At 41.9% G+C, this 64507-nt stretch overlaps 2 protein-coding genes across 3 annotated transcripts in view; one reads left to right on the top strand and one right to left on the bottom strand.

Moving 5' to 3' along the window:
- The first annotated feature begins 3863 nt into the window (after positions 1 to 3863).
- On the top strand, positions 3864 to 36891 carry ptch2 (patched 2). The gene is made up of 22 exons (XM_072688233.1): positions 3864 to 4508; positions 7017 to 7209; positions 17578 to 17767; positions 17882 to 17951; positions 18157 to 18248; positions 20672 to 20867; positions 20969 to 21090; positions 21803 to 21950; positions 22715 to 22846; positions 23060 to 23215; positions 23311 to 23403; positions 23537 to 23662; positions 24696 to 24814; positions 25105 to 25856; positions 27210 to 27352; positions 27467 to 27647; positions 27775 to 28055; positions 29206 to 29343; positions 29442 to 29584; positions 33731 to 34121; positions 34224 to 34713; positions 35207 to 36891. The coding sequence occupies exons 1-22, from the start codon at positions 4386 to 4388 to the stop codon at positions 35239 to 35241; spliced, it is 4314 nt and encodes a 1437-aa protein (XP_072544334.1). The 5' UTR covers positions 3864 to 4385; the 3' UTR covers positions 35242 to 36891.
- A 20486-nt stretch (positions 36892 to 57377) lies between these two features.
- The window catches only part of kif2c (kinesin family member 2C), a 12121-nt gene continuing 4991 nt past the window's right edge, over positions 57378 to 64507 (bottom strand). For both annotated transcript variants that reach the window (XM_072686938.1, XM_072686940.1), the window contains 11 exons: positions 63189 to 63279; positions 63041 to 63104; positions 62863 to 62954; positions 62579 to 62721; positions 62151 to 62355; positions 61551 to 61661; positions 61309 to 61376; positions 61081 to 61174; positions 60844 to 60915; positions 59260 to 59353; positions 57378 to 57595 (listed from right to left, as the gene is read on the bottom strand). In XM_072686938.1, the coding sequence (XP_072543039.1) occupies positions 57531 to 57595; positions 59260 to 59353; positions 60844 to 60915; positions 61081 to 61174; positions 61309 to 61376; positions 61551 to 61661; positions 62151 to 62355; positions 62579 to 62721; positions 62863 to 62954; positions 63041 to 63104; positions 63189 to 63279 (1099 nt within the window). In that variant the 3' untranslated portion in view covers positions 57378 to 57530. The remainder of the gene's footprint in view (positions 57596 to 59259; positions 59354 to 60843; positions 60916 to 61080; positions 61175 to 61308; positions 61377 to 61550; positions 61662 to 62150; positions 62356 to 62578; positions 62722 to 62862; positions 62955 to 63040; positions 63105 to 63188; positions 63280 to 64507) is intronic.

Here is a 64507-nt window from a genome sequence, read left to right as displayed (position 1 = left end):
ATCTGCTTTAATGATTCTTTACATATAAGGAAAACCTCTTTTGTTTGTAAAATGGTTCCACTTTTATTCATGTTGTAGATTTTAGTTTGAGTTCATTATGCTTTCATGTCTAAATTAGGATTAAAATATGTATTGTATTCATCTATTTACCTGGGTCAAACATGTAACTGTGTGAATTAAGCAGTGTCTGTTTTAAACACAGAGACCCAGATTCATAAAACTCCTGCCTTTTTTTGCACATGACCTCAGTAACAGCCAATCAAATTAACAAACATAGTCGTTATTAGGCAGAAAAATGAACCAATTCTAATGACAGACTCAAAAGTACTTTTAGGTCAAATATAGCAACAAATAAATAAACAATTTGGTAAACAAACAATACCTCGTATCGATTAACATGTAACAGTTACTTCCATCTTTTATGAGGAGATGAAATGCTAAACACAAACTGCAGGTAAGCTCTTAATGCCTCTTTAGAAAAGTCAAGTTTATCTGATTGTTTTTAACAATACGGTAAATCCCCTGGTGCGCATAATGAATCTGGCCCAATGTCTGTAGATTAGTCATTGACCCATTGATAATCTACAGTACAGTGTGTGTATATACAGTATAGGCGTACCATCCAGACAGCATACTTGGGCCACAAAGGTGAGAAACCATACAATTTACCCATACACAAATTACAGTACAAGGACAATGAGTCCCCGCAACTCTGACAACTGACTGAACTGCTATATACAGACGGTTTAATAAACGTAATCATTGAACTACAGATGCCTTAGATTGTCTGGGACCATGTTTTTTAAATGATACAGTTCTAGATGCTAGATTCAAAAGATGGTTCAGTTTAGCCCAAGAGCTGTTAAAATATACAGCATGTTGCGTAAACTGGCCCCAGGTGCAAAGTACCAGTGCTTAATGTTACGGCAGTGTTTTACTTGTACTTGTCATCATGTGTAGTATGGCATGCTGTGCTGAAAGGTCGTCTCATAGCCTGCAAAGAAATCTATGAAATTTCATTTTAGAATATTAGAATATATTTTTTCATTGTGTTGTGTTCAAGAACCCCAGAGGTCCTTATGCTTTTAGGATGCTCTTCAACTGTAAAAAATAAAAGATAAATGTGTTGCCCTAAAAAGACGACTTTTGAAATTAAGGGTATTAACAGAGAAAGCTCTCTTCCCTTTGCTGCAGTAACAGTCTCTTCTCTTCTGGCAAGGCTTTATACTAGATGCTGGAACATTGCTGTGAGAATCTAATTGCGTTAGTAAGGTCAGGTCAGGTTGAATGAACACTGCCACTCCAGCTCATGCCAAAGGAACGAAGCTCCATCACACCAGAGACTGTACTTCCACTGCTTTACAGCCCTATGTTCGGGTGGCTTCATTGCCTGATGCTTTGGGTGTGAACATCCCAGTTTGTTGGTGATACTTTTCTATATACTTTATACTTAAAGATTGGATACTTCTGGTCCAACAGTGTCTGATTCTGGACAGTGGCGATGTTACGCCAAGCAAAATATCTGAGGCAATATTTAAGTCTATTTATACAGTTCCAGTGACAGTTCTCAGCATGGGGTTGGATTTATTTATTTCTTCTTCTTTTTTTTCTTTTTTTTTCTTTTCTTTTTTTTTTACATGACCTCAGTTACAGACATGTTCATGGCTCATGCACATTAATGACCAGTGTTTGGCTTTTGTTTGAGTGCTCTGATGGAATGGAAATCTCAGAATCAGAGCTACATATTCTAATAAAGGAAGCAGGAGTACTGTTTAATTATGAAAGAAAATAAAAAAAATGAAATCCATCCTCATTCAAAAGCAGCGGTTCTCAACATAGGCTGCATGGATGTGCTGATTTATGACTTTGTTTAAATCATGACTGAGCCTTGTTCTGACCCCTTCTGTCTACATGTGCTCTGAGATTCTTCTCAAATGCAGTGATGCTCAATCGAAACAGATCAGAGTTCTCAAATTTAGAAGTTACTCAGCTGAGTGTATTTACCAGCATCAAGACTAACCTGTGAAACCATGCTTCTCAAACTTCTCATTAAATCTGCATCGACCTCTTTTCATCCATGTGTAATTTGTTTGTGTCACGTGGTGGCTTATAAATCGTCAATGGCACATGCAAATGAGGGGAAAGGGTGCATAAAAGGTAAAACCGTCCCTAATCCTCCTTTATGAAAAAGTAAACATGCAACCGCCATTCCCTCTTAACATCACAGGAAATCTGGTGGCATGTTTGATTCTGACTGATTGCTCATGTTACCTTTTCACTTTTGTTACTTAGGCAATGATTCTTGCTGATACATCATTTGCTGTCCATGACAGTATTCTTTCACAAGTGTCACTGACAGTATCATTCAGTTTTTTCTCAATAGATTTCCTGTTTGCAGCCATTACAGGGTGCGCGCTGTTGTTACGCTGTAATCAACAGAGATTTTGCACTGTTTATTAAGTCTTATTGACTCAATAATGATGCAATACAATTTCAGAGTTTTTTTTTTTTTTTTTTTTTGCAGTTTGTTTAGTTTTTCATCTTCTTTTCATTTCTTGCAGGGATGCAGGTATGTGGTTCCCTCAGAATATTAAACTCTTCCTATTCATATTCTCTGCAGTTCCTCAACTCCTTGTCATTTTCACTCTCTAGCATGAAGAGTGCTGCTTTCTGCTCATTGGTGCACAGTGATATAATCAAAAACTTAAAGAAGTTTTATCCCAGACCAGCTGTATTCCTCTCAGAAACTAAATTTGCCATGATCAAACTGCTAATCTAGGGTCAGCTCCTTCACTAACTATGATCACAGACTTATAGCACTGCACAAACTGATCTCACTCCAGCACTCAGAAATCTCCTAGAGGCTATAAATTTACACAGTACCAGTCACAGGTTTGGGCACACCTGGCTGTATGTCCTGATCATCATCTTATAAACATTTGAAATGCTAGGGTGACCATATTTGTACATTAACTTTCATAATAATTTAAGATTTATATTGTATTTATAAACTATTGTAATTATAAACTTGAACTTTATGTTTTGTTTATTTAACTTTCACTTATTTTTACTGCAAAAGTTTGCACCCAAACTTTTGCATAAGACTGTATGATCCCAAATGTGATAAATATATTTGATAAATAATCTAAATATTGACCAAATATTGGTCGCAGATCAACAATTTCCATGAAATATTGCTGTTAAATTCAAATGAGATACATATAAAGTTAAAATATAAATATAAGTGTTATATCACAGTTCAGCAGTTTATATATAATCATTAGTGACAATGACAAGTAGAAAGTACAGTGAAGTAGAAAATACATACACTAATCCCAGCCATCAAAAAATGTTACAATCTGAAAAACCATAACTGGGAGTGCTGATCCAGGATTAGCTCCCTCATTCCATAACCAGTAACATGCAAGAATTATAACATTTTACAAACACTGTTGAATGAGAACGTTAATAAGCTAGCACTAGGTTCTATATGTCGCTGATTAAAGGCTGATCTATGATCAGATGTGTTAGTCCGTAAACGGCTAAGTGGGTTGGACAGGAAAGGCAACAGACTGATAAATAACAAGTAAACTGATCCTGGACCAGCGCTTAAAAACTTTATAAAAGCGTCCCGTTTGGGAATAAATCAGCTGATCTAGGATCGCGGCTGAGTTGGGAGTGTGGCAAAGGTCACAGAACTGATCCCAGATCAGTCCTCTCACACTCCGCGTCTTTAATGCGAACCCGCATCTCTTTACGAGCTGAGTCGATTGAGAGCTGAGAGCAGCTCCTCTCCTAAAAACCAACCCCCTCCCCCTCTCACCCTCCCTTCCTCCCTCCACCTCCTCCTCCTTCTCTCTCCACTGCCTGGGTGGTCTCCCCCGCTCTCTCTCTCCCTCTCTCTCTCGCTCGCTCTTTCTCCCCACCTCGACGAGCCGTTGCTTAGCAGCTAATAATAGGAGCCGCTCGCGAAGTAATTTGCCTCTTTTTCTCTCTCTCCCCCCTCCTCGGCCAATGAGAGGCTCCTCTCTGGCCCCCTTTTTCAGGCTCAGTCGAGAAGCAGCGCGCCGCAAACGGTCCCTGCAAGGCGAAGGGAGCTCCACTCTACTCCTGCTTTAAAAGAAAACACACATACACTTACTCACACACACGCTCTCTCACACTTACCACACACACACTTTACACATATAGACCAGGCAGGGACGAATGAAGAGCGACGGACGTACACGGATTGAGGCGCATGATGTTGGGATGGTGCCGCTGGACTTCGGCTCGAGGGAAGAAGAAGATTAAAACGCGTCGTTTCAGCTCGTCGTGGTGGTCGCCGCGGTGGTCATCCCCAGCTCGGACTTCTTGGCTAGCCGCTTCGTCTCCTCGAGTGGACTATGGCCTCGGAGCCCAGAGACTCTCCCCCGGGCTATGAGCGCACTCCTCCGGCTAACAGCTCTCATCAGCCCCGCACAAACACCTACTGCCACGCCGCCTTCGCGCTCAAGCACATTTCTAAGGTGACAAAACAAACCTCGACTGGAATACTCGCGCTTTCTCTGCTGAGGGGGAAGTTGAGGTGACTTCCAGTGTGTTTGCTAGCGGGTTTTTTTTTTTTTTTTAATTTTTTTTTATTGTTTTTTAGCCCTTTTACTACTCTTTCTCTGAGGGGCAACTTGGACTTCCAGTGTCTTTTACCCTCTGTTCGCCCAACTCGTTGCGTGAGTCCAATAGCGTGTAAGTGTGGAGAGGGAGAGAGTAATAGCTGGTTGTGGCTTTTCTACAGAGCGAAAAAGACAGGGAAGTCGAGGCTATCTGTTAATGGAAAAGGTTTTTCCTGCCTGCTTTCGGTCTGAAAAACACTAGTTTGAGGGTGTGTTTGTGTGTGGTCCGTTCACGAGAGCAGTCTTCATTCATTTTGGCATCTCAAGCCAGATGTGTGTATGTGGTTTTGTTCAGAGTAAGGACTATTTTTTGACAGTGTGCAAGAGGAGTCCACCAGTTGTTATGGGACATCAGATATTAGCCTAGTGTGTTAAATAGCCTTCAGATATGGCACTGTATTATCATGTGTAATATAAGTCATTATGTTGTATGATCATTTTGGACTGTGTTAGAATATATGGACATTTGTGTTTTGTGGTTAGATGGGACTGTGGTATAGCATGTTGTGATATGGGACCTAAATGAAAAATCCACTGCATTCCCACTGTGAATGCTTTTGTCATTTAATTAGTCTTTATAGTATTTGCTCTTTTTGCTCAGAGAGAATACACTAGTAAGCATCAGCTACAACTGTATATATACCTGTCCCCTATTACCCGACTCCTCAAATCCACCTCAATCCAATGTGACACCAGGACTGTTGAGGTACATGAATGCTTGGAACTGTGTCACAACTCTTTAAGGAGCAGAACCAAAACACGAGCGGTTAGACAGACTGGTGTCTGTGAGAGACGAAAGACAGTGTTTAAAAGAAGAATGATAGAGCACTGCTAACATTACTTTAAACAGCTGCTAAATGTAGACTGTAGTTGTTTATGCCTTCTGTTTAAACCACAGACGTGGTGGTAGAACTGTACTTTTATTGTAAAGCAGATGTAAGTTGCAGTCGGTTTGAATAGTGTTATTTTAGTTCCTCACAAACTGAGCTTGTCCATGAAGTCTTCAGATTTTACTTTGTTTCAGTGTGAAGATAGACAAGGTCTTTATGTAAACAATTTATGCTCTTAGTCCACAGGTTTTTGTTGACACTCTGTATTGTCAAATATTCAACAAATAGCTGGTTGTTCTTTGACAAGAACACTTGTGGCCTGTACTAGAGGACCTATAAAGCATATATTAACACAAAGAAGTCCTTTTGACTGCAGTTTATATGTATTTCTGGCTTTTCTGGATTGTGGTCAGTCCATTTAAGAAACTTGTCAAGTTTCCTGAATGAATCTTTTAAGCATCGCTGCGTCTAATGAAGGTTGCTGCCATGTAAACCGCTGCCGTGCGCGTGTGTGGTCCACATCAAGCTGTGACGTCTGAATCGTTTGGCACGTGAAACTGGATAGTTTCAAAATCAACATTTCCTTTTTCCTGTGAGCCAAATAGCAAGGCGGGCACTGGAGGCTGCCCCAGTGGAGAAGCTCCAGTACTGTGATGGGCAGAAAAGAGGTTTCAGTATGTGCCGAGGCTTCATCAACCATGCTGTTCACTTCAGCCTGCCAGTTGAGAGTCAGCATTCCAGTTAGCAAGTTATGTAATAAAGTCCAACTCTTGGAGCGTTTTCAGCCTTTCACCCAGGTCAGTGTGGATTAGGGAGAAGATAGGGCTGCACACACTTTTGGGTTTGGACCGAATTGTTCATGAAGTAATCCATAAATGTCTTCAGCAAAGATTCCTGAACACTATAGGGATGTATTGCAATCGCTCGTGACGTTCAGTGTTCCAAAAGTGAAATCAGAACTGGGAAACTTTTTATGTAAAAGTTTGTTCTCTGCCATGCTGAGGAATATGATGCTTTATGGGCTAAAACATTGTTTTCTTAGACCTCTTAATGTTTTGTTTTTAGAAAACAAGTAAAGCTTGTTCTATTTTAACCTCTGAAACTATAAAATGATTAGTTAAATCCCAATAAATCATAGGATTTTTTGTTAACTTGATTTATTGTTAAATTGATTAGAATCATTATTCTTTAATTGCAAAAGTGCAAGTCTGGCTGTTATACAAAACCTGTAATGGTGTACATTTTGTGCCTTTTTAAGTTCTACTTTAAAAACAAGTTATCAATCATAACGGAACCAACCTGTTCAACTCAGTCATAGTAATAACAACTACAGTGACCTCAACCGTGTTTGACAAATGTTAACTGTCAGTTCTGTAAGAAATTGAGGGCATTTTGATGAGTTTCCCTCAAAAGAAAGCAGTGTTGATGCCTGCAATGTCAAAACAGTCCTTGGGTCTATGCACTGGCCAGCGCCGGTGCTGATCCGAAACAGCGTTCATGCACAGATGACTAAGTGTTTCTCTGTTGTGTTCAGGGGAAAGCTGCGGGGCAGAGAGCGCCGCTGTGGATACGGGCAAGGTTCCAGGCTCTCCTCTTTACTCTGGGTTGCCACATCCAGCGACACTGCGGAAAAGTACTTTTCATTGGCTTGCTCGTGTTCGGTGCATTGTCAGTCGGACTGCGAGTGGCAGCCATCGAGACGGATATCGAGCAGCTGTGGGTGGAAGGTAAGTTAATGATTCAATCCTTTAAGGGTTGGGTGTTTTTGGCTGGGGAAGCTCTGGGGTTGTACGGCCCAAATTAATTTATTTGAGTTACATTATGCAAGGGGGTGCAAATGGTTCCTGTACATTCTTGATTAGTCCCTGCTGCTGTAACTGTGTGATTTCCTTTGTGTCTGTCAAGTCTTGGTCTGAAGTAACCCTGCTCTGCACATTGTATTCTTTCTGCTCTATGAAACTCTTAGGAAGCTTAGGAAGGCCTTGTTTAATTGGCTGATTAGCTGGATCAGGTAGAGTTTGGAGTGGTCTCGGTTTTGAATAATGTTTGTATATTGGAAGTGGAAGAACCTGTTTAAAGAACCTCTGCATGTTGTAAAGGTTCTATCCCAGTAACATTTTTCCTAGAACCATCTGTCGAAGCCGGGGACCATTAGGCACCTTTTTTTTTTAAAAGAATGCAGGCACAGGATTGGGAAACACTGGGTTGTGGTGTCAGATGGTGGGGGGTCTCAAAAGGAAAAGAGAGAGAGCCATGGCACCATTTGACCTCCCCACCAGCCCTTCTGCTTTGCAGCCTATTTCTGGAGAAGCTTCCTCCATTTATTACTCCCCAAACAAGCTGACAGACAGCAAGACCCACTGAAACTTAAGAATTTAGTGCTGGCCGTGCAGTTGTTGGGTGCACAGTCACTGCGCTGGGTCTTTGAACACAGACTGTGGCCTGTGGAATTCCATATCTTCTCCTGTCACGCATAAGTAGTGTTCTTTTTTTTCCTTCTCCTAGCACATGCAAGCCTTCTCTTGTTCTCTGCCTATCAGGCAGTATTGTTTGTCGTGGGTACCTTTGCGTTTATTATTATTTTTAAACCTCCAACCCCAAACCACCCATTTGACGTCCTTTCTGCACGCCTTGCTTATCTGTGCGTTTTTTGGGGCATCTTTATTTGGTTTTCACACTGCCAAATTCCTTCTAAGCCCCCCTAGGCTTTGGCCGTGCCGCTGATCCCCTGCACAGATGGGCTGTGTGTGTGTGTGTGTGTGTGAATCGTTAGCCATCTTAGAAGCGCTGACCCCTCCCCCTGCCCCCTCACTCCCCCCACCCACCACACACACACACCCTCCCCTTCTGCTCTCTGTGTGGTCCTTAACTATTCTTGGATTCCATTCAACAATAAAGGCACCCCGTTCCTCCTGCAAGGAGGAAAAAGGGAATACAGCTGAAGTTTGCCCACCTGTTACACACATACATGCACACACATACACAGGTAGTCGCCATAGTTGGATTAAGTATATCATAAATCATGTTTTAGTAACTTCCTAATGCTTGAACCTGTTAAAGGGAAAGTAAAGTAACTTCCTATGTACTGCAATTAATGCAGTTAATGTAATTTTTTAAGACATCCCCTTTTACCCCTTAAACTACAGGATAATTATTCAGCTATTAATTGTAATTAATCATTATTTGGGAACTACTATAACTTATTAAGTACCTGATTTGAAACTAATGTGCAAGTTATGAGATTTTAAGAAGTTACTTTTAATAAGTTTACTTTAAAAAGGTATTTCAGTGTCTTGTGTTTTTGGCGGGCCAGATAAGCAGTGGGCTACACAGAGGGAGTTGTCAGGGCCCTGTCACAGAATTTGTGTGTTAATGTAAAGCAGAGCTAAAGCATGGGTCCCTTGGAGCGAGACGGCAGCAGTGCTGAAAAAAGGGGCGCTGTGCCTTTAAGAGGCAGGGCCCGTGTTACTAAAGTTTCTGCTTGCGTTGTTTCCCCCAATAGCCCATTGACAAAGCTGCTCAGCACTGAATGGGGAGTAAGTGGTTTGGTAACAAGGAGAGGTTAGTTCTCACACACACATACACATGCACGCACATACACACACACAAAAGTCATACGGACAAAAGAAAGGGATTTTTAATGGATCTTGTGATATCAGCGTTCTCAAGTGTTTGTTTCATGGATGTTTCGTCTTGACCTGTGGAAGTATTTAGAAATTTAGAAATGAATCTACACTAGACATACAAAGTGGGGCTGCACAGTATGAGCAGAAAACCATATATTCCAACGCATTCCCACTGTAATATATTTTTCAAACTTGGTTTGTTGTATGCTGAAATTCCTTGATTATTTAGGTTCCTAGGTTACACTATTTCTTTTTCTGATAAGTTGGAATGGATGAAAAAACAATTGTGGAGCATTTAACAAAATCTCATGAACTGAAAATAAATATATCTCTACTGTTGTGCTAAAACCTCGTATTTCCAAAATACCAACTTAACAGGAGAAGGAAAACACCTTCTTAACCGTCAGACAGTGTTAAAAAAAAGATTTTATTTCAAGTCATTCTAGAGCATTTATATTGGGCCAGTCATCATAAAATTCGGACACAGTGTAAAGGACAACAGCCAGATTCACCTTATTCCAAGAAGGGGTGGTTGAACAGGCTGTGTGAAATCGTTCTCTGCGTAAATGGAAAGTAAGGGTACAGATAACTCACACTGGGCCAGCTGTGCATTTGGTAGTCTGCCCCCTGTCACATACCCTAAGGCCATAACTGCCCCCTCTGTCCTCCCTCAACCCTACCCCCACCCAAATGTCACTCCGGCCACCTACTATCCGTGTCTTCCAGGACCACCCGGGCGTCTGCAATTGCTTCCTGCCTTCGAATGACGTGCGAATAGTGGCCGCAGAATGCAAGGGAGTCTGGGAGTGCGCTGTGTTTTGTCTTTCGCCTTTCTGAAAAAATCCTTCCTCCCTCACTGCTCCATGTGCTGGTTATAAGCACATCTTTCTATCTCTGTCTTCTGTATGATGATGTAAGCGTGCAGATTGGACAGTTGCTAATTGATATACATAAGTTTCCATTAACATTACTTGTTATCCATACTAGCCTTGTAGATCCAGTGAAAAAATTTAAGAAACAAAACTTTGTACCAGATACATGGCAAAATGAGATCTTTCACTTAAGTTTTCCTTTAAAACGGACATTGTTTTTTTCTTGTTATTTGTAAACATGTTTTTTTTATGTATGTGTGTGTGGGGGGGTGCTTATATTATTATCATCTGCCCTGTCAAATATCTGTTTTTGGTGTTTAAAGTTAAATTAGAATTTCACAGAAACCAAGCTCAAAAATAACCCACCTCGGTTAAAGAGTGCTGAGGTCATTGCTGGAAGCTTGGGAAAGTGTTAGCTGGTCCCCATTGTCAGACGAAAGAAAAAGAGAGGGGAGGGGGTAATAAAATAGAGTGTGGGGTGAAGGGTTGGGGGCAGGGGAAAGGAGAAGCGTTTTATCAGCCCTACCTTTAAATTTCCTACACTTGGGTGTCAGCGCCTTGTGTGAAGAAGTGTGGAATTCCAGGGAATTTGTTAGGAGAAGGAGCTTGGAGTCGTTTCATCTGGAGGCTCACTCTGAGGTGGCCGCCATCTTGTTTCAATCATATAGCTGCTTGTGAGAGAATGTGGGGCTGTTTCCCTATCGGAAGGAAGGATAAACAGCAATTTGTTATTGACAAGCCGCCTCATCGTGGTGGGCGAAATGGTGGAGGGGTTACACAACTAAGGATTTCTCATTTAGCCAGATATATGAATCTTCATTGAAATAACACTTTTCATGTTTGAGAAGCTATAGTTGTGGATTGAATGATCCAGCTATGGATACATGCTGAGTGAAATACCCCCTAGAGCAGTTTGTTGCCACGTGATAGCTTGGAAACTTCTCGGAAGGGTTGTGGGGAATTAAATTATAATTACAAAAAAATGCTGCAAAAATGCTCGCTGGGCTATACAGGAATGGCAAAACAGAAAGAAATGTTTATGTGCTTGTGCGCGCCCCATGCTTAATTTATCTCATCCATCTTGACACAGTTTTGGTGCACTTGACAGACGTGGGCAACGCAGGCAAGCTGTGCAAACATTGCGGGGAAAAAAGGAGAGCAGGGTGTTCTGGGTAGTGGGCCTGGCTAAGGTTTTTAAAGCCGCTGTGCAGCAGGAGGGGAATTGAACGTCTCCACTTGGGCATGAATGACCCTGTCCACATGCTGAACACTAGGTACCTCCCAGAGAACTTGTGAAAAGGGCTTGGCTTTTCCAGAGGGGAAGCGTGTGGGGCCATTCTACGTTACGGAGCAGTTATCTAAACAAGGGGGAAAAAAATGCTAGGTAAATGAAATAATTCATTACAAAATACACAGTCGTCCAGGGCCTGCTTGGAGAGAAAGAGCGCTCTATGAAGCATTATTGGAGGTGAATGGCAGGGCCACAGCAGCCCCAGCTACATAAATAAACTTGAAACTGCAGAGGCTTGGACCTCACCAGTCGAAAGAACAAACAAGGCCGGAGTCAACCTGGGTCAGTTCAAAATGTTTATTTCATCCCCCCCATACTCCTCTCTTCCATTCCCCCACCTCCCACCATCCAACATCCACCACAGGCCAAGCTCCCAGCTCCTCAAGAACAGCACATGAGCTGAATACTCAATTGAACAAGTCTCCCTTTTCCACAGCCATGCTCGTCCCCTAGCATGCTAGTTTCCTATGTCTACCCTCGCTGAGCCACTGTTTGCTTGCTCTGACCTCAATCAGCGGGTCTGGCCCAGCACTTGTTTTTGAATGTCGGATATATCGGGCCCTTACTTGAAGAAATACGTAAATTCCAGAGAATAGGGAACCTGTCAGAGGAAACATTTTAACCCAGTGCTAACTGGTTGTTTGAAGCTAACCAGTTTTTCTCTGTTTATTTTCTAACTTTATTGAAGCTACATTTCTGTAGTTTAAAGTCTAAAACTCCATTTGCCCATTACCCTCTATTTCCTCTTTAGCACCCAAACAATAAAAAATGCTTTCTTTGATCCCTCAAAAAAGGCACTGGTCACTTTTTGGCAAAACTTACTCTTACCTTTCCTTCCCAAAAACTGTTTGCCTCACTGGTTAGAGAAAAGCAAAGAAAAAAACATTTTCTTGGACCTTAGGGGAAAAAGAAATGGTTCTCAGCGCTCAATAAATTCATTTCCAGCCTGAATGAGACCAGCAATGTGGAAAAATTTTGCCTTTCACCATGGGATGAATGTATGTTTCAACTACACATTAAGCTGCATTAGCAGCCACTGGAGTGCCTAATGTGGGCATTTTTCCACAGCAGCCAACACTGGGGATGATTAGCATAATTAGTACAGGCCAGGCTATACATATGGAAATGGCCCAGGCCTAAATGCCAGCACCAGTGGAAATTTATGTCAGTGCTGACAGAAGTATCAGGTTTGAATAGATAGTAACAGAAGCTTAGTTTCTTTTTTACAGAAAGTTGGATTGTTTTTCATTTCATTTCACTTTCTCAAGTTTTTAGATCTCAATCTTTGGCCATACTCTAACCGCACAAAAACACTTCTTGAGCACGTACAGAACAGCACACACTCCCACATGCATACATAAGCACAGTATTTCTATAGGTAAGGTACGAAGGCGTCCCTCCTTTTTTCTCACGCATTGTTTCAGCTGCTGGGAAAAAGCCTCCATTGGCTCAGTTGGCTTTTGTCGAGTGGGTTTTCTCTCTTTAGGTTTTTCCTGTTTGTTGGGAAACATCTGAAAAGGGGGCCGAAAATAAGAGCGACAAAGCCCTGCTTTGAGCCTCACCATAGCCTCGCCTCAGCTCTGGGAGAGGCAGAGGTGGAGCCCAGGGGGCTGGAGCGGGAGAGGGAAAGGGATGAACACTCCTGCAGGAAGGTCATTCATGGCCTTCGTGATTGAAAGTTGTGATGGAGCTCTGGCATCTTAAAAGAGCTACACCCAGGGTAAAATTGGACCCTCTAGTAAGCCCTTAAAAGAATCAGACATGGTCTTAAAAGAACAAGCCACAATGCGAAGCCTGTGTTAAAATACACCCACATCCCATTAACTAACATTATTAACAATAATTTAAATAAAATGTTCTAATCTGTAACAGCATTCCATTCAATGAGAAGCTCTATGGCTATTAATTCGTTGATGTTGTCCTTTTATACAATGGTATACGCGTTTTAATGTGTGTGCTGGCATGCACTGGCACCCAGCTGTGTATCTGCATTCTAGTTTTTTAACTTGGGTGGCAGAAGCAGGTAAAAATGTCTCTTTCAGCACTCTTCCTTGTGGGACTTCCTCCAAGTCAGCATGGGTCTTTTCACTGGCCTCCTAATCCCACTAATCTGGCCCACAACACTTTGAAGGTGGCCTGGTCTAATGGAGAGAGCACCAGGACTCAGAGCCAGCAACTCCACACTACAGCACCATTCGCAACTGTTGCGCGCGTACACAGACTCACACACATGGCATTAGAAGACACTTGAAACGGTCTGAAGTCCTTTTATGTTGGCCTGTTTTAATGGTGTAGTCCCTCTCCCTATATATGGAGATGGTGAAAAAATCGGACAGTTTGTTGTTTTATATTTAAGACCATAGTTTCGCAAAAATCTAATTTTATGAGACAAATTTGCATCTGTAGTTTGGACATTATGGCGCTAATAAGTAAAGTAAGATTGCTGCTTAGCATTGTGTTAATTGGATGTCTCAGGGAACTCACGCTGGCATGAAGAAGCAAACTTCAGACGAATAAGTCGTGGCTTTTGTGCATTTTGTACATTTTTAGAGATGTTAATGAGTTTTGTGAAAGTTGACAGTTGCTTGAGCAAGAACTTGTGTGTCTTGTGTTATGGGTGGTGTTGTCCTACCAGGTAGCATGATACAGTGGGATGCTTGGTGGGGGGTCAGATGGGTTGGACCGGGCATTGAGGGAGATTGGAGCTGACAGGGTCCAGCAGAAGTCTGACACAGGGGAGCAGGGGGGCTTCTTCTCCATGGTTAATTACATGTCACTTTCCAGACTGCCCGCTGGGACGGAAGGACCTCGAGCCAGCCCCCCGTCCGCAGAGAGGCTTGAGAATCACTTTCGCTGAAACGTGCTACCATAGTCCCCGCAACATGGCCTTGGCCACGAGGGCTATATGCATTTGTCTGAGTGGAGATTAGGACAGATCTTTAGAGCAGGCATTTCATATACATTTGGTGTGGGGGTGCCTCTGCAAAGGCATGTGGTGAGCAAGTTACTTTGAAGTTAGTTTGTTTTCTTTCCATGTTGGGGAAGCAATGGTGGGACCCTCCTGGTGGATAATTGGCCTGTGATGGTGATGTCACCCCCAGGGATGTGAAAAATGAGGGAGGACAAAGGAGGGGCTCAGCTCGAGAGTGAGAGAGAGTACTAGGCAGAGGGGGTTGCTGTTGGATCAGTGCACTACACCAGCCTTTATAAAATAGAGCATGCCATGATTGTTGTTGCTTTCATATTTGAGTCAGTTCCCTTCCCCTTACCTCATTTAGCTACAAGGGTAATGTAGCTAACAAGGTTCTGATGCTAAATGACATACTGTTATCTATAAAAATCAAGTGTGTTTGCTTAAATAGTTAGACATTTCAGCAGCAACCTAGCAAAAGACTAAAAACAGTAGTAGCCGCTTAATCAAAGTAATAGCAATATAACTCCCGCACAAAATTGAAGAAGCAAGCATATCTTAGCTAATCAGTTACATTTGGGGCAAGATAAAAATTTGTAAATGCAAATGAGATTTTTTGCCACTCTGTCACTTTAAACATCCATATAGTTCTCTCCTGGGTATGGACTGATTTGTAAATTCAAGTTTGGTACACCCATTCACAAAGGAGGCCAGTTTTCCTGAAAGCTTATCCCTGAAATCAGCGAAGTGGAGGAACGCTCAAAAAAACCCTCCGGCCTTAAATGTGTATTCCAGCTCCTACGGCCGCTTCCTCCTTTTTTCCAGCCTGCGGCCGTGTTTCTGGCTGTGAAACTATTTGCGAGCCTGTCTCTTTAAGCGCACAGCAGCGGTGGTGAGAGAGAGAAAGAGAGAGAGAGAGAGATAGAGAGAGAGCGAGTGTAGAGCTCCCATCTGGTGACTGGCTGAGCAACTGCGCTCACTCGGCCGTCTAGCTGGGTGGTCCAGATGGGAGGAACCAGACACAAATAGCTATAATTTACTTCAGGAGCCCCTGTAATTACAGGCCCAAGGACTGCAGCTTGATTCCTGCAGATGCCTGAATGCATTAAATATGAACATGGCGTCAGAGTAGTGAGGCGAAAAAGGGGGGGGTTATAAAATTGAGTATGCATTTGTGCGTTTTTTTTTTTTTCATTGCAAATGGATCTGTCCTTGGGATGTAGTGTGCTGATTGTTTGGTGTTTACATGGCCCAGTTGTGAGAGAGCTGCAAGCCATCTTTGTTAAACAAAAGATTGAAAGTATATACACGTTCAGTTTAATTTGTCTGCAGCCATGCAAGACAATGTCACCTCTTGTCAAGACTGGGTGACAGCAAATTTATGCACTCTACTTGTGTGAAGCTCTGGAATATAAGGTCTCATATATAGTAAAATACACCATGTAACTTTGGTGAAGTGGACAGCACAACGCTCACGAATAATCCAATATTTGTGTAAAATCTTTAATATTACAACCGTTTAAGTTAACATGCTTTTTTTCAGTTTCAGTGGTGGTTCTATGTCCAGAAATACATGTAAGTGTATCCTTCTTGGGTGTGGCACAATCTCTTGACTGTAAGGGGAGCCCAGGAGCAATAAATACCAATTGTCACATAGTGCTGCTTTAAAGAAATTGTTCATATTTCACTACGACATGTTGGGTGTGCAAAGTGTACTATATTAGTTTTGCACTTAAGACTATCAGTCTAACAATCTAATTGTAATCGTAACACCAATTATCATAATACAAAACTGCTAGCCTAAAAATATGTACATTTCTCCATATTTCTAAATATTAGTATGTCGTACAGTACTTTATCATGTAAATTTGAGATCACATACAACCCAAGGTGATTTGTGATTTCAGGCAATCGTGTGATGATTAAGGCATTCATTTGCCATAATAATAATTGTTCTAATGACCTGTTTGCTACATTAGCCTCTTAATTCCAGTATTAAGATAAAAAAGATAGCAGTCACTGCAGGTTTGTCATGCTGTACTAGGATAGGAAGGGGCAGACGAATGGGTTCTGATTTGGGTCGGTGCGTTTCATGAGGACTTGGCATGGCTGTGGCTACCCTGAGCGCTCTTTTCACCACCGCCTCCGTTAATTAGGGGGCTGGACCCCAGAGCTCTGTCTGCTTCCTTTGATGCCTTTCATTGCTGCTCTGCGTACCACATGAACAGTGTTTCTGCCTGTCCTCTCCTGCCTCCGTTCCCCCTCCACTCACTCACTCACTCACTCACTCACTCACTCACTCACTCACTCTCTCACACACTCACTCACCCATCCAGCCAGACCCAGCCACCAGCTTTTGTTCTCAAACTACCTAACACACACACACACTGGTTCTCTGCTGGCTTAGTTCTGGGATGGTGAAGGCCTGTTCGGGGACACTACCCGATCTATCTGTCTCGTGCTAGGATTTTGTGCGCATGAGTTTGGTCGGGAATAAAGGGCTAGTCATGGAGAACTCACATGACTGGGATGGTGATGTTGGTGGGCCACAGATAAAAATCCAGGACTCTTAAGATTTGGCCCTTGTACCAGGAACCTAATCATGAGTTAAACAGGGCAGGGTCATGCATTAAAGTAGTGGTTTGACCAAAATACTGACATTGCTGATAATGAGTAAAAGCATTACCAGTCATTTAAACTGCATGTCTAAATGATCATGGTCAAGTTGTTAAGTAATCTTGTTCTAATGTTTCTCACACTGTATGGCATGCTGTTTTGGACAAAAGTACATTTTAGAGCTCATACTTTTGTTCCTCTATATATATATATATATATATATATATATATATATTTGTATATTTGTATGTGGAATTGTATGTAGTAAGTGTTGACTCAAACACAGTGTGTGTAATATAGGATGAGGCCATGATGAGACAGCTCGAACTTTAGCCAGTATCTCATCACACCCCGTAGCGAGGAGGTTTGCCCAGGAGCTGGCTGCGTGCCAGCCTGCGTGTTGCAGCCACCCGTGTTTTGGTGAGAATTTACGAGGGATCTCGTGCGACGGCCTGTCTCCCCAAGCCTGGTGTGACAGCACGAGCTGTGTCATATACTTTGCACAGCTTCAGCTCTCTCTCTTTTCCTGCCAAAGCCTCTCATGTGACCCCAACATCTGTTTCAGGGGTTGCATGGATGCGAGATACACGCAAGAATTAGAACTGCTGAGCCTCTGCCTAATTGTGTTGTTAGCATGTAGCTTAGTAAAAGATCATGGTTAATGCTGTTAAGATACCATTTTTTGCCTTCATTGTTTTGTTGTCAAGCAGTTAATGCTTGTGTATGCATTTGGAAATGGCAGACTACTGACATTGTCTGTTGACCTGTCTCTGTTTCAGCTGGCAGTAGAGTGAGCAAAGAATTGCGATATACGAAGGAGAAGCAAGGAGAAGAGACTGTGTTCACCTCACAGATGCTCATACAGACACCCAAACAGGAAGGAACCAATATTCTTACCCAGGAGGCTTTGCTGCTCCACCTGGAGGCAGCGCTGTCAGCCAGCAAAGTCCAGGTGTCTCTTTATGGAAAGTAAGTGTGACCTCCAGAAAGATTATGAGGATTTTCTTAAGAGTTACAGTCATGAGGTCCTGCTCCAACAAGGCTGTCTTTTAATGTGACCATTTCAATGAATTCTTCCCACAGATCTTGGGACCTTAACAAAATCTGCTTCAAATCTGGAGTCCCGATTATAGAAAACGTCATGATCGAAAGGGTATGTTGATGTCATTATGAGCAGGTTTCACGGCCACTGTCCTGGTCTTGGACTAAATTGTAATTAGGAACCATCCTTGTATGACTTTACCTCAGTTGTTTATAAGAACATATATGGCTTGCCTGTCCTATTTACAGCTTTAGTTTGGGGTATAGATCTGCTATAGGGCAATATGTCTAACGGAAATCACTGTCTTTGCTTTCAGATGATTGACAAGCTTTTCCCCTGCATGATTGTGACCCCACTAGACTGCTTCTGGGAGGGCTCCAAACTGCAGGGAGGCTCTGCCTACTTACCGTAAGCAATATTATATATTTCACTATAATATAACAAAATGTTGGATAGAGGCTTATTTGCATGCAAAAGCATACTGCAAAGTACTGCAAGGACCAATTTTGGCATAACATGATATATATTACACAGCCCAACTGGAAGCTAGAGTTGACCTCCCTGGGTGTAACACACACTCCTTTATCAAGAGCCTTTACCCCCTCCCTCCTTACCACCAAATGTGGCGTTGGCAGCGACAAACTACGACATCAAACTCTGAGCAAAAAGCCCCATTTAGGCTATAGATAAGCTCAGGCCTGGTTCCGTCGTCGCCTGGGCTCGTGCTGTCATCACAGCAGTGAGAGAGGAGGACCCAAGACCCAATCACCACCACCACCTCCCCCTTCCCCCAACCTACTGCTATCCCAGACCAGTCAGAGGAAGCCCTTATGGCTTGAGGACAGAGAGAGAGAGAGAGAGAGAGAGAGAGAGGGAGGAGATGGCTGCTACTGGGTGGGTGGGAGGAAAAGAGGAGAGGGGGTGGGCAGGGGGGGTCTTTGGATCAGACAATGGTCAGCATTCTCTGAGTTTACGACTGAGTGTCCATCAGTGAGGGGACCCCGGAGGGGGCCCCGGCTTTGTCAGCACCGGGTAACACTGTGCATTCTCATGGTAATAGCTCGGGTTCTGAGCTGTAAGTTGTCCAACAAATAAAATGGGCATTATTCAAGTTGTGGCCCCAGAGAGAGAAAGAGAGCGTACAAGAAATTAGCAGTGCATTTTGATCAACGGATGCCAAATACATTAAAAACATGAGAATATTCAGTATTTTCAGCATCAGGAAAATACATAATATTTCTGCATTTTGATGTCTTCATCAGGTTTGTTGATAAAGTTTATTTACATCAAATTTACACTAAAGGCATTTTGGGGTAACGGGCCTTAAATCATTCTGTGAACTTTTTTTTTCTTCCAAACTACATTTTATTTTTTATCCCACTCTTTGCACTTTCACGTGTATGTGCGTAAGGAGTTAGGGGTGGCCGCTGAAGCTAATGTCCTTTTTAGCTTTCACTTCAGTTCAGGGTTTTTAAAAAACAGAGAGAGAGAGCGCGAGAGAGAGAGAGAAAGAGAGAGAGAGAGAGAGTGAAAAAACTTGACAGAACAAAGAGCAGCAATCTATGGAAAAACAAAAGGGCCTAGGCCGGTTCACTCAAGCAAAAAATAGGAGATAAAGGAGGCTCTCTTTGCAGGCAAGAGCAAAGGCGCTTGGTGTGTGGGAATGGGAGAGGAGCAGCTTTATTTGAAGCTACTCTTCATGAGTTATTGGAGTGAGATTGGGCTCAGAGTTAGGACACTATTCCTTCTCCTTTCGCCAGCCAGCTAAAGACCCCCCACTCCCCTCTGTGTGTAGATCAACCTGAGTTCAGTGTCGTTTTCGAGCGGGATTACTGCTAACAAAAACGATCAGTACTTAGAGTATTTAGGAGATTTTTTTTTTACTTCTAATTAAGTCTCTCTTTAGCTTGGCCCATTTTCAACACGTACGTAACAGTCAAAGTGGCACTGAACATTTGCAATTTTGTATAACAAGTATGAAGGAAAAAGAGGTCTGTGTTTTGTTTTGTTTTTTTAATAAATAATCACTTGTATTTTAATAAGCTGTGTAAAATGTTATTGATGTAATATATTTTTGAATCAATACATTATATATCCAATGTGTAAACTGTGTAAACCAACAGCACAAGATATCTTTAATAAGAATCAGGTTTGATATGACCACAAGCGCAAATGTGCAAGCATTCTATTAAGAATGGCATTAGCCTTGAAATACAGCCAGGGAACATCTTAATACATTGCAGTATTCAGTGGGGCGATTTCAGATGTAGATTGGAGTGGGGCTCCATGGCATTGAGCAGGAGGCCTTGGATTAGGGTCTTTAGCCGGAGGCACGGCCAGCATCAGCCCCAGCGGGCGTAGAGTGGGCGAGAGAGGAGCTCACCCAGTCGTCTTATCAAGATGTTTGGAAGGCAGAGGTAATTGTTATGACTCGCGGCTTGCTGGCGCTTTATGCCCCAGCCGTGTAACAGGATAATAAACTCTCGCTTTATGCAGCCGCTGTGGTGAAGGCCAACCCAGAGAGTGGGCAGCAGGCAAAGACGTGGGGAGGTGTAGGAGTAGGTGACAGACAGTCAGGATATTCAAATACTGTAGTTATAAAATGGACAACATAATATGTCTGAATTCCCTGATTCATTAAAACTATTAAAAATGTCTAGAAGCTTTGAAATTAGTGAGTACAGTCATTGAAAAAAAAGGCCTCATTTATAGTGTCCAATATTGTGATAACAATTAAAAAACTATGTATGGGGCAGCCCTACCATATATAAAACATATGTGGACCCTAGTTTGTATATGGCAACTGTTCTCAATGCATATGTCTTCTGCAGAGGGATGCCTGATATTCAGTGGATGAATCTTGACCCTCTAAAGCTGATGGAGCAGTTAAGCCAGTTCACCTCTTTGGAAGGTTTTAGGGAGATGCTGGACAAGGCTCAGGTGGGCCATGCCTACATGAACCGACCCTGCCTGGACCCAAACGACACAGATTGCCCCCAAAGTGCCCCCAACAAGGACCAGCGTCAGGTGAGCTGTGCTTAATAAAACCCTGGAGTAGGTAATTTTGTGGAATTTGTCTTTTTTCTGATGTTTAAAAGGCTTAACACTTTCATTATTGTCTTGTGTAGAGTCCTGATATTGCCATGGAACTGCAGGGTGGTTGCCATGGTTTCTCCAAGAAGTTCATGCACTGGCAGGAGGAACTGATCCTGGGCGAGCGAGCAAAGAACACACAGGGTTCTTTGCAGAGGTGAGAGAGAGAGACTTCTAATAACCTCACAGTTCCATGGAATTCATTGCTGGAGAGGGGATCAGTTTCCCAGCATAGAGTAGCCCAATTAAACATGATGGACATCCACATAAACTATAGACTGATCTGTAGTGCTGAATAGAGGAAAAAAAATAAAAGCCACCCTACTATCAGTGGAGACATAGAGTAATACAGAACATGAGACAAAGTAAATAAAAATGGTGTCTGAATGACTTTATAGAGCAGCTGTAGTCACCCCTCCCCTTTAACTTACGTAACTTCTGTGTTTTTAATGTGGAGTTTTAAAAAAAATAAAATAAAAGGCTTTGTCGGGGAAGAGTAAAGTGACAGAGCTGGGACTCTTGTTGCCCAGCATGTGCACCAGGATTTCTTCTTAGAGGAAGTGATAGAGTGATTTGCAGTGGCATACAAAAGCACACACACACTTCTCTACAATGTTATTTGTTGCAACACCTTACAGATCTTTAGATTTCAGCCGATATAAGTGTGTGCAAAGGTATGTAAGCATACTTTTTCTGCTCTGACTATAGGGAAAGCTGTCATATCCTCGCAGCACCTTCTTTTTTATATGATTCATAATGACTGGGTGAACAGAAATGGTCCAGAAATACTTGTTACATTAATATACATTAATATACTATAAAATGTTGTGTATGTATGACTTACATCCCTGGGATGCCTCCCTTTACAGTGCTGAGGCTTTGCAGACCATGTTCCTCCTCATGAGCCCCAAACAGCTGTATGAACATTTTAAGGATGACTACGAGATCCACGACATCAACTGGAATGAGGACAAGGCCACTGCTATCCTGGAGACCTGGCAGAGGAAGTTTGTGGAGGTAATTCCTTGTCTCATTGTCCTGGTGTCATAGTTTAGTAGGTTAGCACATTGTTCATTTGTTAATAAGTTGTTTAAATTGAGGACAGTGCCTGGATCTCTGTATGGCATGGAAAGGTTAGAAGCTTGAAGATAGGGTTAGGGCTCAGGTTAAGGTGGGTTCAGAAAGAAAGTGGGTGGGTGGTTGTTTTGTTTAGATCCAGGGATGGCAGCTTCTGCCTGAATTCTGTCAATCCTTGGCCGCCTAGTAAAAGAAGTCGTCCTTGGAGGCTACTGTCAGACCCCCAGTTATAAGAACAAGCTGTTTTTGTGATAACTGACACCCAGGACGCTGAATGAAGGAGGGACATGAGACAGAGAGAGAGAGAGACAGAGAGTGAAGGAAGTGGAGACAGGAGAAGGGGGGCAGGGCACTGTAAAAACAAAGTGCCGGGGTATTTGGTTCCCCTTCAGGTTGTCGGCCATTCATGGCGCTGATAGAGTAGCCCGAGGGGTCATGTGATCTCATATGATCCATCTGACCCTCGACCCTGTGGCATCTGTGCTCATTATTCTATGCTTGTCATGCTTCCCAGGGGATCGCACTATCTTGTTGGTATGTTTTTAGGAAAAAAACACAAGGTGGGAATGCCAAGAAAGACATTTTCGATACAGGATGCATTGAATGAAAACATTGAGATTTCAGCAGTTATAATAACAACAGGTGATTTCTAGTGTTTTTGTAACTCTGTAACATGTGACTGAACTGTTGTGTTTTCTTGCTAGGTGGTCCATAGCAGCATTCCTCAAAACTCCTCCTCTAACGTCTACGCTTTCTCCACCACCACACTTAACGACATCATGAAGTCTTTCTCTGACGTCAGCGTCATCAGGGTGGCTGGTGGTTACCTGCTCATGGTAAACAGGAGTAGCTGTACACTTTCTTGACTTGTCTGAGTGTAAAATAATAAAACAAAACTGAAGGAGCTTCTTTTTAGCATGTACTTAATGTGCTTAATATATACAGTACTGTGCTAAATTAAACTGTTGAAATAATCAGTGTCTCTTTATGAGTAAAGCTATTGTAACTCAGTCATGTTTTTCTTTTTCTCTTTCTCTGTATGTGTATAGTTGGCGTATGCGTGTGTGACCATGCTCCGCTGGGACTGTGCTAAAAGTCAGGGTGCAGTAGGACTGGCTGGAGTGCTGCTGGTGGCTCTGTCCGTAGCTGCAGGGTTAGGATTATGCTCTCTCCTCGGGCTGTCTTTCAACGCAGCCACCACACAGGTATGTATACTTACACATACACACAGACTCAATGCCAATAACTCCTAAGACTGGTTCTAAGTGACTGTGGGTGACTATGGTGTAATCCTTTACAGGTGTTGCCGTTCCTGGCTCTGGGGATAGGGGTAGACGACATGTTTCTTCTGGCTCACTCCTTCACTGAGACCGGATCCAACATCCCCTTCAAGGCATGAAGCTCTAATCTTCTTTCTTCTATCTACTGTGTGTCACTGATCCCACACTTTCAGCACATGTTTATTTCTCCTGATACAGACTGAATACTCATCTTGTGCTGTTGCTTTCTTCTGTTTGTGTGTGTAGGAGAGGACCGGTGACTGTCTGAGAAGAACTGGCACTAGTGTGGCTCTCACCTCTATTAACAACATGATCGCCTTCTTCATGGCAGCACTAGTACCCATTCCTGCCTTAAGGGCATTCTCGTTGCAGGTACGAAACCATGAAAATGTATGTATGCATGTCTGTTAGAGTTGAAAAGTCATTGACAATATCAGTTTTGGGAAAGGTCAGTCTGTAATGCTCTGTAATATTTTATAATACATTTTTACAACTTGTAGTACTCTTTAGGAAGTGTAGGGGGCAATATGGCCTCTAATAGAAGTAGAAGTCACTTGTCACACAGGTAGAGCTTTGAATGATGGACAGGGCAAAGTAAGAGGAAAACATTGAAGGCGTAATTATTTGATTTGTCCAGTTATAGTTGCTAAATTCTTCAATTATTCAATGAATTGCTAGTTGCAGCTCTAGTGTCTTTTTTAGTGTTTATAGGAGAGTGAGAAAATACCTAGTAAACCTCCACACCCTGTAACGGTCATTCACTCGGCTGGCATAAACAGCAGCTCTCTGAAAAGGCCAACAAAATGTAGCCATAATAAATGTGGGGAGCGCATTGTTCTTTTTCGTTATTCCTCTATGTCTTTTCACAGCCACTCCCCCTTCTGTCCATCTAAAGCTGCAGCCTGGCCCTCAGGTTCTCAGGGAGAGAGAGAGAGAAAGAGTGAAAGATAGAGAGAGAGAGTAATAGGAAGAGTGAATAGTGCGTATATCAGCGAGCTGTCAGCCTGTGTTTCTCTGATCTCTCCAGGCGAGTGCTGGGTGGTCTGCCTTTGCAGTGATACGCAGTATAATGTCTGCCCCAGGCTGGCAGGTTTTAGGGAGTTGCGAGAGGGGGCCCTGCTTAGGCTCGTCGTTGCTGTGGGAGTTCCCTTTCCACCAGCTTGTTGACTATTTTTGGGGAGCGACGGAGGGAGGGCTAAGAGCAAGTTGATTTAGGGTGCATTTTTTAGCTTTCTAGGATTCAATGCAAGGCCCTAAAACAGCAAGGGGGTTTGAATGCAGAGAGTTTTTGTCAAGTTCAGGCGGCAGCTGTGGAGTCGGGTGTGCCACTTGTGAAAGAAAAGCTCCAGGCCTATCTCTTAATCTCTCTCTCTCTTTCTCACCCTCTCTCTCTTTCTTTCTCTAGGCTGCTGTTGTGGTGGTGTTTAATTTTGCTATGGTTCTGCTCATCTTCCCTGCCATTCTCAGTCTGGACTTGCACAGGCGTGAGGACAAAAGGCTGGACATTCTGTGCTGCTTTTACAGGTAACCATGACACACTGTCCTCTGCCTCAGAAAGGCCGAGTTAATATTAACACACCTCTGTTCAGCCAGTGAATTTAACTGGTGTATTTGGAACCATATTTTACTTGCTTAAGATTAAACCTTCTTCCTGAACCTTTAGATTTTCTAGCACCTTATGACCTCCCTCCTCAAGATTAAGTCCAAACTAAATTCAGCAAAACATATTTGATTATGATATGGTTTACAGTTATTTTTGTAGTGCACAAACCAGCACAGGCATTTAAGGGTTACTGCTCTGTTTTTCCCTTCAGCCCATGCTCCTCTCGAGTGATCCAGATCCAGCCTCAGGAGTTCGCTGACGCTAATGACAACCACCCACCCCCTCATTCTCATGCCCCAGCCACGCCCACCTTTCCCGTTTCCACTACCATCACCACCAGCACTCACATCACCACCACTGTACAGGCCTTCACGCAGTGCGACGCTGCTGGCCAGCACATTGTCACCATCCTGCCCCCAACCTCCCAGATCTCCACCAGCCCCGGACCACCACCTCCCTCTTCCTCCTCTTCTGCTGACCCATATGGCTCACGTCTTTTCACTCCCTCCAGCTCCACCCGGGACCTCCTGTCCCAGGCTGAGGAGTCCCAGTCAGGCCGAGAATGTGCCCCTCTGCCCTTCCTTCGCTGGGACCTGGCTCGCTTTGCCCGAAACAGATACGCCCCCCTGCTGCTGAAGCCTGAAACAAAGACAGCGGTAGTGGTGGCGTTTGTGGCCCTGCTAGGCCTCAGCCTTTACGGCACCACCATGGTCCGTGATGGCCTCTACCTGACCGACATAGTGCCCAGAGACACCAAGGAGTATGACTTCATCTCAGCACAGTTCAAATACTTCTCCTTCTACAACATGTATCTGGTCACTATGGACGGCTTTGACTATGCCCACTCTCAAAGGGAACTCCTGCAGCTCCACAACGCCTTCAACTCGGTCAAGTATGTGGTGAGGGACAGCAATCAGAAGCTGCCTCGCATGTGGCTCCACTACTTCCAGGACTGGCTCCGAGGTATGCACTTAATCTACTTATATTACCCTTATAAAATGTCATATTACTTATATTTTCTAGAGTAATCACATATGCAATCTAGACAACTAGACTGTTCATTCTGAAGACAGTCTTCCTACAAGTAATTTAAAACATAAAAGGGTAGCTTGTCAGTTATCTTTTTTTACATGTATATTTAAAAATGGACTTTGTAGTACTGAAAACATTGATGTTCAAACTTTTGAATGGTGGTTTATCTTTAGGGCAGAGATGAAACAGCTTCTCTGAGAAAAGATGAATGAACATGAAGTGCAGCAAAATTTTCCCTTAGGGACCTTTTGCTGCCTCACTTGGCAAGACAGTTACCATGAATTACACCATGAAATCAAACACGTCTAGTACAGTGGCTCCCAATGCTGGTCCTCGTCCCAAGCCTGCATACTGGAAGGCTTTTTTCCTGCTCTGTCACACTTCATCCGACTAATCAGATAATTAATCAAGAGCTTTCTGAGTTGAGGAGGATGTGTTAAATCAGTTAGATCAGGAAAAACACTAAAATGTGGATTGGGAGAAGGGTTGGGAACCACTAGTGAGTCTAGTGGGAATACATCTATCACTTACATCAGTGACAGTATCCAGTATCAGGCTGGGTGAGGGAGAGTGTGCCGGTTATGTCGGCTTGTGTGAAAGTGAAACGCTACTCGACCGCAGGTGAGGAAAAGAGTTCAATAAGAGGTCAGGCCTGTCCATCACTTTCTGGCCCATCCTTTCTGGCCTGAGGGATCAGGGAGAGTAAAAGGTTATCTTCTTGCTGATGACCTCTCCACCTGGTCTTAGCCTGTAAGTAGATTTCAGCTGTGAGGGAAAAAAGGGCATAAAAACACCAGAGTGAAAAGAGATGCGATTTATTTTGAAAGGCAGTGGAAACTGGAGGCAGTTGAAAGAGTCTTTTTCTCTCCACTCCCTGTCCCCCCCCATGCTATTTCCTTTTCTTGTGAGGGAGATCTCTGTAATTACAGAATGGTTGTGGAAACTGTTTTTCAGCTGTTGCCAGACTTTGTAATTTGGAGAGCACGACAGGCTCTCCCTGGTTAGTTTATTCAGCCCACACACACTTATTCAGCAGCATGCACAAAGATGAAGCCCCCAGCATAAGGGGAGTGGGGGCTAGGCCTTCCATTTTATGTGTCTGTTTGTGTATGTGGATTGGCATTAACTCTCACCAAGCACTTTAATTCCATAAGGAAAGTTTCCTTGTTCATGCTTTTTACTGCTGTTCAGACACACTGTTAGGGCAGGGTTGCTTCTTCTAGAGGACTTCTAGAGACTAGCAGAGTCATTTTTATCAAGCTAACCCTGTGCTCTCTCCAACAGGACTTCAGGCATCTTTTGATGCTGACTGGGAAGCAGGCAGGATCACCTATGACAGCTACCGCAATGGCACTGAGGATGGTGCACTAGCCTACAAACTACTCATTCAGACCGGCTCCAAGAAAGAGCCCTTCAACTACAGCCAGGTGTGTATGTGTGGCGCGATCACCTTGCTTGATTGCTCAACCATTTGAATGACATCATTGAGTTTATCCCCATGAATGTGAATATTTACTTATTCGAACCAATCACTTTCTTAGCTGACGTCCCGTCGCCTGGTGGACTATGATGGTATGATCCCTCCCGAAGTCTTCTACATCTATCTAACCGTGTGGGTCAGTAATGACCCACTGGGTTATGCCGCCTCTCAGGCTAACTTCTACCCCCACCCTCATGAGTGGATTCATGACAAGTATGACACCACAGGCGAGAATCTGCGTAGTAAGTACTCACAAGTTTTTTATTTGTCTTTTAGCCTTGTGTAAGGGAACACACATGTGCATATTGTGTGCCAAAGCAATAGCTTGGTGTCTAACTGACTATGTTTTATTATCTTTTCTTTTTCCAGTCCCTGCTGCTGAGCCCTTGGAGTTCGCCCAGTTCCCCTTCTACCTGAACGGCCTCCGGCAGGCCTCAGACTTCATCGAGGCCATTGAGAGTGTGCGCTCCATCTGTGAGGAGTTCATGCGCAAGGGCATCCTGAACTATCCTAATGGCTATCCATTTCTTTTCTGGGAGCAGTACATCGGCCTGCGCCACTGGTTCCTGCTGTCAATCAGTGTAGTGCTTGCTTGCACCTTCCTGGTGTGTGCCATCCTGCTGCTCAATCCGTGGACTGCAGGCATCATTGTAAGTATCACTCTCGCTTTCTTTTTTTTCGCCTCTCTTCTTTTTTTACTCTTCTCCTGATCCCCTCAGCACAGCTCAATAACACAGCCATACAGAACTCTTCATTGGGGAAGGCCTTGGCGGGTTGTCCAGAGGGTGCTACACACACACACTCACACAGACACATCCCCAAGCCCTTTTGTCATTCTAATGGGAGCTGCACAGTTTTTTCTTTTTTTTTTAAGAACTGCAAAGGAGCGGCAAAGCTCTCCTGAAGCCTTTTACCTCAAAGTGCCTTTGTCCAGAAATTTGGGGACAGGACAGATCTGCCCAGTCGTGACCTTGGACTGCTAAACCCATCCATCAGCACTGGGCTGGGGGGCAGTGTGTAAGGCTGTAGGGAATGGGGGGATGGACTGTCTGTTTAATGGCTGGGAAATGTTTCACACAGGCTGGTGGGGACATCAGCTCAACAAGTGAATACTGGAAGGACAGAAATTAGGAAGATGCTTACATAATGTTAACCTGTTAACCTGTCTTAGTTAGTAGTGTTGGTCTAGATTGGTTAAGAAAGTTAATGTAGCCACAGAGCATGTTACATTCATGTACTAACAGAAAACCTTCATGCATGTAGTCACACTGTCTCGTCGAAAGTGGCAGTGTCCTCTTTGGTTTCACTGCTTATACGCAGCCGCAATAAAATGGCTTTTACCATCTCCAGTTTGAGCGTGACCAAATTTGGACCCCTGCCAACATCAAAGCTTCCCAAAGGCCAGGGACGTTTCTGAGTACCCTCTTCATCTGATCAAAAAGCAAGAAGAAGTTTTTGTCATCAGAAAGATTTGCCGAATGCAAGACGAGCAGGAAGAGCCCTCATTCCTCTCTTTCTCTTTTTCTCTGCCTCGCTCTGACTTTTTTTCTCCCACTCATTCACTAACTTTTGCTCTCTCTGTGTGTGAGAACGTAGGGGGGCTAAGATGTAATCTGACAGAGAGGTGAAGCAGGTGACATCTGGAAAATGACAGTCCATGGGGGCTCATTTATGAATTAATGTGAACAGTTATGAGGTTGTACAGGCTGCTGAACACAAGCTAATATAGACAGGAAAATGATCATAGAATTGCTAGCATGCTATGCGCTAAACAGGCTAATGTCTCTGTTTGTTCTTTAGGTTTTTATCTTGGCTATGATGACGGTAGAGCTGTTTGGCATCATGGGACTTATTGGTATCAAGCTGAGTGCCATCCCTGTGGTCATCCTTATTGCCTCCGTTGGCATTGGAGTGGAGTTCACAGTACACGTAGCACTGGTAAGAGCAGAAAATGTTTGAAACATTTTGCAACAAAATTAAGATAAAATTCATGATTTCACAGTTGCCTCAATCTCTCTTGCTCTGTCTTTTTGAAGGGTTTCTTGACTGCCATTGGGGACAGGAACACACGCTCCATTGCGGCTCTGGAGCATATGTTTGCTCCAGTGATGGACGGCGCCATTTCCACTCTGCTTGGAGTTCTCATGCTAGCAGGGTCCGAGTTTGACTTCATTATGAGGTGAGTTGACTGTCAAATAATTGTTGCAGGCCTAATACATGGGTTTCTCCATGTTATCCATTTCACAAGGGCTCTTTGGAAGTGTAGCTTTTTACACAGTGTCATTACATCATCACAAAGCTTCCAGATTCAGAGCTCTTTGCTCAGGCTGCCTTTTGTGTAAGGTGAGGGGTTGCATGTTTGTGCAGTCCTCAGGCACATTAAATTGTCAGGGTGAGGAAGGGTGCAGGTGAGAATGTGTGTGTCCAATCTCACACTCCTCACCTGGCCTTATCACTCTCACCCAGGGCTCCAAGCCAGTCTTAAACACTGCTGCTTCAACACAACAACAAAATAAAGAAAACATGTATAACAGTGTGTGTAACAGCTGTTCATAAACACCTGAATACATGTTTTATACACCCTTTTGTTGGTTTGTCCGATGTCCAATCATCCGTTTAAAAGCTTCTGTGCCTAAACAAGGCCCACACATGAGAGGGTTTCTGTCTCTCCCATTCCAAGGGTTCAACTGGTCAGGCATGCCTCAACCAAAAAGTCTCAAAGCCCTTAGAGCATTGCATCTGGCCTGCTTTTTCCCCCTCGCCTCACTCAAATGTCTGTCTTTGAAAAAAAGGGGAAAAAAGAGCAAATAGCAGTGTTTTCAGCTGAATCTGGGCTCTGCCGGATCCCAACCGCAACCTTGAGAGCCGCCTCAAACAGACCCACAACATAAAAATGGCTTAGTTAGAGAAGGCACAGAGAAGAAGAAGCATGTCGAAGGAAAATCTAAATACGCCCAGGGTGGCTTCTTGGCACCACGACTATTCAGACGTTTTCCAAGACTTTGAATCAAGTCAGATGGTGAAAGGATTTTTTTTTGCTTTTTCCCTCCAAAGATTGAGACAAAGCTGTATAAAGAGGAGGTGGAGAAGAGGACGAACATGGCTTGGGTGTTTGGGAGTTGAGGGTTGCTTTTAGGACAGTGGTAAGGCAGAGAGAAAGCAGGGGGGGGGTAGGGGGGGGGTTTGGTGTTGGACCAAACCATTTGGTGGGTGCAGTGTGCCAGCACTGGGGCATTCACACTGGGAGGTCCTGTTTAGATGTAGATAGAGAGAGAGGGAGAAAAAGAGTGAGGGAGAGCGAATGAGCAGGCCCTCTAGTTGGGGAGTAGCATAAATACGATGCTGTAAACATCTCCTGGCGGTGGGACACTGAATAAACACCAGAACAAGCTCAACGGCCCCTCTCAGAAGGAGCCACCCCTTCCAACCCCTGACTCGGAATGGAAAAGATTACAGTTTATATAAACAACAGAATTCCTAACACTAGGTCTACTCTGGAGGTCTAACCCAAGTGGGGCCCATGGATGGTTTCTCTCTCTCTCTCTCTCTCTCTCTCTCTCTCTGATTTTTCCACTTACTTTCTCTCTCTCTCTCTCTCTCTCTCTCTCTTTCTCTCTCTCCTTCTGGCTCTCTTTTTACCCCTTAAATAAATCACACTCCACTTTTGGAATGTTGACTTAGTAAAATAAACAAATACCTTTTTTCCAGTCTTTTTATGTATACAGGATAGTGAATGTTGGAATGCCTGTAACTAACAAAAGGTGGACTCCAGTGGTTGGCTTTTTTTTTCTTTTACAAAACTTCTAAATAGCCCACATGTTTTCATGGAACATTACAAACATGAAAATATTGATTGCCTCATGCTTTGGCTGTTTTCTCCAAATGCTTCTTGTTTTGTTGGAACTGATTCGTCTGACTTGTTTGCATAGATGTGAGATAGCGTTTGCGTGGCGTAAGTTGCAAATGAAAATTGTTCACACTTGAGCAGTCTGCTTCAGCTTTGTTAATGAGGCAGATATGAACGAGGAAAAGAGGAAGAGAGATGGAGGGGGAAGGGGTGGAAAGACTGAGAGGGAGTTTGCTACTCAATGGAGTTTGCCCTCTCTGTCCCTGCTTTAACTGTGGCATAAAATCCTGGCCCTAGTATCTCATCTTGCTGAATGTGGTAGCTGGACTCCTGACAAGCCACCTAAGACATTTCCCATTTGGAGAGGTTTTGCTAAATCTTGCCCTTCCCCTGCTGTAGACCAAGACTGAAATGGGTAATTACAATTCTGTTAAACGGAAGGTACGAGGATATGCTAAAAAATAACAGTGTTTTGAAGAACAAGTCCAAAAATAGATAGAAAATGGATATTTGGTGGGGCAATGGCCATCAGACCTGTAATCTTTCTAACAGGGTTTTTTTATTCATTTGCGCGACGGCCCCTCAGTCAGCCAAAGCAAACAAAGGGCCTCGTTGGAGGAGACAGGTCAACGGACAGCAGTTTCCACCATAAGCTTTGAATGCTCTGAGCAGATGTGCCATAGGTTTACTCTTTTTCCTAAGTTCTTTTAGGTGTGACATAAGCAAAGGTGGTGAGATTGTATTGCAGGGGTGTTCCAGACTCTAAAAGGCAACATTCCAAACTCACAGAATCCATGTTGTTGTTTTTCCAGATTCTGTTCCTCTTTTTCTTACCTCCAGAAGGCTGAACCGCAGCTTAGAAGAGCTGAATTGTCTTTTGTGTGTGTGCGTGTGTGTGAGAGAGAGTTTAACTGGAGCGCTCTCTAATTTTCCCATGCACTCTTTCTTGTGGCGACGGACAAGCCCTCCCTCAGTGCCGTGAGCCGAAGCCCAGAGACACAGAGGCACAGACACCCTCATAGGTCTGCAGCCCATTATGGCCGCCTTCTCAGTAGCACGATAGCTGGGGCTACACACAGCACAACCACAGTAATTCCACTAAAACAGGGGCAACCCATTATAGCCATGGTACACCATCAGCCTGACCCTGTGGATTGGGGCATTTGAAGTGAATGAACCTTGTACCTCCATGTTTCTTTTGTTAATATCCCCTAGTAACAGGAACTCATGTGTTCTTGTCATGTTTTGCTTAATTTAGCAACAGCTTACAAGTTGGATATCAAGTGTGCGATCCCTGTTTGTTTAATGTGATCCTTGATTTTTGAATGAGAGTGAGATACCCAATCACAGTCGGTATATTGTGTAGTTTAGTATCCAAGACTTCAGAGACAAATCAGCCCCAGCACCAGCCAGACCTCCATGTTTTTGGCACAGGCGTGGCATTTCTTTCCAGTTTTTAACCGTGTGGAAGAGGAACATGTTTTAGTCACTTCCACCGAGGGTTGGCGCAGCCCAGCCAAGTCAGTGCTGGTCTTCTCAGCCCATGAAGGACTTGGTGACCATTGGAATAATTGCTGTTTTTGACAATTGGCTAGACTCTTGGGTTAGCTTGGCTTACTCTGTACAGAAGAGGCTTTGGCTCAGGATTTGTGAGAGAAATGACCTTTGACAGAATACTGCTGGTGTGGTATGATTAGTTGTGAAGGAGGGAAAGATAGAGAGAGAGTTAGACAGACTGGAGGTTGGCCTGCCCAGCGTAAACACAGAGGTGGCGTGCCCTGGCCAGGGTGAAATGGGATCTGAATGAGATGGGATATTAAGTTGTTGAGGGGAAAATTACATTAGCAGCAGTGACGAGCTTGGGGGCCGCAGGCAGGGTGAAAAGAAAGAAAGAGAGTCAGGGAGAGAGGAGAGAGAGAGCAAGAGAGTATGTTTCTGACGCATAGAATCCGTTCACTAATGTAAACACATTTGTTCAGGAAGTGGCAGAGCAGTGGTGATAGATGAGGGCTCCCAGAGGGAGAGAGAGAGCGCTCGTGTTGAAGATGGAGCTGAGGAATTTCTCCTCCACTCTGTCAGATTGCCAGGAGAGAAGATGCGGCAAGAGGAAATGGAGGAAAGGGGGGAGTGAAGGAATGAAAGTGAGAGCACGCGACTATAGATGACCATGGTTCTGTTTTACCTGATCTCTCTGGGGTGATAGCCATGCAGTTTTGTCTAGAGCTGCAAGTAGCAATTGACGCTAGAGCTGCAAGTAGCTATTGACGCTTTTAACTTTTGGGGGTTTCCTATCCACTACATGTGTCAACAGCATGTTTCCAATTCTAGAGTACCTTGGTTTTTTAATTAACAGAAGAACTTTTCAATAATCAGTGTTGTCAGTGGCTCTGTACACTAGTCGTTGTAGCTGGCTTGTGCAATTTATGTTCACTTTGATTCTTTGGAGTAACATTCGTGCCACTTGTGTTTCTTCCAAAGGTACTTTTTTGCGGTGCTGGCCATCTTGACCTTGTTGGGGATTCTGAACGGCTTGGTTTTGCTGCCAGTTCTCCTGTCTATCATGGGTCCTCCAGCAGAGGGCAGCTCTGCCAACGGTGGCAGTTGCCTGTCCAGCCCCTCGCCTGAGCTCACACCTCCAACCATGAACCACCACGGCTACTATGCAGGACATATTCCCAGAGGACGGCGTCAGGCCTTCACAGAGGTCTCAGAATCCGAGTACTACACCGAGACAACCACCACATCTGGGATTGGGGAAGAGGACTACAAGCACTATGACAGGAGCGCATACATATCTGCTCCCAACCAGCCACCCACTTCCCACATCTTGCTGGAAGCCAGCAAGAACCCTACTTTTCCTAAACTCACAGTAAGTATCTTTTATTTGGATGCACAGTACCAATAATTCCACAATGTTCCCTTTTATCCACCAGCAATCCCTTTAACCAGTCAATTTCTTGCCTCTTCCCAGGTAGTGAAACCATTCAGTGAAAGTTCGACTGCAGGTGGTCTGACAGATCAAGCCAATGAGTCAACGCAGAACGCAGTGAACTCCATCAGTTCGCAGGTCATGCGGTGGGATGGCAAGCAGGAGTACCAGGGACCTAAGAGGCAGTATTTACCCAGCGATAGGACCCACTGTCCTGGGAGGACTACTCACTGTGGCCCCAGTAGAGGGCCACAGCAGAACAGGACTAAAGCGCCGGGCCATGCTGGCAATGCGGTCACCATGGTTACGGCCACCGCCTCCGTGACAGTGGCGGTCCACCCCAGTCTGCCGGGGTCCTATCAGGGTTACATGCATGAGGGCTTTGAGGATAGTGAGTCAGACTCTTTCGAGGACAGTAAGAGGACTTCGCAAACTTATGGGACAGCTGCTCAGTCTTCCCACAGAGACTCTTTGGAAATCCAAGATTTGGAATCCCTAGAGAAGAACCAGCATCAAGCTAAGCAGGGTCTAGGTAAGACAGCTAATATTTTCATAACATTTTAGGCAAAACACCCAAGCATATTTTGGTATTCTTAAACTGCAAGGGTTGTCATCAGCAATGTGACTTTATAGGGCTGTTATAGCAATTGCAATGCACGTTAAAATATAATAAAAATGCACAAATGATGTTACCTGGTTAAAAACTGGCCTGCATCATTTTGACCATTTTTCTATGTTGAATTATACAAATACTGTGATGGATGAAAGAAGTCAAACAAGACTCAAACATTGTGATTGGTTAGAGAGCTCATTTGTATATTGCAGGCGTATGCATATTGTGTAGCTTTATAGTAGTGAACTAATCATTTATGGTATTTAAGGTATTTAGCATTAAGGATAGTCTTACATATTCTGGACGGGGCATTTGGTTGAGCCACATTCTGCGTATTTGTAATTATGGGGTCTATGAGGCCTGTGTCCCAGTGTTTCTCACTGTGTTTTTCTTTCCTTTCTCTGTATTGCAGGTGGTACACAGATCCAAGTAGCCAAAGACTGCTAGACTCCTTTCTCCCACATCCCTTTGTCTGGAATCTATCTCTGGCTGTCTCTGGATGTCCGCAGCCCCAACCCTGTCTCTTTGAACTGTACATAGACCTCACAGATGAGAGGATTTATTTTAAAAGATATTAAAAAGTTTGTTTTGAGATTATATATACATTTATAAATATATATTTTAATACTAAAAAGAGGGAAAATTATTTAAAAGAGTACTGTATAACTTGTGTTCTCTTATGTAAAGTCAGAGGTATAAGAGGAATTGGAGGCTTTGATTCCTCCTTTGTATAGATTAAGAAATGTGCTATTTGTAAAAAATCTGAAAAGTGAAATGATTATGTATTAGGTTATTGAAAATGAAAGGTCAGTGTTCTTCTTTTTTTTTTGCTGCTACACATCAGATTTGAAATGATTTACCTTGAAAACATGCAGTACCCCCTCCTCAACATTAAGCTGCAAGCTTACATTAGCACATTCTCACACTACAACCTTTTCCAGTTTGTTGCCAGTCAGTGACTTTTATTTTGATTGCACTGTAACATACAGAAACCTACAGATTGTCTTGCCGTTCATCTTGAACAGATTTTTATTTTTTTTGACACCTTAAACGTTTTTCCCTCCTAATTCTATGTCCTTTTTTATACTTTCAAGTATTTGAGGGCAACCGTTGTGCCTTTCCATGCTACACTGTGTTTTGTATGTTGATGGGGAAATCTTTAAAAAGGAAGCATTTCCTTTATTTCTCCATCTGTAGTACATTTAAAGTTGTCAGTGTCTATCGCCTGTGAGTTCAGTAGAACATACAGTGTGTGAAACTATGGGATCAAATTTACAGGTTTTTTTTCAGTCACTTGCTTTTTTTGCAATGTGTATATTGTAATACTTGAAGCAATTTGATGCAGATGTATTTCTTTATTATTATTTTAGATGTATGTCGTGTAAGCTTCATATTTGTCATGGTGCTTCTGCAGACACTGCAGGAGATTTCAATGCTAGACAAATTAACAGTTTGCCCCAAATGTCACACAGAAAGGGAATTTAATTATTTAAGTGTAAAGGGAGGCAGATGTATTGTCGTGGTTTGATCGTGTTAGGGACAACAACACACAACTGTTATACATTTATAGCTATAATACAGAGAAAGCCCCATGTAATGGTGGATTAGAGGGCGTTCCTGTTGTCTTCTTCAGCCAGGCCAGTGTAAAAAAAAATTCTCTATCAAGCCAGTATTTTCTCAATGTTCTGCATTTATCTCTCAGACGAAGCTCAGACTTTCAGTACTGGTCACAACACTGCCAGGTTAAACCCAGGGAATCGTATTAGATTTAAGTGGCAGCTTCATGTTTCTTTTTCTTTATGTTGTGACAGGATTAGAAACAGTACGCTACATAGCTACTGAATCTACAAGACAACACAATATAACAACACACAGTCAAGCAATCTACAGTATGAGATAGCAGAGACGACAGTCTAGGGGTGGGGGTCCTGCATAGGGTTATAGTCCTATTTCAGATGTATGTCATGCCATATGTATTATTTATATAAAATTTTTATTTTTGTAGTTTGTACAGATGTTAGTCGCTAGACTGAAGTTATATTTTTAAAGAGTAAATATATTATAAATGCAAATATATATAATTATATCTATTGTTGCTGAGGTTTTTTTTTTTTTGGGGAGGGAGGGGTTTGGGGTCAAATTGGGTAGAGCTTTGAGCTCTTTCTTTGCTGTCTGATAAAGAGAATACCAGTTTGGAAAATGAAGGAGAGGTGTGTGGCTGTTGCTGTCCACCTTGTGTAGATTTACTTGCCTTTCCTTCTTTGTGTAAAGATTTGAAGAATTTCTCTTGTTTTTTGTCATTGTCTAAAACACTGTGACTTCAGAAAAATATGTGCAAGAAAAAAGAACACACGCAACCCTTGCGTGACCATCATTTTCCTTCACCCTTAATAGGAATTCAACTAACAAAATAAATGGTAAAAAAAAATCAATCCGAATATGTTTTTTGTTTGTTTGTTTTTTTTACAAAAATCTCAGCTGGAGATATCTTTACATTAAGCCAATAAGTACGGTCTTGTGCAAATTTTTGGGCACCTTTGGCCAAATTGACCAAATTACATTTAATAGTTGATTGTTGAGTAGTAGTAAACACAGCCTCTGTAGCTAATTAAACCTAATGCACAGTTACTGTCTTTCATAACAAAAAAGGTTTAGAAATCCTAAGCATCATAAAGATATTTTGGTGCAGCGTAGGGGGTTACAACATTGCCCTCCCTGTGGCAAACTAGGGTCTTAGATTAGTAAATCGTGTCTGAGGCATTTCACTAATTTTAAAAGACACAAACGATAATTAGCTACAGAGGCTGTGTTTACTTCTTCTCCAGAAAAAAAAGTGTGTCAATAGGCTAAAGGTGCACAGATTTTTTTTTGTATAAGACTGTATATTGCTGATGTCCAGAATATTTATCCACACGGGTTATGTTGTCTGCCATCAGCAGGCAGAGTACAAGAGGGATGGATTGAACTCCCCAGCTCATCTAAAAAAAAGGATGAGGCACCATCATTCCAGAGAATGCAGTTCCCCACTCTTCCGTAGCTCAATACAGGGGACTTTTTGCCCTCTAACCCTTGGCATGAGGCATGGTGCCAATAGGTTCATGGTTATCTGTACCAGAGAGTCCTTATTCTTTTGACAATACTTCTCTACATGGACTAGACAAGCTCTGTGTGTGTGTGTGTGTGTTTTCATTCGCACATCTCAGAATCAGAATCAGATTTATTGGCCAAGTAAGTTCAAACACACAAGGAATTTATTCCGGCTGTTAGGGATTCTAGTGTTAATAATATACAGCTACTTTACATAATTTACAGACAATACACAATATACACAAAACTACGGTACACACAGTATACATAGACTTTATGTCTGTGTCAGCAATGTGTGCAACTAAAAGTAGCTGAATGCATTAATAAGAAGGAACGTCCACAAAAACCTGGACGAATAGCATACTTTTGGGTATCACCTGCTATACAGTTGCTTGCTGGCCACTGATCTTGTATTGCCAGTGTTTTACCACTATGAGCTTTACCAACCATACAGCTCCAGCAAATAGCCTAGTGGACAGCCTACTGTAGTCCATCTGTTGTCAGGCACAATTTGTCAGTCAGTCTCTACTCCATTCATCACTGCCCACATTCTGACTGCAGAATTACTGTTCACCAGTTGGACCTCAACACAGCAGTGACATGATGTGGCAGGGTAATGTGGGTGAGTGTAATGCTAGTATGAGTATGTTGTGCTGGAGCATCACGTCCGTGTCACTACTAGGTTGAGAGAGATCCCCACCTAAGAATCCAAACAAGCTTGTCACAGGGATCACCCATTAAACACTGATGAAAGACTGGAGGATTGCTAAAGCAAATTGTGCATTAACAGTATAGAGCTACAGTATAACTGCACATCAGTTTGGTGGAGCTACGAGGTAGGCATTTCTAACAAAGTGACCAGTGACTGTATAGTCTACATTATAACATCTGAGAGCAGGGATGTGCAAATACACTATGTTGAACTGTATTGAATTGTAATAAATTAAATAATTGAAAGGTGACTAGCACGCAAGCTTAATCCTAAACTTAAGTTAGCTTGGTGATAACATATTTGCACAAAAAAGCTCAGCTTTTGTTTCACATTCTTGATTAGTTTCAGCTTTTCATTAAAAAAAAAAAAAACATATTTCAATGATGCTTCTGTTGAGTCTCCTGTTGTGATTCAGCAGTGTGTGCAGAAATTAGGTGTTATGTAGTTTGATGGGTGTGTTGGGGCAAGTCACTCAGGTGTAGTCTTGGTTAGGTGGAGTGGGGGGGTTGGGTAGTGCATGTGTGTGTGGAGTATAAAACGGCCAGGCCCCACATTTCCTGTTTGATTGTTATGAGTCCCAGGGCGAGAGGCTGAGGCCACCTATGCAGATAAAAGGCTCGTGCTGTAAATTCCTTCTCTACCCACAACACTGCCTCGTTTGTCAGCCACCTCAGGCCTGTCTGAATCTGATACGGCTTTTGAAGTTACTGTCGTGGCCCCGCAGCCACAGGGACTGCCATGAGGTGGGTGAGGGGACTTACGCTGCTGCTCAGAGAAAAGATTACAGATGATGAAGGTAGCACTCTAAAAACCTGAGAATAATAATATACAATAATATACATATGCAATATATAATGAATATAAAAGTATTAATGTATAGTTACCATATGGAACTGCAATCTGCTAATCATATGCTGGAAGTAAATCATTGGACGCTTTTATTATTCAGGTCTGAACAAAAACTTGCATGATGACAAAATAATGATAAAACCATGAATGTTGAATAGGACACCTTAGATATATTGACAACATTTAAACATTTATTCATTTTAACGTTTTATTCATGAAAAAGCTAATGCCCTCTATATTGTGTATTTAATTTTTTTGTAGTCATCATTCTGTATAAATATCAAATCTCTTCCTTTTTGGAGGAAAATCACAAAAAATAACTTGATGTACCAAGACAGGAGGTTGTACTGCTATACCGCTCAGTGGTATCAGAATCACCACACACACACACACACACACACACACACACACACACACACATATATATATATATATACAGCGAACACTAAAATCACCTCTCTACACTCTGCACTCATTGTTCACTATATCAGTTCCACCCACCACATAGGAGCACTTTGTAGTTCTTTACTTACAGACTGTAGACCATCTGTTTCTCCACATACTTAGTTAGCCTCCTTTCACCCTGTTCTCCAATGGTCAGGACCCCAAGGGACTCTCCTACCAAGCAGATACACCTTGTAGATGTAAAATCAGAGACAGAAGCGCTGTATCTGTAGCTGCACAGTTTGTGTTGGTCATCCTTTTGTCTTTCATCAGTGGTCACAAGAAATTTGTGATATTGGTGGACTATCCTCACTCCAGCAGCACTGCTGTGTTTGATCCACTCGTACCAGCGCAACACACATTAACACACCACCATGTCAGTCTCACTGTAATGCTAAGAATGACCACCCAAACAATCCCTACTCTGTAGTTGTTTTGTGGGATCCTGTATATATATATATATATATATATAACGTAAATTAAAATCTTGGGGGTTTTCAGAAATCAAGGTTTCCATTTGATTATGATTGAGTGCAGTTCGTAGCTTCTCTGTTCCCACAAATAAAAGATTTGTCTGATGGCACCCCTTCTATTGGCTAATGAGGATTGCACTGGATTGTGTACAATGGGAAGGTCCAAGAACAGAACCACAGAACCACAGATTTACAGATGTCAGGAATCCCTGAACAAGTGTGTAGCCCAAGGTCTTGAAGAAGACCCAAACTGTCACTCTGAGCTTTGAGGACATTGGTTTGGATGACAGCACAAGAGCCACTAAAGCACAGGCCTGCCATGGACTGGAAACTGCTGGAACACTAGTGTCACTGTCTACACCACATTGGACTGAAAGACTGCTGTCAAAGAAAGACGTCCCTGCTCCGTTACTGACACCTTTAAGCTGGACTAAAGTTCTCAGCTGACCACATGGACATCTTCATCCCTTAAAGTGCTTATATCTGGTTATATATTATTGAAAATATTTACACACATGGACAAAATTGTTGGTACCCCTCGGTTAATGAAAGAAAAACCCACAATGGTAATGAAATAACTTAAATCTGAAAAAAGTAACAATAAATAAAAATTCGATGAAAATGAACAAGTGAAAATCCGACATTGATTTTGAACCATGCTTCAACAGAATTATTTTAAAAAGTAAACTCATGAAACAGGCCTGGACAAAAATGATGGACTCCTGAAAATAATATGACCAAAGGGACATGTTAAATCATGATATGTGTACACTAATTAGCATCAGGTGTCTACAATCTTGTAATCAGTCAGTGGGCTTATATAAAGGGCTACAGGTAGTCACTGTGCTGTTTGGTGACATGGTGTGTACCACACTCAACATGGACCATAGGAATCAAAGGAAGGAGTTGTCTCAGGAGATTAGAAAGAAAATTATAGACAAGCATGTTAAAGGTAATGGTTATACGACCATCTCTAAGCAGCTTGATGTTCCTGTGACTACAGTTGCACATATTATTCAGAAATTTAAGATCCATGGGACTATAGCCAACCTCCCTGGACGTGGTCGCAGGAGGAAAATTGATGACAAATCAAAGAATAATACGAATGGTAACAAAAGAGCCCAGAAAAACTTCTAAAGAGATTAAAGGTAAACTTCGAGCTCAAGAAACATCAGTGTCAGATCGTGCCATCCGTCATTGTTTGAGCCAAAGTGGACTTCATGGAAGACGACCAAGGAGGACACCATTGTTGAAAACAAATCATAAAAAAGAACTACATGTTGACAAGCCCCAAAGCTTCTGGTAGAATGTCCTATGGACAAATTGAACTTTTTGCCAAGGCACATCAGCTCTATGTTTATAGACAGAAAAATTAAGCATATCAAGAAAAGAACACTGTCCCTGTGAAACATGGAGGAGGCTCTGTTATGTTCTGGGGCTGCTTTGCTGCATCTGGCACAGGGTGTCTTGAATCTGTGCAGGGTGCAATGAAATATTAAGACTATCAAGGGATTCTAGAGAAAAATATGCTGCCCAGTGTCAGAAAGCTTGGTCTTAGTCGCAGGTAATGGGTCTTGCAACAGGATAATGACTCAAAACACACAGCTAAAAATACCCAAGAATGGATCAGAGGAAAACATCTGACTATTCTAAAGTGGTCTTCTATGAGCCCTGACCTAAATCCTATTGGGCATCTTTGGAAGGAAACATGCCGTCTGGAAAAGGCCCCCTCAAACCTGAGACAACTGGAGCAGTTTGCTCATGAGGAGTAGGAGAAATGCAGAAGTCTCACTGACAGTTACAGGGATCGTTTGATTGCAGTAATTGCCACAAAAGGTTGTGCAACAAAATATTAAGTTAATGGTACCATAATTGCTGTCCAGGCCTGTTTCACAAGTTTATTTTTTATATACAAAATTTTCTAATTCTGTTGAAGCATGGTTCAAAATCAATGTCCGACTTTCACTGGTTACTTGTCATAGCATTTTTATTTATTATTACTTTTGTCCGATTTTAGTTATTTCTGTGACCATTGTGGGTTTTTCTTTCATTAACCGAGGGGTACCAACAATTTTGTTGGTACGTGTGTATTTCAGTATTTGGATGAAGGCGCAAGTAAGATGGACATAACTAAATAGAAACACTCATATCAAAACGTCTGACAGACCACCTGTGGAGCTTTATTTAACCACCTTAAATGGTCCAGACTGCATACTGCTTCTGCATGATGTAACGTGAGTAGGGGTGATCTGGATTGGACATTTTGGTTGGATGAAATTAATTGTAAACCTAAGAGTGACCTGAACTTCAGTCCCACTGGCAGAGGGCAGATGGAAATAGAGGCCACAGAACATTGTTTCCAAAGGGTTGGACAGCTTATGATAAAACAAAAAGCTTCTTTTGGAGCTGGTTCTTTAAACAGTATGCTGATTGCCTGCCAAGAGCTGCTGTGTAAGTAAAGTTCAGTGGAGGTCCAGAGGACGTGTGTGAGAGTTTCCGCTGGGGGAACTGACGTAGCTTAAGTGTCTTCCTCTGGACCTCTGTGACGTACTGACAGAATTCAGAGAGAGAGAGAGAGAGAGAGAGAGAGAGAGAGAGAGAGAGAGATAGAGAGAGAGAGAGAGAGAGAGAGAGAAAGAAAGAAAGAGAGAGAGAGTGTGTGTAAGTGAGTGCTGTTTGAATGAGTGATAAAGCGTCTCTCATTCATGTGTGTTTTTGGCAGAGCTGGGTGAGCTGGAGAAGCCAAACATACTGACTGCACTGTTACACTAACTGGGGGGTCTACTCTCTCTTTCTGTTCTACACTGGCACTTCTCTTTCTTGCTTTTTTATTTCTTTGTTTTTCTTTTTTTTATTAATTTCTTTCTTACTTTCTGTCCCTTTATCCTACTTTTTTCTTTGCTTATTTCTTTCTTTCCTTTTGTCTCTCTTTCTCTCCTTCTCTCTCTCTCTCCCTCTCTCTTTCTCTCTCTCTCTCTTTCTCTCTCTCTCTCTCTCTCTCTCTCTCTCTCTCTCTCTCTCTCCCCAGCTTTATCAGGCCTGATTACAACTCAGATTTGAAAAGACAGGAAGTGAGCATAGCAGAAGCCTGGGTGTGGGTGTGGGGAGAGAGGAGTGTGTGTGTGTGTGTTTATGAACAGGGCTGCTGGAGCTGTTTAGAAAAAGGCTATAGTGAAATGGAGAAGGGCAGCTGGCACTCACTGAAAAATGCCTTAAATAGCCTCCAACACACAGGCAGATAGCAGCTGACATGCTGAACAATCACTGCATCTAGGTGGCAAGAATCAGAATAAGGGGAGAAGCTTTAAAGCCTGGTGAAGGGATGGGGTGGCAGGAGGGAGGGGTTCTGAGGGCAAGAACAAAAGAGCTAACACATGATCTGCTGGGCTTCTTGGGTGGTCACAGAGGATGAGCGTCCATTGCTGCTTGAATGCAATCAGTCTGGTTAGTGAAAAGCGTGTTTGCATGTGTGCTTGTTTTGCATTTATGGACTGATGGTGGATTTTTACCTCCTCACTTAACTCAGGAAAACACTATGGCTTTATGCCTTGTTTTCCTCACTTCTGCTGCTTTGCTTTGAGAAGGTTTAATGGCAGCATAAAGGATTTCTTATCTTCAAGCAAGATTTATTGGATGGCCTACACACTGAACATATCTGGAACTGTAAGGGCTGGACAGTGTTATAAAGTTCCCTGCCGTTTTGATGTGTTCAATCAGGGGAGAGTGAGGCACAATCTTACACTCTTTGTTTCTTGCTAAATGATATTAGTATTAAAATTATTCTAGTATAAAAAATACCTGAACAATACTCTGACAAATAAAACTGTAAACTTTGTAGCAGTTTGAGGGGCTAAAATGTGTAATATATAATACAAGCATAATTTATTCAATACATATGCCCGCCAGGTGCATTCCTGGGTACAAGACAGGAATACCCCCTGGACAGGGTGTCTGTCCATCACAAGGTGCCACATACACCCATTTACTCACACACTCGCACAGACGGGTAATTTGACATAGCCAACTCACCTACCGTAAGTATTTCTGTGCAGTGGGAAGAAACCCACAGAGGCACAAGGAGACACACTAAACCTCTCAGAGCGGCGATCAAATCCACAACCCGAGGCCCCTGGAACTGCTACACACTGTGCCACCGTGACACCCTTATTCAATACAATGTTATATTACTTGAGACAAATAAACCAAATAAACATGTGAATAAACATTGTGAAAAAAGCTCTGTCCCATTTATTTTTGAACAATAAATGCTAATATTAGCATGGTTAAATTGAAATATATATATTTGAGATATGTGTATATATATTTATATATTTTTTTTTATTTACATGACATCTATCATATCTCATCCAATAAACATCCAAGCAATTCCATTTTGTGAATTTGTATGAGAGGATATGGACCATTGTTTCTCTGGGGAGGCTGAGTGGAGGCCGTACTTTAGCCAATCTTGCTCTCAGTGTGAGTTGTTAAGACACTTCAGAATAGGGCAAAATAAATTCTGTTTAGGCTACATCTTGAGAACTATGGTCAAAATTTACACATTTTCCCACCCTGTGTAAGTAAGTCACACTGTTGGTTCCAGTATTTCTAAAATAAGGCAGAGTTCTGGAGCTGATACTGAAGCAGATGCTTAATGACTGTATGTTGAAACACAGCGTGGATGGAAGGTGTAGACTGACAAACATGCTGAAGATAGAACGGCCGGCCAGGCTGTGTGTGTCAAGTTGTGTTTGTGTGTTCGTGTGAGCTCTGAGCAGTACAGCCCCTAATCAGTCGTCCCTGCTCCTTTCCATTATACGAAGCAGAGATCAATATTTATAAAACCCTCTCTACACTAACAAATGTGTTTGCAATTTTTCGTTCCGTTCCTCCAGCAGCGCGGGGAACAATATGGATTCACAGGCAGGGCCCCCTCGCAGTGTATAAACATGTTTTAAATAAACAGGAACCAGCGTAATGCCCTTTTAATTGATTCATTCTGGCCTTCGCCATGTTTACAGAAGGGCCTAAATATGAGCTTGTAATGCAAAGCCAGTGTTTAGAAGTGGTTTTCTTGGTTGAGACAATAACAGCCTGAATGCCAGACGCGCCGAGGTTTGCTCACATCGTTACACTTCCAGCACGGTGGTGTAAAATCTCGTAAAATCTCGCGCTCGCTGCAAATTCCACTCTCCGGTACTGGCCCAGAGGAGGATGGGTTCCCCTCTTGAGTCTTGGGTTCTCTCAATTATTATTTTAGGATTTTTTGTTCTTCCTACCACTATCTTCCTTGGCTTGATCATCAGACATCTGGACCCAAATTTCAGGAAGTGCATTGAATTTGAACAGCAATCCCCAGCTTTCCCATAGCTGTCTCTGTCCCAAATCGGAATGGAGAATAATCATAAGGTGGTGGCAGTCCAATTTAAAATGCTTTTCTCTCTCTCGCCCCTAAAGATTATAATTAAATGCATGAGAGTGGTAATAAAATGTAATGAAGGCAGCGAGGGAGACTGGCAGAACTATTTTATGTGGCTGGCGCAACATGTTTGAGGAGCGTCAAGAGCTGTGCCATATGTGTCCTCGGCTGCTCTGGCTTTGAGGTTCTGCCCATGCATGGTAGTCGCGTCCAGTACGCTATGATGAATTGGGGACTGGTGGCTCATGTTAGGTGAACAGGCCTCAAGGGTGGAGCCAAAATGTGGTCATGGGTGGCCAGTGCCACCCCAGTGTGAGGCGAGGCCACCCTTCAGACTAACCCAGTTACGCAGAATGAAAGCAATAAGTCTAATCTTGTTGTTTTAAGACATTATTTTATATATTTTGATTTATTTATTTGTTACAACCAACGTCAGCCACATTTTATGGACATTTCAGGGTAAATTAACCAATAGTGTTGCAAAGAGAACGAGGGGCATTCCTCCAAAATACTGAGCAGTCAAAATAGCCAACAGGTCAGAAAATACTGGTCAAATGTTGTCATGTAATTCATTTTACTTCTAATTCTTTAGACCCAGGGTTCTCAATCCCAGTGTTGGTGACCCAACACTATATACATGGTGTACTTTCCCTTTTGTAGCAGACCTGATTTAGCTCCATAACTATCAAGCTGATATGTGGAATCAAGTGTGTTACAGGATAGAAAACACAAACAATAATTCATCACTGCTATAGGCCTTTTATGGAGGTTTTTAGGCATAGTTTTTGTTGTTGTTGTTTTTGTTATTTTTTATTAATCTATTTATTCAGTTCAGTTTTAATTAATATGACAAGTGCCTGACTAAACAATTCAGGTATGTCTTCCTACCTCCTATGACACGGTAGCTGGCCATGATACACTTGTGTTATGGTTGTGGATTTTATTGTGTCTTAAGTTAAACAGGAAACACTGACTAAAATAATTAAAAAAACATAAAATGATAATTGTGAGATCTTGTGGTTGTTGGTATACTATGTCTTGCTAGTTGAACCATCACCTTTCATTTTAAAATTATAATTAGATCATGATTAGGATAAAGGTTTGGGGTTTGTGATGCCATAAATTAAATGGAAAGGAAACCCTGGTCATCTGAAGGATTGTGTGGCTCACTTGTAGAAACCTTACCTCGGAGTACAGGAGGTTAAAGGTTTAAAATCCAAAATCAGATTTGAACCAGGAACCCTGACATAAGCCACCATTTATTACACTAACCATGCTTCTCTGAGAGGTTTGTCAACAGGCACCCAAATAATCTTTTCCTTAATGCTTTAAGATGTCTTTTAAAGAGACTAGAGGGAACACTTTACTCAAATCTTCCTGTCAAGGGTAAGCTTGACAAATTTGTCCTCATCTGTGGCTCTGGGAGTCAGACAGGAGTGGGCTATATGCTATTTGGTTATTATCTGCCCAGTTGGTTGACTAGCTTCCTTTAGATAGAGTATTCCATTTTCAGTGGATCAGTGGAGAGTGAAAAGAAGACCGAAAGCTGGCTGGAGAAATGTGTGAGCAGCAGCTTGGGGTTTCAGCTGGTGTACCGTCAATGATATACTGTGTGATTGCTCTGTTTGTATTAAAAGCCATCTGCCATGTGAAGCTGAAAATTATTTTTGTAAATAAGAAAAAGCTAACCTAATAATTTACAAAGTTCTGATTAGGTTAGATTTTACAATGTAAACCTGGTATCATGAAGGTCAGCAATCAGTTTAGAATGTCACAGTATGCTACAGTATAGGTGGAGCACTGGCTTTTGTGTACTGTTGTGCAGTGGTTGTGATTCTGTAATGTGCCAGGACATGCATCAACCACCAGTAACATTTCTGAGCAGGCAAACAAGAATGTTAGCATTTTGTAAGCATTTTTTAATTTTTATCATCACTCTCATTACTCTGACCATCACTACTATGATTATATTAAGTTATACTACGTCATGATTATTATAGACATATTAAGATTATGCTGCACACCTGAACAGTTGAACAGTCTTGGTGGTGGTGACATAATAATTTATAAATAGTTCAGACCAGAGAAGGATGGGTCCCCCTTGTGAGTCTTGTGAGTTCCTTCCAGGGTTTCTTCCTTCAGCTCTGAGGGAGTTTTTCCTTGCCGCTGTCACCTTTGGCAGCTCACTGGGGGTCTTAGGTGTCTTTTTATGTTGTTGATTTCTTGCCTTTTTACTGATTACTGATTCTGTAAAGCTGCTTTGTGATACCAGTTGTAAAAAGTGCTATACAATTTTTTTAATTTGATTTGATTTGATTAATATTGTTTTTTACATTGGCAAGAAAATAATAATTAAAATATATCTTATGTATATGTAGTAAAACCTTAGCAATGTGAAGAGCAGGTTTTGGCCAAAAAAAGAGCAATGAATAATTTTAACCACCAGATGGTGCTATTCAGGCTAAAAATGGTCACACATAAAATTACAGCGTTATTACATGAACATATTATTATTCCCAACAATTCATCTGCTGCTAAAACATACCATGCTGCTCGTATTAAGTACTACAGTCATCTGACAGAACATCTGCATATATGGTGCAGTGTGGATGAATTTTTTACACATTTCTTACACATAGATCTATTCTGCCTCAATGGGAGTTTTTATAAGTCAGGGGGAGGCCCAGTATTCCAAAACAGAAGGGTTGTCATCGTCTGAATCCATCACTACAGCAGATTGAGGCAAGCACCCTCATTCATGGTGTGTGGATATGTGTCTGTGTGTGTGCTGACTGTGCCTGTACAGACAAATGGAGGGCCCAGTGGGCCTCATGGGTCTGCTCTGGACAAGCGAGGTCAAGTCCAGGTTCTGTCCGCAAAGACACAGATAGATTTCCTATTCACTTTATTTAAGATTAATTGAGGGAATGCCCTCTTTAAATGGGGCAGGACACATTTTCGTCTCTCTTTTGAGCGTGACAACTAAAAACGAGAAAAGAGAAAAAATGGCAAACATGGATTTAGCAATGAGAAAAAGCAAATACGTTGATCCACGCCAGGCCAAAAAAAGTCAGTTTGAGTCAAAACAGAAGAAATATCCTCGGAAAAATGACATTTGTTTGTGTGTTTAATAAGCCTGCCTCAGTGAGCGGCTGTGGCTGCACACCTGTGTTGACAAGCGTGCCGTCCTCTAGCAGCTTTGAAAAAGGGATATAAACAGAGTAAACCAGCTGGAGAAAGCTGTCCGTGGCTTTGCATGCAGGAGCGCTGCCAGGGCCTGCTTCATATCAGCCTCCTACAACACCCAACTCCAGCCAAACGTGTGGTGCACTATTCCCCTGCACACAACGTTTAAAAAGGGAGCACAGTGGGTGAATTCATTTACCCTCGTAGTATTTTGCGCTGGTCTGTGTGAAGGCCTAAGCCATGCCAGTGAAACAGAAACTGCCAAAAAGGGTGAAAGACCAACAAGAAGTGTTTCTTTTGGACTGGGAGAAATGATTCTTCTTCATTACTGGAGAGTAAACAGTGATATCTATATTCAAAATACTATACAAGACTTACTCTGCATATTTACTTTGTGGAGTTGTGCTTATCTTTAGTGGCTTATCTTCACTTTCAGGTCCCCTGGGTTTTCTGGACAGTGTGCAACTGCATTCTGTTTTAGTCTGCTAAATGTTAAAGCCAAGGAAGCATGGTTCAGCAGAGCGCTGCTTATGTACCTTTGCCAGGTGTGTCTGGAGTTGGCCCCGAAGACTGGCTTGAAAATATCTACACAGTTTGACTGCCCCCTAATGGTAAGAGAAGCACACTGCATGCCTGGACAGCTTCACAGAGAAGAGCCAAGCATAAGCAAAGCACAATTCTAAGTGATTTCACTGAACTGTGTGAACTTAATAAGAGGGAACTTTGCATGAATGATTTAATTAGTACAGTTTACCACAAAACTGCTTTTCACTTTTTGACATCATTGAAATCTGGCAGTTGTTCTTTAAATTGTGGAAATGTTCTTTTTGACAAATAGACCAATAGAAATGCTCCAAAATTACTTAGAATTAAGTCTTTTGTGGAAAGATAGAAAGTTTTTTTTCCATCCTCAGTAAATGTGAGATTGTAGGTACTCATCCCAAAAGTGCTGTCTGGAGCCCCGCTGGATCATTCCAGAGAACACAGTTCCACTGCTCTGCAGCTCAATGCTTTATACCCCTCTAGCCCATGTCTGGTGTCAATAAAATCATGTTTATCTGCTTCAGGGAGTCCTATTTTATTGGCAGTACATCTCTACATGGACTAGACAAGCTGTGTCTGTGTCAGCAATCAGTGCAACTTGAAATAGAAGAATGCATTCATGAGAAGGCGTGTCCATAAACATTTGGACATATAGTATATATGACCTTTAAGACAGATACAGGGCTTACAACTGTTGGCTGCTGTAATGGTGTGGTTATATTGGCTAATTGGCTAATCCCTAAGGTTTATCATCGACTAGATCATCATTTGTTTTGGACAGTTTTTTTTATGTGAGTCAGGTGAATCGATTTACAGGCACAGAAACTAGCACAATCCTGACAAGCTAAAGCTCGCTTTCTGGGACATCTGATGTTTAAATGTGTATCTTAACATATTGTTTTCTTAGATGGTAAAAGAATGTAGTTGACTTCAGGAGCTTTGCTGCAGAGATTGTCGGGAGCATCAAGCTCCTCTGTGTTCAAATTGCAGAGAACCTTACTTGGTTCCCCAACAACAGCTTCATAGCCAAGAAAGCCCAGCAGCACCTTTACTTCCTGAGAGACTGAGAAAAGCTTATATCCCCCTTCCCATCCTTATCAAGAAATGGTAGAGAGCATCCTGAGCAGCTGCACCACTGCCTGGTTTGGGAATTGCAACGTCTCTGACCTCAAGACCTTAGAGCGGTTATTGAGGACAGCTGAGAAGATCATAATGGTCTCTCGCCCCTCCATCAATGACATTTACACACCACAAGTCAAGTCAAGTCAAAAGGCTTGCATTGTCATTTCATCTGAGCACAAGTGCACAGTGGAGTGAAATGGTGTTCCTCCAGGACTATGGTGCAATATGAAACAAACCATTAATGTGCAAACATGGAACAATACAACACAATAAATGCCATAAATACAACAGACATTAGACACAGTAAACAGACAGGACAGTACTGAATGTGTGTAGTGGGCATAAGGTGCAGAGTTATGTAATGTGCTATGATATATAGCGATACACAGTCAGCTTATAAAATATGTGAAGACAGCAGTTACTGAGGTCGAAGAGAACAGTTCTTTTGTAATACAGTGTTTAGCAGCAGTTACCTGATGGGTGTGGCACATGGTGAGAGCATCAGTAGATAAAGTGTATGAGAGTATATATAAATTGTGTGTGGGTGTTGTGTGTGAGCTGAGCTCAGCTCAGTCTCTGTGTGTTGAGATGTCTGACGGCTTGGGGGTAGTAGCTGTTTGAGAGTCTGGTACCTTCTGCCAGACGGCAGCAGTGAAAAGACTGGATGGGGTAGTCCACAATGCTGGTGGCTTTGCAGAGGCAGAGTGGGGTGTAAATGCCCATGATGGAGGGCAGAGAGACCCCAGTGATCTTCCCTGCTGTCCTCACTACTCGCTATAGGGTCATATTCCATGGAAGCTAAAGAACGCTGCAGTGACCTTCAGGATATGCGTGTGGGACCTCCTGCATTCTAGCCAGACGCTGTAGGTCACAACCACTGTGCTGTTAACTGTGGGTGGTAATGCCTATTCCCAGTAGGCACGTGACATTGTGGCTCGAGGAATGGGAAATGCACGCACTCAAGAACTTTACTCATAATTCACTTTGCCTTGCCAAGAGCACGCTGACCAGTGTTCAACCTCACTAACAAGATAATACCTCACATACTTTTATACACAACTATACAGATGTGGGTGTTCCCAAGCCGTCCCCTGAGGAAAACAACACTTCATAATCAGTGTACATACTGCTATCCACAGGCATGTCAGTGTGTGTTACATGTCTCTGCACCTTTGTCCTCATCACGCACAGTGTATTTGTTGTATTGTTCCTTTGCCCAGTGCTTGCACAAATGTTCTTTATGTAGTCTTGTATAGTGTTGTGTTGCTGTATGCTGCACCATGGTCCTGGAGGAACATAATTTCTCTTCACTGTGTACTTGTATGCGGTTAAAACAACAAAGAAAGCCTGACTGGACCTTACTTCATCTTACCTGTCTTTAGTTCTAGATTTAAACCAGTCACCGAGCTGACATTATGAAAATGTACCTTATTATTGTCGTAAAAACAACATATGTTGTAATTATGACAGAATATATTGTAATCATGAGAAAGATATTGTAGAAACAACATGTACATCTTGATGACATCTTGTTATTCCAAGAAAGTTATTAGTAAGTTAAAGTAATAATATTATAATAATTTTATTAAAAGTTATTAACTTTTGTGTTGCCCGAGATGCCCAGTTAGGAATAAAGCAATATCCAATAGGTCCAATCAATATTTACGTTACTTTGTTCAAAGTGTACTAAGATTTTACTGTCAAATTTGATTTACTCAGTCAACTGTGGCATTAAGTCAAGTCAATCTAGCTTTTTTTATATGGCATTGCCACACAAAAAATCTAATTATGCTGTTTTGTGATATAATACTCATAATGATTCAATACTTTCTTGTACTAAAAAAAATGCTTGGTTATTTTTACTGCAGATAAACTCAGTATCACAAGATATGTTCTTGTAAAAACAAGAATTACAGCCTAACATCTCGTCATGCTACAGAAGACTTTTACATTTTGCCTTCATACATGACTGCTTTTGGTTCTGCAGTGGAGCTGAGGCTAATATAATAGAAGTTATAATATAAGTACTTTTGATTGCCTTCCTTCAAACTTTGAGTGAGAATTGTAAACCTGCTTTTAGGAATTTTTGTAAAATATAAAATAAAATAATGAAAGATGATTAGTGTAGGGGTTGACTGGGTGCCTGTTACTAGCAGATAGGCCCAATAAAAAATAAAACTGCATTCCATTTGCCTATAACAGCGTAAACTGTGCATTCTAATCAACATGGCAGCTGTGGAATCGGGTGTAGGATTAACTGAAATAGACACTGTAAAAGGTTCAACTCAGTCAAGTGAAACTGAGCTAGCCACTTGTCAATGTCAGCATAAATGTTTGTTGTGTGTGTGTGTGTAGGCATGTGCAAAGTACCAATAGTAAGCACATCTCAGGGGAAAAAGAATGTCAATGGAGTGCCACAGGCCTTGTGCTGACCAGCACGTCCAGATGCCTCCACAGACAGCAAGCGGTCAAAGAGCGCTCGAAAGGAGACAGCGAAGAAGAAAAGAAAACAGAGGTTGTTCGGATGAACTCGCTGGGTGGTTCGGGCTGTTTATTTAGTCTGCGGAGGTGATGGGAGCCGAACAGCGGCCACTGCCAATAATTTCTCCTCTCTGAGAAAATATTCATGCGGACAGCTGGAATCCAGAGAGCAGAATCCAGAGCCAACAGACACAATGCCGAGCTCACATGATGCAACATCGAAAAAAATATAGAAAAATCCTAGAGAACTTCTCAGAGGCCTAGAAAAAAAGTGGTGACATGGCCAAAATATGAGGGATGGTATTTGGAACAATTCTCGTGCAAGCCTTTGTAGTCTCACTAAGGAGTTGCCGATCAGACACAAAGTTCATTAGCTGTGAAGTGACAGTGAATAAAGTCTACAGGCCCGAACACTCCTGGAGGGCTTGTGTCCAGCATGGTTTTAGTGACCTTTGTGCTTAAACAAACCTACTGAACCTGCTAAAGAAATCATAAGTTGAATTAGTTATAATTGAGAAGCAAAATCACCAAACTGTGCAACACTAGGCCACACTAGAGGTCATAAAATAGCAGGCCTATTGAGAACCATCTAATTTTGATAGCCCTTTGATAGCTTTTCTGCACCTTTGCGGTAAAGATTTAGCAGCCCAGGTAACTCACAGACCAATCTCACAGGTTGAAAATATCATGTAACATTATTTAGCCAGAAAGATCTGTGATGAGCTTTGTGACTCTCACTGAGTGACACACAGAAAAGAGACGAGAAACAGCAGATCAGAGGAAAGAATTAGAGCTAAGGTAAGTCGTGTGGTGGTCATGGGAAGTTCTAAACCTGTATGTCTTATATGCTGCGAGACTGTGGTGATTATTAAAAGTCAAGCGCCACTATGAGACAAGTTATGGGACAAGCAGTTCACTTTAAAATGCACATTTTTTCACTAGCATTGCTTCATTTTTCAATTTCTCAATCAAATCTTTATTTAGATCATTTGTTTTGTACAATTCGTCAAGTTCAGTATAAAAACTAACATCCTATGTTGTTTAAATATTTTGAGTTGTACTTGAGTTGTAATTTGACAACTTTTGGTTGTATTTAAGAACCTTCATGTATAATATAAATAACAATTTAATTGACTTACATTACATAGAGCTTTAAGATTCAAATGGTTACACTTGTGCATCTCATTAAAAATAGTTCTCTAAAGAATCACACACTGAAAGGTTCTTAAAGGACTTAGCCCCTAAGGTTAAATGGTGGTTGTTTTTTTGGCGTGGTCACAAGACAATATATTGAGGCCAGAAAATGAAGTGTCTATTAGCTACAAAATAATATACTGAACCAGGAGATATATATCTTACATAAGATCATATTCTGAGGCCACAATAATATATAATGATTATATAAGAGACTATTATAGACTAATATATTGTTTTGCAGCTAACTTTCCGTTTTTCAGCTAAACTTTTGTTTAGTTCAGAATGGGTATGCTAATGAAAGGTTATCAGTTCACGCACAAAGATCATTAATGTCACAGTGCACATCAAATAACGTGCCAAAATCATTTATCAGATTTTCTTTCCTTCCAATTTGTAGGCATTTTTATTTCCAACTTCCAACAGCCATACAAAGTAGTATTGCACTAGGTGATGTGGGGAGAGGAAGGGCCATCCCAGCCACCCAAAAAGAGCAAGGGCAATTGTGCTCTAATAGTCTAACTGTGAACTAGAAATAAATTAGGTGATTAAACCAAAAGCTTTGGGCCATCCCAACTCCTAAAGGCCGGATACGGCCTAAACAGTAATCCCACAAGACTGAACTTTGCTTACATCATATCAGTGGAGCAGTGCGCCACCAAGGAACCATTACTGCTTTGTGTAGTCTGAACGTAAGCTAAATAGAACAGAATAATTGGGTGCATTTTTGGCATTGCAATAACATGGGAAAATCAACAGTGTGGTATTTGAATATGGTTTGGAGAAGTGTGTCTCAGAGTATGTTTGGGGAATACCACCCAGCAAGCAGGGGTGTGTATGCAAGTGTGCGTGCGTTTGGTGGGGAGGGGGTGTTCTCTCAGAGGAAGCACCCGGGCTGGTGGGCCTCACACAGAGACATGGGGCCACCCAGGTTCAGGACGATTTTGTTTATTTTTGTCTTTTGGGGGAAAATTGTTCAGTGCGAGTTGCTTAGTAGACCTTTGATTTGTCATGTGTCAGCTTTTGCTTGCAGGGAGAGTATAAACATGGTTCGGAACTTGTGTATGGTAGTACGTATGTGTGTGGGAAGGGTCAAAGCAATTCATGGGAAGAGCAGAAAAGTCATGTTCAGTGACCCCAACCCTATTGCAGTTCATCTGACATCATATCAGGTGCATAATCAATACAAAATGTGGGTTTTTCAGGAGTGAACAAGTTTCAGTATGCTTGCTGACATATGCCCAATGTTTGTGGATACCCTTTGTAACGAATGCATGCAGCTACTTTAATTTACATTGCTGCCACAAATGTGCAAATGCCCACACAGCCTGTTAGTCCCTGTATAAAAGTACTGCCAATAGAAAATGACTTTCTGGAACAGATAAACATGAGCCTTTAGTTACCATGCTTAATGCCAAGGATGAGCCAAAGGGATATAAATCCCCCAGCTTTAACCTGTGGAGCAGTAAAACTGTAAATGGTATTCTCTGGAATGATGCTGCTCCATCCAATACTTCAGGGATGACATGGGGCGGTGATTATTCAATGCAAATAAATCCTCATAGCAATTCTCCAAAAGCTTGTAGAAAGCCTTTCCTGGACAATAGAGGCTGTGACTCGGACAAGAACAGGATAAACTCTTCTTTAACACCCCTGAATTCAGAAGAGGCATATAATGTGATATCCTCATCAATATTTGTGTCTGAAAGCACTCTTCTAGTCAAACTGTGACTGAAAATATTTTGTTGCATTCTCTGTTGTTAGCTTGCGTAGATTAATTTCTCTACTGATCAACACCTAACAAATGCAACTGCCCTTCAGGAAACCCTTACTAAAAATGGATCTTTTAGGCCAAGCCTGGCTATATATGGGAGTTAAACAGTCAATTCAGAAATGACATTTTGTAACCTATGTAAATGTTCTCACATATGGCAAGCTACTAAAGTAAAAAAAAAAGGTAAAGGTGCATGTATTTGCCACTGTACAGCGAAATGTGTTCTCTGCATTTAACCCATCTGTGGTAGTGAACACACACTCACACTAGTGAGCTAGGGGCAGTGAGTACACGCACACACCCAGAGCGGTGGGCAGCCAACTCTTGTGCCCGGGGAGCAGAGAGGGTAAAGGGCCTTGCTCAAGGGCCCAACAGTGGCAGCCAAGCCCGGGAATCAAACCCACGACCCTGTTATCGATACCCCGGCGCTCTACCGCTGAGCCACCACTGCCCCTAAAGCACATCAATATATTTTGAGTCCAAATAACCTTATTGGGGGAGAAAAATACATTTCAATGACATTTGCAAACAATAAGGTTGTAATGCAAAGGAAGCCAAACACCAACTAAAGATCCATTTTATATGCTCTTGAAGAAATGTAGTAGATGACACAAGGGTAAATAAAAATCCTATCCAAATGCCACTCCTTCATGTTAACCCAAACGCAGACTGAAGACCCACCTCTTCCGAGAGCACTTGGGTGAATAGTAGAGTGGTCTCCTTACTGACTTGTGTTTAGTAGTGTCTAAACTTAGAGGCATCTTTGAATTTTTAGTCTATTCAAACTAGCTGAGATTATTCTTGAGTAAACAGTGAAGCACTTCTGTAAGTCACTCTGGATAAGAGCGTCTGTACAGCCCTGTACAGCCCTGTACATCTATAAACCTAACCAATAACTGAACTGAGCTTCTAAATTTTACTGAACCAAACTGGACTTCACTGCAACACAGTACTGATGCAGAACATGATTAGCATTTGCACTATGATTATTGCACAACTGTACAGATGTTAATCTCCTGCAAATGTTTATATAATTCTGTATCTGTACATAAAAGCTTCTTTTTATAGTCCTTTATTCCATTTATTGTTTAGTGTATTTTTCCTCTCTCTGTGTAATATTTGCAAAACACCAAGTAAAATTTCCTTGTATGTTTAACATACTTGGTGAAATAAAGAGATTCTGATTCTGATAGTGCCACGTGACTGGGTTTCTGAAAAATCTCAAACACAAATCCTGAACTGCAAGAAGTAAACATTTATTCAAACGGTTAAACATATTAAAGGATTTATTCAAACTGTTAAACAACCTGTTAAACATTATCTGAACAAAACAGTAAAAACACTTAGAAGGGATCGTTTTAGGACAGGGAAGGGGTTAATTACAGAAATGGTTTAGACAGCTCAAAAAAAACCAAACTACATGATTGGCTTAATTTGTACTCCATTTACAGGTCATGCCAGATTGGATGATCTGGTTCTCAGTGCCTCAATAGCTGATCGCAGAGCCAGGTAGGATCCTAAAACAGAGAGATAAGGGTTTTTTTGTTTGTTTTTTTTAAAAACACATTTTAAAGTGGGGAAAAAAAGTATTTAGTCAATCACCAATTGTGCAAGTTCTCCCACTTAAAAATATGAAAGAGGCTTGTAATTGACACCATAGGTAGACCTCAACTATGAGAGACAAAAATGAGAAAAAAAATATCTGAAAATCACATTGTCTGATTTTTAAAGAATTTATTTGCAAATAATGGTGGAAAATAAGTGTTTGGTCACCTACAAACAAGCAAGGTTTCTGGCTGTCACAGACCTGTAACAACGTCTTTAAGAGGCTTCTCTGTCCTCCACTTATTACCTGTATTAAAAAAAAAAAGGACATCTGCCCACAACCTCAAACTCCACTATGGTGAAGACCAAAGAGCTGTCGAAGGACACCAGAAACAAAATTGTAGACCTGCACCAGGCTGGGAAGACTAAATCTGCAATAGGCAAGCAGCTTGGTGTGAAGAAATCTACTGTTGGAGCAACAATCAGAAAATGGAAGACCTACAAGACCACTGCTAATCTCCCTCGATCAGGGGCTCCATGCAAGATCTCAGCCCGTGGGGTCAAAATAATCACAAGAACGGTGAGCAAAAATCCCAGAACCACACGAGGGGGACCTAGTGAATGACCTGCAGAAAGCTGGGACCAACGTTACAAAGGCTACCGTCAGTAACACACTACGCCGCCAGGGACTCAGATCTTGCAGTGCCAGACGTGTTCCCCTGCTTAAGCCAGTACATATCCGGGCGCGTTTGAAGTTTGCTAGAGAGCATTTGGATGTTCCGGAAGAGTAATGGTAGATGTCTTATAGTCAGATGAAACCAAAGTAGAACTGTTTGGTACAAACACAACTCATTGTGTTTGGAGGAGAGTGAATGCTGAGTTGCATCCAAAGAACACCATACCAACTGTGAAGCATGGGGGTGGCAACATCATGCTTTGGGGCTGTTTCTCTGCAAAGGGACTAGGACAACTGGTCTGTGTACATGAAAGAATGAATGGGGCCATGTATTGTGAGATTTTGAGTGCAAACCTCCTTTAATCAGCGAGGTCATTGAAGATGAAACGTGGCTGGGTCTTTCAGCATGACAATGATCCCAAGCACACTGCCAGGGCAACAAAGGAGTGGCTTCGTAAGAAGCATTTCAAGGTCCTGGAGTGGCCTAGCCAGTCTCCAGATCTTAACCCCATAGAAAACCTTTGGAGGGAGTTGAAAGTCTGTGTTGCCCGCCGACAGCCCCAAAACATCACTGCTCTAGAGGAGATCTGCATGGAGGAATGGGCCAACATACCAGCAACGGTGTGTGCCAACCTTCTGAAGACTTACAGAAAACGTTTGACCTCTGTCATTGCCAACAAGGGATATATAACAAAGTATTGAGATTAACTTTTGTTATTGACCAAATACGTATTTTCCACCATTATTTGCAAATACATTCTTTAAAAATCAGACAATGTGATTTTCTGAATTTTTTTTTCTCATTTTGTCTCTCATAGTTGAGGTCTACCTATGATGTCAATTACAGGCCTCTTTCATCTTTTTAAGTGGGAGAACTTGCACAATTGGTGACTGACTAAATACTTTTTTCCCCCACTGTACATGTTCTTGATCACAACATAATTAATTTCCTAAACATACCTTGCAGTTTCTCCATATATGCATCGATTTCTGGCAGACCATTTACTATGTCATATGATGAGTGTTCCATGGCTCTGGCAATTTGACTGGCACCCTAGAAAGAAAGTGGGCATGTGACAGTCAGGTCATGAAGAAATGCATTTATATTTGTTAGTGGGCCTTATTTCCCAAGATACCAGTACAACAAACAATTAGTGCCCCTTTTAAAGTATTATGTTCCATTTTACTAAATTGAAATAATAGCTTCAAAATCATGTTTCATCACTGTTACTCCAGGTTACGCACGCTCCAGGTTCCACACCAAACACTATGTAACTTTGGTTAAGCAGACAGGACAATGCTCATGATCAGTGTGTAACACTGCATAACTCAAGCCATATTTGTGTAAAATCCTTCAAAATAACTATTGTCTTTGCTGTCCTGCTACCAATTCTCTGCATTGTTAATAGGCCTGTCAAAATATTTATTTATTACGATAATTGCTATATACACTATTGTTATTTAAAGGGCGTATTGAGATATATATATATCATATATAATTACAAATAATTACATCCTATAAAAAGCAATCAATTTAATAATTAAGAATATTCAGAAAATTAGAATATAAAGAGAAAGTTTAAATTAAATTAAAACTACAGTTGGAGATATGGAACAACAAAAAAGTAGAACAGATTAGCACCCCACAATAATGAAGACTGAGGTCAACAAAAACTTAGAAGTATCTTAGAAGCTTTGAGGTATCTTTGAATGTATATATTTAAACTAGCTTAGGTTATTCTTGAGTAAATATCAAAGCAATTTTGTAAGTTGCTCTGGATAAGAGCGTCTGCTAAATGCTATAAAAGTAAAACTATAAAGGGCATGAATATACTGTATTATAAGTCAATAATGCAAGAAATCATTACAGAGCCTCATGTTACTTCACAGGGAGTTTTTTTTTTACAGCCAATGAAATAAACAAACATGACTCAATGATACATATACCCTGAAGTTAAAGTGCATCAAAATCTTTTCTTGTTTACCAACTTCAATAAATAATCTATAGGAAATAAGCATTTAAACAACGTCCCCTTGTCCCCCTGATGAGTCTGATCTCAGCAAAGACACTTCCAAAAACCACCTCCCTTCCCTCCCCACCATCACATATTTGCTCGTCAGCCTTTGCATATGAACTTCGGTGACATCCCATTCTTAATCTCTCTACGCACTGTTCCTAAGCTTTAGCTAATAGGGCCACATGCAGTTTGGAAGTCTGCAGTGACTGACTGTGCAGAAAGTTGGCACCCTCTGCACACAATGCACCTTAGCATCCGCAGTCATTTTACATAGCCTACCACGTCATGGCTGAGTTGCTGTCGTTCCCAATTGCTTCCACTTTGTTATAATACCACTGACAGTTGACTGTGGAACATTTAGTAGCAAGGAAATTTCACGACTGCATCACGGTACCATGCTGGAATTCACAGAGCTCCTGAGAGCGCCTGTAGGCCAAAGTTCACCCGTAAGGAGGTTGTATTTAATTTCCTTTAATATTGTATTTGCTAGTGAACTCCGGATCTTTTGAGATGATAATCTGCACACCTGAAGGTCTTCATAGAACCTCTCCTCCACCTCAGAGATGCTGGTCATTACAAGTTCTGCAGCAATATTCTCCTAAAAAATAAGAACGGTCATTTAAAAATATTCAAATAAATTGAATAAATAAATAAATAAACTACAGAGCGCACCCTAATGGTTTCAGCAAAAGAAAATTAAAACTCTGCAAAAAGTCTCCTCTAAACCCTGGAAGACTAACTGTATGGTCCATGGTACACTTACTTCCTCTGAAGAGCTGCAGCCCTCCAATGACTCCTCTATTAATTTAGTGTTCTCTTGTGCAACTCCTTTAGACACTCCATTCAGCTCCTTCACCCTAAGAGCAACAAACAGAAGTGTTACTCCACTTCTAACCACTAGAGGGACCACCATGACAATATAGTATGAGGTCCAAAAGCTGAAAGAGGCAAAACAGGTGTTTGTAGAAGAATAAAAAATGTGGCTCTTTACCTGTCTGCATAACGTAGTGTATTCAGTGTGTAGTCACAAGAAGTCATACCAGGTGAGATCATTGCAATCTGAAAGGCACAACATTCATTTGTGCAACACTGACCTCTTCATATGCAACACTAACAGGAAAGAGCTACACAGTGACAAACGCAGTAAAGCAAAGAGTCAACCAAACAACTACTACTACAAAAAAAAAGAAAAGACAATATTATTATGATTTCACAGGCACACACACAAATTACCATGCAGGTTCTGGAGTTCTCGCCAATGAAGGAATCTCTGAGCACCTGGGTGAGTTTACTCATCCTGAAGGGGATATGCTCACTGTTCTGCCCCAGTGATCGGATGCACTCCTGGAAATTCAAACACAGCATAAGCAAAACCACACAGGGTTCCACTCTAGCACTATCACACAAGCAAAAAACAAACAAAAAAAAAAAATAAAATAACCCCAAGCATAAATATTGAGATCTCCAGTTTCCTAAACTTAGTAGAATACTAGATGAAACATAGCACAGCCCCTAAAATAATATTTTAATGGAACTTAATATGAGAAAAAAGAAAAAAACAAAAACAAAACAACAACCCACAAATAATATTCATGTCCACTTATCCTGAATCAGTCAAACAGTATAAATGACACATTATGTAATACTGCCCACTATAATTGGCTCAGTTACATAGTATTCAATGAGTTTTGAATACTCGTTTCGGCTTCCAAACAAGTATGTTAACGCTTCATCTAAATGCCACCATTAAAAACAATATTAATGTTGATTCTTAAATCATTTTAACAATGCATGAAGTAGTATGAAGCATGAAATAGATAAATAGTGAAGTACCTTCAATGCCAGGAGACTCCTGTTTATCTCCGCTGTCTCCACCATGGTCTGTCTGTCGTTGCTGCTGACATCTGTACCTCGCTCATTCCCTGCCAGATCCACCAAAGAGAACTTCCCATGAAGCTGCTTACGTCGCCTTAAGATCACCTGCAGAACTGCATGGGACCGGGACGAGTTGGCGTTGGCAAACGTCTGGCCAGACGTTCTAGAAAATTAGGAAGAAGAATGGAGCAAGCATCTCAACAAACACGTGAAGGCAAAGCTTGTTTTCCTACAGTAAGGGGTCCACCAGGGGGCAGAGCAATTACAGCTTAGCACCAACATCTTTGTGCAATATCAAATGACCTCACTGCTTAGGCCTAAAAAGCACCTCAATAAATTAAGTTAAAAAGTAGATAGTTGGTCATTTCATTTGTGAGAAACTGTACCTGCAAGAACTGCCCTTCTCAATCATTTTTATGACATCATCAACCGAGGAGACCGGCATTTCCTGCAGACCGACAACCTGTACCTGCTGGTTTTCATCCTCTAGAACACGCAACTTGGCTTTCTTATTCAGCAAGTCAAAAACCTGCAAACACACATCATTTCAGTTGGTAACTGACCTACCTTAGCAGGTCCTAATTCTAGCTCAATGAGTTGTTGAAAGGTAATGCATTTGTATTCATTTCAAACCATCAATCAAGTCTTTAAGTCCCAGCTTTCAACAAACCTTGCCATTGTAGATCTCAAAAAAGGTTACATATGGGCACAGATCCATTTCAGCATATCTCCTCTGCTGCAGGAGGAGGAACACATCTTGTGCTGCAAGCCACATAAACAAAACATTATAATTGTAAAATAATAAACCTAGTACAGTACATGACAATGTTTAAACTGCATCAAATCACCTGCCAAGGCATAGATTCCTTTGGAGCTGTTCTGGGCCTTTCCAGAGAAGTCTCCACCCATTGTCTACAAAGAATAGGAGAGGGGGAAACTGAGAAATTTCCCTAGCAAATATCAAGGTACTACAAATTCTGAATATAACATACATACATGAGTCTTTCCACTCCCCGTTTGTCCATATGCGAAACATGTTGCCCTGCCACCCTCAAAAATGGTCTTGACTAGAGGTTTGGCAGTAAACCTGGAAACAAGACCATCACAAATAATCAGAAGCATACCAAGCCCAGCAGTGTTGAAGTGAAACATGAACTTTATAGCCAAAGTCATGTTTTGACCCTACATACAACACAGACCTTACTAAATGTAAGACACATTTAAGATCAAGACATGAAATAACTAATTTCAGCTCATTACCTGATATTTACATCTAGATGTGTATATATACACACATATACATAGTAAGTCATCCACTCCAATTAGTAATCCACTCAGTCCAAATCAGAAGCAGCTATGCAAGTTATGCCACAACCGCCACAGTTCTTGACAGAGAGGCTTACATGTTTTAAATCATGAATAGCAACACTTCGGCTTTTCAATCACTTTGGTAGAGGTTAATCTTGGTTGCATCAGTTCATAAAACTTGGCTTTAACATTTGATTAATGGTTCGCATCCTGTTGTATTTGGTATCCCTTCACCCCTGCCACAGACCCCCCCCCCCCCTTTTTTCTTGGCTGACTTGGTTAGTACAGCAGTTTTCTTTCTTTTCCAGAATATTCTTAATTGTTGTCTTGCCTAATGTTTTTTCCAGTGGCTCTAATTATTTTTCCCCTTTGTTCTTTCCCATAGACAATGTTCTGGTTTAGCCTTCAAGGGGCAAAACTATTTTCTTATTAATTGTCTAAAAACAAAGCACAACAGGGCACTCAGTGGATGAGTTCAAAGAAAATGTGCAAGTTGTTTTATGTTATAGAAAGCTGAAGTTTTGACCCATCACCTGATTCATCTTCTGACCACAAAGCCAAATATCTTCAGAATATTGCAAAAACTAAATAATTTAGTTTGCCATTCTAATACTTCCAGTGAAGACCATAAGTAGACACACTGACACACATTGTGGCAAGACAAAGTAAGTGATGCATGTGGAAATACAATTCTAGACAATACCATTCCAAAACAAATCATCAGTTGATTTACTTGTGTGCTAGGAGTCATTGTCTTGTTGAATCACTGAACTTTAGCTTAAGGGCAACTTTACTGCTTCCCTTACATTCTCTTGTAAAATGTTTTAATACCCCTATATTTAGTTTCCTTGATGATTGCAAGGCATCTAGGCCGTAAGGCAGCTGCTTTAACCATGCTTCACAGCTGGGATGAGGTTTTGCTTCACTTTTGTCTCATCTGTTCAAACATTTTCTCAGAAGCTTTGTGAAACCTTCAGATGGCCTTGGGTAAACACGAAATGAGCTGC

Source organism: Salminus brasiliensis, chromosome 9 (genome assembly GCF_030463535.1).
Source record: "Salminus brasiliensis chromosome 9, fSalBra1.hap2, whole genome shotgun sequence".
NCBI classification, from domain to species: domain Eukaryota; kingdom Metazoa; phylum Chordata; class Actinopteri; order Characiformes; family Bryconidae; genus Salminus; species Salminus brasiliensis.
The sequence above is the reverse complement of the archived record's forward strand: the minus strand, read 5'-3'. Positions and strand labels throughout refer to the sequence as shown.

What these genes read in the sequence shown, in the direction of transcription:
- ptch2 (XM_072688233.1), top strand. Translation starts at nt 4,386, where the DNA reads ATGGCCTCGGAGCCCAGAGACTCTCCCCCGGGCTATGAGCGCACTCCT. An exon ending in GGCAGAGGAAGTTTGTGGAG is followed by an intron (nt 21,951 to 22,714) that starts GTAATTCCTTGT and finishes TTTTCTTGCTAG; the next exon opens with GTGGTCCATAGCAGCATTCC. An exon ending in TAAGGGCATTCTCGTTGCAG is followed by an intron (nt 23,663 to 24,695) that starts GTACGAAACCAT and finishes TTCTTTCTCTAG; the next exon opens with GCTGCTGTTGTGGTGGTGTT.